This window comes from Nomascus leucogenys, chromosome 15 (assembly GCF_006542625.1).
Source record: "Nomascus leucogenys isolate Asia chromosome 15, Asia_NLE_v1, whole genome shotgun sequence".
Taxonomy (NCBI): Eukaryota; Metazoa; Chordata; class Mammalia; order Primates; family Hylobatidae; genus Nomascus; species Nomascus leucogenys.
In genome coordinates this window covers 26,947,465-27,019,553 of record NC_044395.1, presented here as the reverse complement: position 1 = coordinate 27,019,553, position 72,089 = coordinate 26,947,465, and the positions used below count along the sequence as shown (strand labels likewise).

Sequence of the window (72,089 nt, the reverse complement as noted above, 5' to 3'; positions counted from 1 at the left end):
AGTAATCAAACACATGGCAACTGACAGTGGAATTGAGGAAGCTGAAGCCTCCTGTGGAAAGTCAGAAGCCAAAACAACCCACCAGAGAGAACAAAACAAACTCAGAGCAAACATAGACTAAGCAGGGACTAAAGGAAAACTTCGAAGATAATAATTAATATCAGGAAACAAGAAGAGCACAGTGTAAAAAGAAAATAATCAGAGAGCAACAACAAAAACAACAAAAAACTGATTGGGTGTGGTGTTTTACATCTGTAATCCCAGCACTTTGTGAAGCCAAAGTGGGAAGATTGCTTGAGCCCAGGAGTTAAAAACCAGCCAGGGCAACATCTCTAAAAAAATAATAATAATAGATCAGGCAGGCATGGTGGCACACACCTGTAGTCCCAGCTACTCTGGGAGGCTGAGGTGGGTGGATCATTTAAGCCCAAGAGCTTGAAGCTGCAGAGCTGTGATGGTACCACCGAACTCTTGCCTGGGTGACAGACCCAGACCCTATAAAAAACAAACAAACAAACAAAAACTCTTGGAAATTAAATGATGACAGCAAAAATTAAAAATTCAACTGAAAGATTGGAAGATAAAGTTGATGAGCTCTATCAGAAAGTAAAACAAGAACACAAAGAGACAGAAAATGGGAGATACAACATAATCATCTACCAAAGTTGCTCTTTTCTTTTTGGAAGGTCTGTGGAGGAGAAGGAGCATTCATCACAAGTTTCCCAGAGAGAAGAGATAAGTCAGTGTACTGCTGACAACATGAGCCAGGGTTAAGGTACCCCTTGGAATTACTGATTTCTAAGATTAATAAAGTAATTCTATTTAAAAAAGAAAATAGGAGATAATAAGAAAATCAGAATATATATATCCAAAAAATATTACATCCAACTTTTAGGCATTTAGAGAAAATAATAAGAAATGGGACCAGGTGTGGTGGCTCATGCCTGTAATCCCAGCACTTAGTGAGGCCAAGGCCAGTGGGTCACCTGAGGTCAGGAGTTCGAGACTAGCCTGACTAACATGGTGAAACCCCGTCTCTATTAAAAATACAAAAATTGGCTGGGCGTAGTAGCAGGCGCCTGTAATCCCAGCTACTCAGGAGGCTGAGGCAGAATTGCTTGAACCTAGGAGGCAGAGGTTGCAGTAAGCTAAGATCGCGCCATTGCACTCCAGCCTAGGCGACAGAGCCAGATTCCGTCTCAAAAAAAAAAAAAAAAAAAAGAATAAGAAATGGGTCCAGTCATGGTGGTTCACACATGTAATCCCAGCACTTTGGGAGGCTGAAGCAAGAGGATCACTTGAGCCCAGGAGTTCAAGACCAGCCTGGGCAACATGTAGAAGCCCCATCTCTACAATAAAAAAAAAAAAATTACCCAGGTGTGGTGGTGCACACCTATGATTCCAGCTACTCAGGAGGCTGAGGTGGAAGGACTGCTTGAGCCCAGGAGATTGAGGCTGCAGTAAGCTATAATCACACCACTGCACTCCAGCCTGGGCAACAGAGTGAGACCCTGTCACAAGAAGAAGAAGAAAAAAGAAAGAAATAAAAGGAAATTCTCAAAGAAACAACAATACAAAACTTCCCAGAATTTAAAAGTGAGAGTCTCCATGATAGAAGAGCCCACAATTAAAAAGAAATGCATACATTGTAAAATTTAATGAAAATTTTTAAAAGGATCCTAAAAGCTTCCAGAGAGGAAAAAAAGCAAGTAGATCACAAATGTGTAAGAATGAGAATGGCAATGAAATTTTCAATCACAACACGGGAATCTAGAAGACAATACAAGGATGTCTTCAAAATTCAGATGAAAACTTATTTTTCAATCATAACACTATAGCCAGGGAAAGTGTTAATATAAGAGTAAAATAAAGACTTTTTTTGAGCACAAAAGTTCTCAAAAAATGACTTGCTACGTATCCTTTTGGTGGGAAACTATTGGAGAATGTGGTACACCAAACTGAAAGTTTATTTTTTATTTTTCATTTTTTTTTGAGACAGAGTCTCGCTCTGTCGCCCAGGCTGGAGTGCAGTGGCGCGATCTCGGCTCACTGCAAGCTCTGCCTCCTGGTTTCACACCATTTTCCTGCCTCAGCCTTCCGAGTAGCTGGGACTACAGGCACCCGCAACCACACCCAGCTAATTTTTTGTATTTTTAGTAGAGACGAGGTTTCACCGTGTTAGCCAGGATGGTCTCGATCTCCTGACCTCGTGATCCACCCGCCTCGGCCTCCCAAAGTGCTGGTATTACAGGGGTTAGCCACCGTGTCCGGCCTCAAACTGAAAGTTTATTAAGAAAGAAGGAGATATTTTCTTTTTTTTCTTTCTTTTTTTTTTTGAGATGGAGTCTCTCTCTGTCGCCCAGGCTGGAGTGCATTGGCATGATCTCGGCTCACTGCATCCTCTGCCTCCCGGGTTCAAGTGATTCTCCTGCCTCAGCCTCCCAAGTAGCTGGGACTACAGGCACATGCCATCATACTCAGCTAACTGTGTGTGTGTGTGTGTGTGTGTGTGTGTGTGTGTGTGTGTGTGTGTGTGTTTAGTACAGATGGGGTTTCACCATGTTAGCCAGGATTGTCTCAATCTCCTGACCTCGTCATCTGCCCGCCTCAGGCTCCTAAAATGCTGGGATTACAGGCGGGAGCCACCGCCAGGCCGAGAAGGAGATATTTTCTTTTTTTTTTTTTTCGAGACGGAGTCTCGCACTGTTGCGCAGGCTGGAGTGCAGTGGCGCGATCTTGGCTCACTGCAACCCCCGCTTCCGAGGTTCAAGCGATTCTCCTGCCTCATCCTCTCAAGTAGCTAGGACTACAGGCACACACCACCACACCCAGTTCTTTTTTTTTTTTTTTTTTTTTTTGAGATGGAGTTTCTCTCTGTCACCAGGCTGGAGTGCAGTGGCGCGATCTCAACTCACTGCAACCTCCGCCTCCCGGGTTCAAGCGTTTCTGCTGCCTCAGGCTCCTGAGTAGCTGGGACTACAGTCGCGCGCCACCATACCCAGCTAATTTTTGTATTTTTAGTAGAGACGGGGTTTCACTATGTTGGCCAGGATGGTCTCCATCTCTTAACCTCGTGATCTGCTAGCCTTGGCCTCCCAGAGTGTTTTGTATTTTTAGTAGAGATGGGGTTTCACCTTATTGGTCAGGCTGGTCTCAAACTCATGACCTTAGGCGATCCACCTGCCTCGGCCTCCCAAAGTGCTGGGATTACAGGCGTGAGCCACCATGCCTGGCAGAAGGAGATATTTTCTATTCTGTATTTTTTTTTTTTTTCGGACAGTCTCACTCTGTCGCCCAGGCTGGAGTGCAGTGGCACGATCTCGGCTCACGGCAAGCTCCACCTCCTGGGTTCATGCCATTCTCCTGCCTCAGCCTCCCGACTAGCTGGGACTACAGGCACCTGCCACCACGCCCAGCTAATTTTTTGCATGTTTTAGTAGAGATGGGGTTTCACGGTGTTAGCCAGGATGGTCTCGATCTCCTGACCTCGTGACCCACCTGCCTCGGCCTCCCAAAGTGCTGGGATTACAGGTGTGAGCCACTGGGCCCGGACTATTCTGTATTCTGGCTGGTTAATTGCGTCTCCTTCTGCAATCATCCACAGGAATGCAGTGGTACAGCTCCAGGAAGTGCTTTCAGAATTTTAGGCAGTTCCATGCTGGCTCTTTCACATGCATGACTTTCTTCTGTCCATAGAAAACACTCACTCATCCTTTGTCCAAAGAACAAAAAATACAGGTTAGTTCCAACACATAGGCAACCTCTTCTTGGCTCCTCCATTAGGAGGAATAAGCAGCAAGGTGCTCACTTTTTAGATTTCCTAAGTGGAGCTAAACACGCCCCGCAACTGCAGGGGGTACACATTGAGCTTGGTGAGTGGTCCTGTTGAGGCTCTTTCCCTGGACTTGAGACGGGGAACATCTACCCTTGTGGAAGAGAGAAAGAACATGCAGAACACTACCAGCTCTCTGCAAAACTTCCTCCTCATCACCAGCAACCCATGCCTTTTTGTTTGTTTGTTTGAGATGGAGTTTCGCTCTTTCACTCAGGCTGGAGTGAAGTGGGCAATCTCTGCTCACTGCAACCTCCGCCTCCAGGGCTCAAGTAATTCTCCTGCCTCAACCTCCCCAGTAGCTGGGATTATAGGCAGCCCCCCACCATGACCAGCTAACTTTTTTTGTATTTTTAGTAAAGACGGGGTTTCGACATATTGGCCAGGCTGGTCTTGAACTCCTGACCTCAGGTGATCCACCCACCTCAGCCTCCCAAAGTGCTGGGATTACAGGTGTGAGCCACCATGCCTGGCCTCATCCCTTTTTATATTGCAACCCATGACTTTTTATATTTTTTATATAAGTGAGTATTTACTTATTTTGAGACAGGGTCTCACTCTGTCACTTAGGCTGGAGTTCAGTGGTGCAATTTTAGCTCACTGTAACCTCCACCTCCCAGGCTCAAATGATCCTCCCACCTGAGCCTCCTGAGTCGCTGGGATTACAGGCACTCACCACCACACTTGACTAATTTTTGTATTTTTAGTAGAGACCGGTTTTCACCATGTTGCCAGGCTGGTCTCAAACTCCTGAGCTCAAGCAATCCACCTGCCTCATCCTTTTAAAGTGCTTGGATTACAGACCTGAGCCACTGCACCCAACCTAGGTGATTTTTTATATTCTGTATATAGTTATGGGTTTATGAGTTGAATGGCCAGTTTGAGATTTCTCCTTTGAAATCTCTGTATGTTGGTCTGAACGTCTACTTTGGAATATGTTCTGCATTGTGCAGGGGATTCAGTTGAGATTTCCATCATATTTTGTTACTCATTAACAAAAATTAAAATTAAAATGACCAGCTATCACTAAACTGCATCGTCTCTAAATTCTCCTGCAGCTCTAAAAGTTATATTGTGTGGGTAGGGAGAGGTATAGTTCAAGAGAAGAGCAAAATGCTAACAATGGTGACACTGAGAAGAGAATTTACGTACCTGTGTGGCACGATGTGGTCAGGTAAGAGTATAGTGGCTGGCCATGATGCATTCCCCATTACTATCCCCAAAAGCTTTGGAGGACAAGAGGAGCTAGCTGCAAGGATGACCACACAAGACTTCAAAGAACTAGTGGCCAAATACCATCATTTGAAGAGACCTGAAGAAAGCAAGTGGTTTGGAAAAACAAAAAACCTTTTTTCTTCTCCATTTTGAGATCTTTAGGATGTTAGGGAAATACAGTTCAATATATTAAACTCTCGGAAGGACTAGAATAGTGACTCTTTTATAATATACCGGGTCTGTATGTTTTTTAATAAAAATAGATGGCATTCTTTCTCGGTAACTCCATGGATGCATTATTGAAGAACGAAGGCTACATTCAGGCTGCCTATTACTAATGAAATGTTGCTTGACAGAAAATGTAGTAAGAGCTAAGCCATTTCTTAACGAATAATCAGAGTCCAAGCATTTAGCTCTGCTAAGGTGAATAGATCCCAAACACTCTTTGGTAGACTTCCAATCAGAAATAACTGGTGTCTGAGAAGGCTTAGAATTGGAAGAGAGCCAATTCTTTCTCTTTCCTCTCCCTCAACAATATTGATTTTTTAGCATCTTTGTAAAGTAAAAATTTCTGAGTGTTTTAGGTTTGGGACCAGAGGAAAATTTCAAAACTTTCACAGTTCCGAAATTCAAACAAAATGGCTTTCTTTAATGATCCTGAAATTCACTGTGATGATTTATACTCTAACCTTTAAGTCATTTAATTTTCAGTGGTGGGAAACATGAGGTAAGGAAAAATTAGAGTGATCAATCATCAAGTTAGTCGCCCTCAGCAAAACTGTCCATTTGATAGGTAAAAATTGCATGTCATTTATTTAATTTGCCTCTATTTGATGACTAGTGAGGCTGGGCATTTTTTTAGTGCTTAATGGCCATTTATATATTTTGATTTGTGAATAACCTTCTGATAGGTAGAGAGCGTCTTTTGATAAATTAGGTAGCAATTTTCAGTGAGGTAAACACGCTATATTTTGTCCCCACTATTTTTTAATTTGCACCTTAATGACATGATACTCCTTATAATTGAATAGATTACAGACCCCTAGACACAACGCAAAACAAAACCAAACCAACAAAAAACAACCGTCATCTCAAATGTGAACCACTATTAATGTTTCTGCCATCACTGATCTGCTCTCTATTTTCAGACAAGAAATGCATCTAAAAAGTCAATTGGGCAGGGTGTGGTGGCTCACACCTCTAATCCCAGCACTTTGGGAGGCCGAGGCAGGTGGATCACTTGAGGTCAGGAGTTCAAGACCAGCCTGACCAACATGGTGAAACCCCGTCTTTACTAAAAATACTAAAATTAGCCAGGCGTGATGGCACATGCCTGTAACCCCAGCTACTCGGGAGGCTGAGGCAGGAGAATCGGTTGAACCTGGGAAGCGGAGGCTGCAGCGAGCTGAGATCATGCCACTGCACTCCAGCCTGGGGAACAGAGTGAGAGACTCTGTGTCAAACAAACAAACAAACAGACAAACAAAAAGTTAACTGTTCTAAAAATAAATTCTTACCTTTGAAGGACAGACACCAACCAAAGTTTAACTTGCTTATCTATTATGCAAGTGAATTCACTGGGTTACCTACATGTATTTTCCTTTTTTTTTCTTTCTTTTCTTTTTTTTTTTTTTTTTTTTGAGATGGAATCTCCTTCAATCGCCCAGGCCGGAGTGCAGTGGCACGATCTCAGCTCACTGCAATCTCTGCCTCCCAGGTTCAAGCAATTCTCCTGCCTCAGCCTCCCTAGTAGCTGGGATTACAGGCATGTGCCATCATGCCTGGCTAATTTTTGTATTTTAAGCAGAGATGGGGTTTTACCATGTTGACCAGAATGGTCTCAAATTCCTGACCTCAGGTGATCTGCCTGCCTCAGCCTCCCAAAGTGTTGGGATTACAGGCGTGAGCCACCTCACCCAGCCCTACATGTATTTTCATGTTGAGTGGATGGACACAGGCATTTGGTTTTACCTGATTTAAAATTTTCTCAGGTTAAGTTACGGAAGTCATCCTCCACTATATAAAACTTTGAGGTCTATGTCCTCTGTGTGCTGTAGTGAATCCCAAACTACCTCCTGAGGAGGGGCTAGGCCCTGCCCAAGGGTGCTTCCTTTGCCTGCCTTTATGCCCTTCCAAGCCAACCTTCAAATGAGGTTGTCAATCCTCTCTCCAGCCCAGCTTACTGTTAAAATTTAGGACCCTGCCAGTCGCAGTGGCTCCCTCCTGTAATCCCAACACTTTGGGAGGCCAAGGAGGGTGGATCACTTGAGGTTGGGAGTTTGAGACCAGCCTGGCCAACATGGAGAAACCCCGTGTCTACTAAAAAGACAAAAATTAGCTGGGTGTGGTGGCGGGCGCCTGTAATCCCAGCTACTTGGGAGGCTGAAGCATGAGAATCGTTTGAGCCTAGGAAGTGGAGGTTGTAGTGAGCCAAGATTGTGCCACTGCACTCCAGCCTGGGTTATGAGAGTGAGACTCCTTCTCAAAAATAAATAAATAGCTTTTCCTCTCTGACGCCACCGAGGTCGCACGCGTGAGGCTTCGCCGCCACCGCCTCAGACGCCGCCGCGATGCGCTACGTCGCCTCCTACCTGCTGGCTGCCCTCGGGGGTAACTCCTCCCCCAGCGCCAAGGACATCAAGAAGATCTTGAACAGCGTGGGCATCGAGGCGGACGACGACCGGCTCAACAAGGTTATCAGTGAGCTGAACGGAAAAAACATTGAAGACGTCATTGCCCAGGGTATTGGCAAGCTTGCCAGTGTACCTGCCGGTGGGGCTGTGGCCTTCTCTGCTGCCCCAGGCTCTGCAGCCCGTGCTGCTGGTTCCGCCCCTGCCGCAGCAGAAGAGAAGAAAGATGAGAAGAAGGAGGAGTCTGAAGAGTCAGATGATGACATGGGATTTGGCCTCTTTGATTAAATTCCTGCTCCCCTGCAAATAAAGCCTTTTTACACATCAAAAAATAAAAAATAAAATAAATACATAAATACATAAAAATAAAAATTTAGGACCTTACCTCTAAAAATTAAAATTTAGGACCCTACCTTTTTGAGCGCTGGGGTTATACTCCAGGTGCCTGGCATTGAGAATAACATTGAACTCACAATCCTCGTCCACAGTAGGACAAATAGTATTTATGGAAGTTTGACTGAGTGGTCTATATACCCCTAGTGTATGTCAAGATCGATCCCTAGGAAAGACCAAACCAGAAGAGAGCTAGCTAGGCCCCAGCCTCTTATCATCTATTCTTGCTGAATTATGCTCAGACATGACGCCATCGATCTACCCTGAAGGGCATTTACATGAAACTATAAAACTCACTGGCCTCTCAGTTCCTTGATGTCCTCATCTTCATAGACATTTTTCATCTACACCACCTGAGGTACTCACTTTCTAGAGTGACATCCTGGAATTGTCATCACCAGAAATGGTACTACTTCCAAAATCACAAATCTAAGATCTCAACCTCCTTACTGTCCATCCAGTTCCTTTGCTCAAGTAGTGCAATGCCACAACTCAGTCTCAAAGAGTGCCAAACCATTGACACATTGACACTACCACTTTTTTCCTATCTTCACTTCCTTCCTTTTATTTTTTTTAGATGGAGTTTCGCTCTCATTGCCCAGGCTGGAGTGCAATGGCTCAATCTCAGCTCACTACAACCTCAACCTCCCAGGTTCAAGCAATTCTCCTGCCTCAGCCTCCGGAGTAGCTGGGATTACAGGCACCTGCCACCACACCCGGCTAATTTTGTATTTTTAGTAGAGACTGGGTTTCTCCATTTTGGTCAGGCTGGTCTCGAATTCCCGACCTCAGGTGATCCGCCTACCTCAGCCTCCCAAATTGCTGGGATTATAGGCATGAGCCACCGTGCCTGGCCCACTTCCTTCCTTATCCACCTTAGGTACTAATGCCTATATTTTTTTTCAGCTATTTTTTTTTCTTTTAAGATAGGGTCTCTCTATGTCACCCAGGCTAGAGTGCAGTGGTGTGATCACAGCTCACTGCAGCCACAACCTCCTGGGCTCTAGACTATCCTCCCACCTCAGCCTCCTGAGTAGCTGGGACTATAGGCACACACCATCACTCCCAGCTAATTTTTATGTATTTTGTAGAGATGGAGTTTTGCTATGTTGGCCAGGCTGGTCTTGAATTCCTGGACTCAAGCAATCTGCCCACCTCAGCCTCCCAAAGTGCTAGAATTAAAGGTGTGAGCCATAGTGCCCAGCCTTATTTTTTTCATCTTCTAAAAATTATTTTTTTATTTTTAATTTTTGTGGGTACATAGTAGGTGTATATGTTTATAGGGTACATCAGATATTTTGGTATAGGCATACAGTGCATAATAATCACATCATGGAAAATTGAGTATCCAACCATCCCCTCAAGCATTTATCCTTTGTGTTATAAACAATCCACTTATACTCTTTTAGTTTTTTTTTTTTTTTTTTTTGAGACAGAGTTTCACCGTTGTTGCCCAGGCTGGAGTGCAATGGCACGATCTCTGCTCACCGCAAACTCCGCCTCCCGTGTTCAAGCGATTCTCATGCCTCAGTCTCACAAGTAGCTGAGATTACAGGCATGCACCACCACGCCCAGCTAATTTTGTATTTTTAGTAGAGACAGGGTTTCTCCATGTTGGTCAGGCTGGTCTCGAACTTCCAACCTCAGGTGATCCACCCGCTTCGGTCTCCCAAAGTGCTGGAATTACAGGTGTGAGCCACCGCGCCCAGCTCTTTTGGTTATTTTTAAATGTACAATTAAATTGTTATTGACTATAGTCCTTATGTTGTGTTGTCCAATACTGGTCTTATTCATTCTTTCTTACTATTTTTTTTCTTTTTCTTTTTTTGTTTTGTTTTGTTTTGGAGATGGAATCTTGCTCTGTCGCCCAGGCTAGAGTTCAGTGGCATGATCTCTGCTCACTGCAACCTCTGCCTCCTGAGTTCAAGCGATTCTCCTGCCTCAGCCTCCCAAGTAGCTGGGACTATAGGCATGCGCCGCCACGCCCGGCTAATTTTTGTGTTTTTAGTATAGACAGAGTTTCACCATGTTGGCCAGGTTGGTCTTGAACTCCTGACCTCAAGTGATCTGTCCACCTCAGCCTCCCAAAGTGCTGGGATTACAGGTGTGAGTCACCGCACCAGGCCACTAACTATTTTTTTTGGTTTCCATTAACCATCTCCACCTCCCCACCATCGCTGCCCTCTTACTACCCTTCCAGCCTCTGGTAACCATCCTTCTATTCTCTATCTGCATGACTTCAATTGTTTTGATTTTTAGATCCCGCAAATAAGTGAGAACATGTGATATTTGCCTTTCTGTGTCAAGGCTTCAATTTATAATCACTCATGTAATTTTAAAAATCCAACAGTAATTTTTGCTTTGGCTATAGTTTGATGCAGGGCATGAAATGATGTCACAAGAACCCAGTTTTTTTCCTGGGCTTAAGAGCATTGGGCTAGGTGCAGTGGCTCACGCCTGTAATCCCAGCAGTCTGGGAGGCCGAGACGGGTAGATCACGAGGTCAGGAGATCAAGACCATCCTGGCTAACACGGTGAAACCCTGTCTCTACTAAAAATACAAAAAATTAGCTGGGCGTGGTGGCAGGCGCCTGTAGTCCCAGCTACTCTGGAGGCTGAGGCAGGAGAATGGCGTGAACCCGGGAGGCGGAGCTTGCAGTGAGCCGAGATCACACCACTGCACTCCAGCCTGGGCGACAGAGCGAGACTCCATCTCAAAAAAAAAAAAGCACTGCTTCCTCTAGGTTGGTTCCATTCTCAGGCAGGCTTTCTTCCCACCATGTCAAGGAGGTTGCATTCATTAGCCTCACAACCCTAGATCCAACCACAGGAGAGATTCCCTTCTTTAAGAGTTTTTATAAAAGTCCTGAGATTCACTAAGAATCACTAAGATGATGTGCACGTCATCCCCTCCTTCCCTGTCTTGCCTGAATGTGGATATAATGGCTGATGTTTAAGCAGCAATTTTGAGGTAAAAGCCACTTGTAGAACACGGCAGAGCAGCAATATAGACAGAGTCTAGCAATACAGACAGCTGCTCTATTAGTCCTGGCAGGCTCAACTTTATACTTCTTTTTACATGAAAGAGAAAAAAAAATTCCAACTTGTTTAAGCCACTGTTATTTTTGTTTTTTTCTGTCACTCACAGCCTAATCTAATCCTGATGAATGCCAAGTGCACGTATCAAGATAGACGATGGCATCTTAGGAGCCACATACTGTGTAATAATGTAAGAGCAAATTTTAACAAGTAGAAGATGAAAGAAAGTTTAATGGTGACCAAATCGTCTCTTACACCATCTTAATCAATTTTATTCTTTAAGCAATATGTGTGTACATACAAGGGATGGGAGGGTTGAAATATTTTGAGCTAGGAGTTAATGATTAGATTATTTATATGTTAGAAAGATTCTTCACGTGCTTTGATGGATATTTTGGAAGTGGGCAACACCGGGGAACTGAGTTTGCAACAACTCTAGCAAGAGACGATAAAGATCAAAATCAGGGCAACAGTACTGGAGAAGGCAAAAAGAAGACAGATTTGAAAGATATATATGAGGTAGAATTGGCCAAAATGTGGCCAGTCTGAATGACTTCTGAAGTGACAGAGGCAGATAGATCCTATTATAAGAATAAAACAGCTGATATTAGAAGTAGCATTCCAGAGAGATGATATTTTTTTAAATGCAGATATCTATGCTGTAGAATTTTTTATTCACTATTTTCATATATAGTTCTCACAAAAGTTCTGAGATTCACATGCATGTTATGTCTGAATCAATGGGCATAGTTTATTGGCGTGTACATATATTTAAATCACTATTACATGTCAGTTATCATTTGGATCAGTTCTTCCTCTTGTAGCAAGCAAGATAGCTTCAATCTACTGCCTCAGGCATGCAACTGAACTGTAACTTTATCTTTCTACAACTAAACTTCGTCTTGACCTAGAGCCTCCATTCCACTTGATGACATAAGTGGTTATAGTTACTTAAGACATTTAGCTATTTAAGACATTTTTTCCAGATATTATAGATTTAAACTCTGTCAATTCAAGATATTTTTTCCCTCTTTCCATATTTGTTCAGGTCATTTAAACACCTGGATGTTTGGATTTTTTTTTTTTTTGAGACAGAGTCTTGCTCTGTTGCCCAGACTGGAGTGCAGTGGCGCAATCTTGGCTCACTGCAAGCTCCGCCTCCCGGGTTCACGCCATTCTCCTGCCTCAGCCTCCCGAGTAGCTGGGACTACAGGTGCCCGCCACCACGCCCAGCTAATTTTTTGTATTTTTAGTAGAGACGGGGTTTCACCGTGTTAGCCAGGATGGTCTCGATCTCCTGACCTCGTGATCACTGTGTTAGCCAGGATGGTCTCGATCTCCTGACCTCGTGATCCGCCCATCTCGGCCTCCCAAAGTGCTGGAATTACAGGCTTGAGCCACCGTGCCCGGCCACACCTGGATGTTTATATGAGCTCATTGTGTAGCTGCACCAGACCAATCTGGTTCAGCCACTTTTTTTTTTTTTTTTTTTTGAGACAGTGTTTCGCTCTTGTTGCCCAGGCTGGAGTGCAATGGCACAATCTTGGCTCACTGCAGCCTCTGACTCCCAGCAATTCTCCTGCCTCAGCCTCCCGAGTAGCTGGGATTACAGGCACCCGCCACCATCCTCTGTTAATTGTTTGTATTTTTAGTAGAGACGGGGTTTCATTATGTTGGCCAGTCTAGTCTCAAACTCCTGGTCTCAGGTGATCCACCCACCTTGGCCTCCCAAAATGCTGGGATTACAGGCATGAGCCACTGTGCCCTGCCCTTTTTTTTGAGACAGAGTCTCACTCTGTCACCCAGGCTGGAATGCAGCGGCAGGATCTTGGCTCACAGCAACCTCTGCCTCCTGGGTTCAAGTGATACTCCCACCTCAGACCCCCAAGTAGGTGGGACCTCAGAAGCTCACACCACAGCTGGCTAAGTTTTTGTATTTTTAGTAGAGACAGGGTTTCTCCATGTTGCCCAGGCTGGTCTCCACCTCCTGGGCTCAAGGAATCCGCCCGCCTCGACCTCCCAAAGTTCTGGGATTACAGGTGTAAGCCACCCTGCCAGGCCTGGTTCAAAGTTGTGTTTGTTTTTCAGTTGCCATGAACCCTCACGTCACTGTAACCTGAGCATGCCCAGATGAACAAAGCATTGCAACCACATGGAGAACCTAAGTGCTCAGACCAAGAAGCAGGGACTGAATTAAGAATTGGAAACCACATGGCAGGATCCAATCAGATCAAGCCCTGGTGTCACCCTGTGGCAGGATCTAGTCAGATCATGCCTCCCAGCATCACCTTATTGCCAGATTCAGTCAGATCCCATCTCTTTACCTTATGCCTGTAAAACCTGTCCCAGCCCCCAGCCTGGAGAGGCACTGCTTTGGGAGCTATTCCCAGTGTTTTCCTTACTTGCTGCAAGTAAGAAAATCCCCTTGCTAAATCCTCCTTGGTTGTTGTCATTGGGCTATCACTCGCCAAGCATCCAAACTCACCTATTGTGGGGGTAACAACTGGATTGGAGATAGGGAGTGAAATTGACCATTGGTTCAACTGAGAGATGACAAAGGCCTTCACTAACGCAATAGCCATAGGGTTTGTTTGTTTTTTTTTAAAGGGAAGGTCTTGTTATGATGCCCAGGTTGGTCTCAGGCTGTCCTCCCTCCTTGGCCTCTCAAAGTGCTGGGATTACAGGCGTGACCCACCATGCCCATCCTGGGTCTTATGTTTTAAGTATAGAGGAGTATACAGAGAGAATACTACCACCTAGATGCCCCTCACTGCAAATATGACAAAATAAAATAATGGCTACACAAGTTAGAAAATTATTATTACATTTTTGAAGTGTAAATTGACTTCTCTGATTCACTTTACCCCTTCTGATTCACTTCTGATAGCCTGTCCTACTCAGAAAATAATTGTGAAGACATAAATGGTGATATTTTAAAGTATTAAGAATGGCATGGCCAGGCAAGGTAGTTCACACCTATAATCCCAGCACTTTGGGAGGCCGAGGTGATACAAGAAGGGGGCAGGGAAGTGTTGGGTAGAGAAAGGCGGGGTCCCTGGCAAGGGCTGCACCCTCGGGCCTGTGCCTACAGACCTAAGTGAGAACAGGTACTCTTGTTTTCATGCCCAGATGTTGAATTTTCCAAAACCACTCTGGCCCACCATGACCCTCATCCTGTGCCCATAAAAACCCAAGACCATAGCAGGCACACACACAAGGGGCTGGATGTCGAGAGGAGCAGAGGAGCAGAAGAACACACCAACAGACACCAGCAGACACTGGCAGGCCATCAACAACAGGACAAGGTGGAATTCGGTCAGGCGTGGTCCGAGGAGAGCCCAGCCGCTAGGTGGCGCAACTCCAGGGGAAGACCACCTTCCCACTCCATCCTCCTTCCGGCTCCACATCCATCTCACTGAGAGCTACTTCCCCCACTCAATAAAACCTTGCACCCATCCTCCAAGCCCACATGTGATCCGATTTTTCCAGTACACTAGGGCAAGAACCTGGGATACAGAAAGCCCTTGTGATAAGGCAGAGAGTCTAATTGAGCTGCTTAACACAAGCCACCTCCAGAAAGCAAAACTGAAAGAGCACACTGTAACACACGCCCACTGGGGCTTCAGGAGCTGTAAACACTTAACCCTAGATGCTGCTGTGGGGTCGGAGCCCAAAAACACTCCCCAGTACCTGCATGCTCTACATGCTCCCCCTAGAGGTTTGAGCAGCCGAGCACTGAAGAAGCAAGCCACATCCCTGTCCCATGCCCTGTGAAGGGGATAAGGGAACTCCTCCAGTTTCAGAGGCAGGCGGATCACTTGAGCCCAGGAGTTCGAGACTAGCCTGGGCAACATGGTGACATCCTGTCTGTACCAAAAATACAAAAACATTAGCCAGGCATGGTGGTGTGTACCTGTGGTCCCAGCTACTCAGGAGGCTGAGGTGGGAGAATCACCTGAGCCTGGGGAGGTCGAGGCTGCAGTGAGCCATGATCTCACCACTGCACTCTAGCCTGTGCCACAAAGTGAGACCGCGTCTCAAAAAAAAAAAAAAGAGAAAGAAAAAGAATGGCATGAACATATATTCCAACATGACATCTAATTTTATGAAATTACATATCAGTTCACTCTATTCATAAACTCTGGAAAATTTTCCTTCTCAAGCCGTCTCATTAGATAGATGAGACTAGCTTATCATTTCAAATCGCAACTTTGGTTCCAGTTTAATCAGCCCCGGATTGTGAGAATAGAGGGATTAAGGATAGTGAGGAAATTAATCACTCTATATGGACCCTCAATAGTCTAGCTCATGATTCTCAGGTAGAGCCACTAGGAAAATATCCAATTCTGACATCAAATATATTATCAAAAGTAACCCTTGGTAGAAAAAAAGTTACAAAACATTCAGTTAATAAACAGTGTACAAAATTGTAGCTGATAACACCCATTCTTCACTCTCAGACTTTTTTTTTTTTTTTTTTGAGACGGAGTCTAGCTCCGTCACCAGGCTGCAGTGCAGTGGCACGATCTCGGCTCACTGCAACCTCTGCTTCCCAGGTTCAAGCAATTCTCCTGCCTCAGCCTCCCAAGCAGCTGGGATTACAGGCGCGTGCCACCACGTCCAGCTAATTTTTCTATTTTTAGTAGAGACAGGGTTTCACCATGTTGGTCAGGCTGGTCTCGATCTCATGACCTCGTGATACACCCACCTCAGCCTCCCAAAGTGCTGGGATTATTACAGGCATGAGCTACCGTGCCCGGACGAAATCAGACATTTTTATATTTTTTTATTTTATTTTTTGGGTGCGGGGACAGAGTCTTTCTCTGTCACCCAGGCTGGAGTGCGGTGGCACAATCTCGGCTCACTGCAAACTCTGCCTTCTGGGTTCAAGTCAGTTTTGTGCCTCAGCCTCCCAAGTAGCTGGGACTACAGCTGCACACAACGAGGCCCAGCTAATTTTTGTATTTTTAGCAGAGGTGCGGTTTTGTCATTTTGGCCAGGCTGGTCTTGAACTTCTGGCTTCAAATGATCCACCTGCCTCAGCCTCCTGAAGTGCTGGGATTACAGGCCTAAGCCACCGCACCCCAACCTAAATTTTTTTTTTTAATTCTCATCCAAAATCTTCATGTCCGAAATAAAATATTATTATCTTTTTTATTTAAAGGTCCGTTATCCTGATTTTGTCTTCTAGAAGGAAACTTATGGATACTTTAAATTTATTTTCAGTAAATATTTATTGAGTGTCTACTATATTCCAGATGGATACATTTGTGAATAAAACAAACCAAAATAAAAATTAGACTCATGGAACTCACAGCATCTTGGTGGAGGCAGACAGTGAACAAAATTATTAAGTAAAATACATATTACATTACATGATGATAAGTGCTAAGGAGAAAAATAAAGCATAGAAGGGCATGAAGGTCCAATTTTTTTTTTTTTTTGAGAGTGAGTTTTGCTCTTGTTGCCCAGGCTGGAATGCAGTGACACCATCTCGGCTCACTGCAACCTCCACCTCCCAGGTTCAAGCGATTCTCCTGCCTCAGCCTCTGAATTAGCTGGGACTATAGGCGCACGCCACCACACCCAGCTAATTTTGTATTTCAGTATAGACAGGGTTTCACTATGTTGGCCAGGCTGGTCTCAAACTCCTGACCTTAGATGATCCACCCACCTGGGCCCCCCAAAGTTCTGGGATTACAGGCATGAGCCACCACGTCCAGCCACGAAGGTGGAATTTTACATGGAGTAGGAAGGGAAGGCTTCATGGAGATATTTGAGTGCAGGGTGAATGAGGTAAGGGAGCAAGCCATGTAAAGATGAAGGGGAGGAGCTGCTCCAGAGGTAACAGCAAGTGCAAAGGCTCGGAGGTGGCAGCCTTCCTAGATGCTTGAGGACCATCAAGGAAGCCAGTATGGTTATTGAGGAGACACTAAAGGGAAGGTAGAAGATGAGACTCAAGAGGTAATGAGTGTCAGCAATCACAGAGCACATGGAGAATTTCTAAGCATTTTAAGGGAATCTCAGAACCAGAAGATGCATTCGAGATCATCTAGCTCACTGGGTTTTGACATTTGTTTACTTTGATCCGAAATAAATATATTTTATTTCTTGACATGGCACACACATGTGTATATACATACACACGTATTCACACATACACATAGTAATGAAACAAAAATTTAATGAAACAGGCCAGGCGTGGTGACTTATGCCTGTAATCCCAGCACTTTGAGAGGCTGAGTCAGGAGAATTGCTTGAAGCCAGGAGTTGAGACAAGACTGCACAACAAAGGGAGACCCTGTCTCTACAAAAAAATAATAATAATAAGCCAGGCTCAGCAGCATGCATCTATAGTCCCAGCTACTTGGGAGGTTGAGGAGGGAAGAGCACTTGAACCCAGGAGTTCAAGGCTGCAGTAAGCTGTGATCATGCCACTGCACTCCTGCCTGGGCAACAGAGAAAGGCTCTGTCTCAAACAAACAAAATCTATGAAACATATTTATCATGATGTATGATACACCCTGACATTTGGTTTTGAAGTCTGGTGGTTACTCACCAAATTGATTTTACAATTCCCCTCTCTTATTTTTGTTTTTTTGTTTGATTTTGTGGGCTTTTTTTTTTTTTTTTTTTTGCAGAGCTTTGCTCTTGTTGCCCAGACTGGGGTGCAATGGCACGATCTTGGCTCACCACAATCTCTGCCTCCCGGGTTCAAGCGATTCTCCTGCCTCGGCCTCCCAAGTAGCTGGGATTACAGGCGCACACCACCATGGCTGGCTAATTTTGTATTTTGGGGGCTTTCTTTAGCCTTCAGAAAGCATAGCAGAAATAAACAACCCTCATTTTGAAAAACACTCAACCCTTTCAGTTGTAGCTCAATCTTTTTAGTTTCCAGATGAGGAAACAGAGACCCAGAGAGTAAGTGATTTGTCAAAATTTTCCCAAAGGTAGTGGCAATGCTGGGACAAGAACCCAGGTCTCCCGACTTCTTGTCCAGGGCTTTGTACAACAAAAAGAAGCCAGATCCTCCTCTCCAGCACTTCTCATGCTTCACTTTAGTTTTTTGAGTTTTTGTTTCATTGGTATTGTTTTTGTCTTTTGTTTTTGTTTTGTTTTGTTTTGTTTGAGACAGAGTTTCACTCTGTCTCTCAGGCTGGAGCGTAGTGGTGCGATCTCGGCTCACTGCAACCTCTGCCTCCCAGGTTCAAGCAATTCTCCTGCCTCAGCCTCTGGAGTAGCTGGGATTACAGGCATGTGCCACCACACCCGGCTAATTTTTTTGGATTTTTAGTAGAGATGGGATTTCACCGTGTTAACCAGGATGGTCTCGATCTCCTGACCTCATGATCTGACCACCTCGGCCTCCCAAAGTGCTGGGATTATAGGCGTGAGCCACCTGCCTGGCCTGGGGTTTTCGTTTGTTTGTTTTTATTTTTTTGCCTATTTCGTTTTTGTTTTTGTCTTTGAGACAGGCTCTTATTCTGTCACCCAGGTTGGAGTGCAGTTGTACAATCACGGCTCACTACAATCTCAATCTCTCAGGCTCAAGTGATCATCTGCCTCAGCCTCCTGAGTAGTAGGGACTATGGGCTTGCACTACCATGCCTGGCTAACTTTTTTTTAAGGTTTTTTTTTTTTTTTTTTTTTTGAGACAGAGTCTTGCTCTGCCACTCAGGCTGGAGTGCAGTGGAATAACCTTGGCTCACTGCAACCTCTGCCTCCTGGGTTCAAGCAATTCTCCTGCCTCAGCCTCCCAAGTGGCTGGGATTGCAGGTGCCTGCCACCACACCCAGCTAATTTTTGTATTTTTAGTAGAGATGTGGTTTCACCATGTTGACCAGGCTGGTCTTGAACTCCTGATCTCAAGTGATCCACCCACCTTGGCCTCCCAAAGTGCTGGGATTATAGGCGTGAGCCACTGCACCCAGCTTTTTTTAGGTTCGTGTTTTTTTTGTTTGTTTTTTTTTGTTTTTTTGAGACGGAGTCTCGCTCTGTCACCCAGGCTGGAGTGCAGTGGCGCGATCTCAGCTCACTGCAAGCTCTGCCTCCCGGGTTCACGCCATTCTCCTGCCTCAGCCTCTCTGAGTAGCTGGGACTACAGGTGCCCGCCACCACGCCCGGCTAATTTTTTGTATTTTTAGTAGAGACAGGGTTTCACCGTGGTATGGAGACGAGTTCTCACTTTGTTACCCAGGCTGGTCTCAAACTCCTGTGCTCAAGCAGTCCTCCTGCCTTGGCCCACTAGAGTGTTCGGATTACAAGCATGAGCCACCACACCCAGCCATTTTCACTTTCTTCTTAAAAAAACATATTAAAGCAGAATTTCCTGAGTAATAGCTTAACTAGCTTTCTTAAATGTACCCTACTTGCCTTATTTTTTAAGCTTAAACTTTTATAAACACAAATATAACAATATTTTTAATTAAAATATTAAATTATTTATACCCAGCATGCATAATACAAATATACTTAAAATTAAATTCTTCCATGGATTATTCAAAGGCACATTTTCATAATCATAACATTAATCAAACGAGTCATCATAAAGCTCATGAGGTTATGTGCAGACGGCACATATAAAAGTTCAAGGTCATACACAACTATGGTTAACATAGTTCATTTCAACTGAATGGGCATTTAAATAACATCTACTGGCCAGGCGTGGTGGCTCATGCCTATAATCCCAACACTTTGGGAGGCCAAGGTGGGAGGATCCCTTGAGGCCAGGCATTTGAGACCAGCCTGGGCAACATAGGAGACCCTATCCCTACAAAAAAATTTTTTTTAATTAGCTAGACAGGGTGGTGCGCACCTATGGTCCCAGCTACTGAGGAGGCTGAGACGTAAGGACTGCTTGAACCCAAGAAGTTGAGGCTGGACTGAGCCATGATTGTGCCACTGTGCTCCAGCCTGGGAGACAAAGTGAGATCCTGTCTCAAAAAAATAAAAAATTTAAAAAAAAGAACATCTACTATGTGCTAATTGTGCATGTTGGGAAAATAACTATCAATTAATAAGTCCTTCTGGCTTTCAGGAACTTGCAATCTAGTAGGAGAGATAGTCAAGCCAATAGCCATAATTCAATATGAGAAGATATATATGAGAAGATATATATGAGAAGATATATATCATATATCTGAGATACCTGATATCTGAGATATCAGAGAAGTACAGAGTACTCGTTCCTTAACTACTATAGGAACACAGATGAGGGTTAAGTTAATTTTCCTTAGGGGTAGAGATGGTTCAGAAAGACTAAAAAGAGGAGAAAATATTTGTTCTGGGCCTTAAAAGATGAATAGAAATTTGCTGACCAGATGAATAGTGAAACAGGTGTAAGGAGAGGAGGGAATAGTATGAATAAAAAGAAAAAGTATAGCATGAAAAGCATGTCACATAGAAGAATCATCTGACTAGACTGTGGACGCCCTCTTATGATGGGTCAGATGTGACATGATTAGGTTTTTAGACTTTATTCTAGAGCAAATGAGGAATCATCAAAGGTGTTTAATAAAGTAATTCTGGAAGCAAAGTAGAAACTAAACGTGAGGCTCTTATGGGTTGAATTGAGTCCCCTAAAAAAGATATGTTGAAGTCCTAGCCCCCAGTACCTCAGAATGTGACCTTATTTGGGGCCAGGCACAGTGGCTCACGCCTGTAATCCCAGCACTTTTGGAGGCCGAGGCGGGCAGATCACTTGAGGTCAGAAGTTTGATACCAGCCTGGCCAACATGGCAAAACCCCATTTCTACAAAAATACAAAAATTAGCTGGGGGTGGTGGTGCATGCCTGTAATCCCAGCTACTGGGAAGGCTGAGACAAGAGAATCACTTGGACCCAGGAGGCGGAGGTTGCAGTGAGCTGAGATCATGCCACTGCATTCCAACCTGGGTGACAAAGTGAGACCCTGTTTCAAAAAAACAAAAAAAGAATGTGACCTTATTTGGAAACAGTCTTCACAGATGAAGTAAAGTAGTTAAGATAAGGTTATTAGGGTGGGCCATAATCCAATATAATTTGATGTCCTTATAAAAAGGGGACATTTGGACACAGACACAGACATGCTCAGAGGGAAGACTGCATGGAGAGACTGGGAAAATCCCATTTGGAGGTACAAGATTGAGTGATACATCTACAAGCCAAGTGTTGCCAAGATGGCCAGCAAACCACCAGAAGCCAGGCAAGGGGCATGGAACAGATATCCTCCTTCACAGCCCTCACAAAGAACCAACGCTGCTGACACCTGGATTTTGGACTTCTAGCCTCCCAAACTGTGAGACAATAAATGTCTGCTATTTTAAGCTGCTCCGTTTGTGGCTTTGTTATATACTTTGTTATGGCAGCCCTAGGAGCTAATATAGAGGCTACTAAACAGTGCAGTCTAAAGCAATGAGAGATTGAACAAAAACACTGACAGTGGGGAGTTGAGAAAAAGTCAAAAATATGAAAAACATCACTGAGGTAAAAGCAGCAATGTTTAGTGATTGGCTGAATATGGCAAAGGAGAAAAAGAGTCCAAGATGGATGAAGCTTTTATTCTACCTTAATCCACCAATGTGGTGTCTAAACTATCTTGGTGTCCTCATTAGATTGTTCTTGAGGCCAGGGACCTTATAAAAATCCGCATGCTTTTTCCCCTGGCTGAATTTAAAACTTTCCTTGGACTGGAGTCCTCAGTTTTCATTCTACTGGCTTATAACTTCCTTCTCCTTCCCCTTCCCCTCATCCTCCTCCTCCTCTTATACTCCTCCTCCTCCGTCGCCCAGGCTGGAGTACAGTGGTGCGATCTTGGCCGGGTTCAAGCGATTCTCCTGTCTCAGCCTCCTGAGTAGCTGGGATTACAGGCACATGCTACCACACCTGGCTAATTTCTGTACCTTTAGTAGAGATAGTGATTCACCATGTTGGCCAGGCTGATCTCAAACTCCTGACCTCAAGTGATCTGCCCACCTCGGCCTCCCAAATGCTGGGATTACAGGTGTGAACCATGGCACCCAGCCTTCTTCTCTTCTTCTTCTCTTTTATTAGAGATTGAGGTCTCACTATGTTGTCTAGGCTGGTCTCGAACTCCTGGGCTCAAGTGATCTTCCTGCCTCAGCCTCTGAAAGTTCTAAGATTACAGGCATGAGCCACCGCACCTGGCCATTATAGCTATATTCTGCTCCTTCCACCCAGCTCCTTTAAGAGGCTTCAGTTGACCTGCCAGCTTTCCTTTCCATTTTATTAGTTTTGCCTTGATGCTATCTATGAAATTATCTTTAGCTCTACATTCATCCACCTTTAATCCATTCCATCTCTCTGCTGTACATAACAAAAACCCCCACCCTCCAGCTCAGATTCAGCACAAGCCCTCACTTGTCTAGGGAGCTAGCATAGAAACTAAAAGCCATTAACCAACCTATAAAATACAGCAAAAGAAGACATGGCAAGAAAGCTACTAAGTTCATTTTCTGACATTCTAGAAAATATATTTTTGATCCAAAGAGAAGCCGTTGATCCACCCTTTCTCTAGGACTGCAAATATTCCATATAAATCAAAACAGATTGACCTACAGCATATGCCTGTCCCACTGTATCTCTTTGGTACAAAAACCTGTTCCAAACTGAGACAACTAGGTTGTCTTTACAGAGAAGTGAAAATAAGTGTCTGTGTGTGTCTAGATACCTAACAGGAAACTGCAGCAGCTATAGTCTTCCACATGGACTAAGCAGCAGAGAAAGTGGGCCTGCAGAAAGTCAAGAATTAGCAGATGTCAGAAGGAAGTGGACATGAAACAGACAGAGAGACATTTTCCCTTGCAGCTTTCTCTTTTTTTTTTTTTTTTTTTTTGAGACAGAGTCTTGCTCTGTCACTCAGGCTGGAGTGCAGTGGCACGATCTCCGCTCACTGCAACCTCCACCACCTGGGTTCAAGCAATTCTCCTGTCTCAACTTCCCAAGTAGCTGGGATTACAGGCGCATGCCACTACACCCAGCTTATTTTTGTATTTTTAGTAGAGGCAGGGATTCACCATATTGGTCAGGCTGGTCTCGAACTCCTAACCTCAGGTGATCCACCTGTCTTGGCCTCCCAAAGTGCTGGGATTAGAGACATGAGCCACTGCGCCCAGCAGCAGCTTTCTCTTTCCCGGTTCAAATACCTTTCTGATGCCAACATCATTCCTGCCTGTGGATTGTGTAAAAACACTGTATATCTTTAGAATAAGTGCTCTCATCTTTTAATATCACCCTAATTGAAGTTTTTTTCAAAGAATCCTAACCAACACAGATACGTAGAGTCTGAAATGCATATCCAACATCTAAGAGAAGTAGTTGGAAATGCGGGTCCTGAATACAGAGCAGAGACTGGGGGAAGACATTTGATATGGGTAAGGAGGTAACTGAAGTCACTGGAGTACATGAGGTTGCCAGAAAAAGCCCAAAGTGAAGGTAAAAGCAGGGAGACAGAGAAGAGATGAAGGAAGGATCTCTTAAGATCTTCAGTATTGAAGAAATGAATCATAGAAAGAGGAGTCATTTAAGAAGGTTAAAAAGAACAGAAAATTAGGAGAGAATGCTTTTGTGGAAGCCAAGGAATAAGGGTGTTCAGGTTGTGCTTACATAAAATTCAGTCACGGCCAGGCGCGGTGGCTCATGCCTGTAATCCCAGCACTTTGGGAGGCCAAGGCGGACGGATCACTTGAGGTCAGGAGTTCAAGATCAGTCTAGCCAACATGGTGAAACCTCGTCTCTACTAAAAATACAAAGATTAGCTGGGTGTGGTGGTGCACGCCTGTATTCCCAGCTACTCAGGAGGCTGAGACAGGAGAATCGCTTGAACCCAGGAGGCAGAGGCTGCAGTGAGCGAAGATCGCGACAGAGCGAGACTCCGTCTCAAAAAAAAAAAAAAAAAAAAAAAAGGAGAATGACAACTAAAGCTAGCTTACAGTGTAGTGGGGTGGTGGTGAGGATGGTGGGGATGGGGGCTTGGATTTAATAATTAGGAAGTCCCTGACAGCCTTATCAAAAGCAGTGGTATATTAGGCACAGAGAGTATGTTAGGGGTATATAAGCCTCCTTGAAGACTAACTAGTAGATGAGAAATGATAATAGATGATCATTTCTGATATTTGAAAAGGAGAATGATGAAGGAGTCAACAATCTGAAGGGGAAGCATAATGAAGAGGTGTTTTGCTTAGTTTTAGAATTGTAGATAATTGAGCATGCTTATAGGCTGAGGAGCAGAAGCCACTGGAGAAGGGGAGATTCAAGGTCTAAAAGGTATGAAATAAAAGTCGACTGTTGGGAAAAGTCCCAAAAAGATAAGTGGAAGGGGATTAAACACAGCAACACCAATTCCTCCAAAACAGGAAAGGAAATAGGGATGAATACCGGTATCAGAATTTGGGATGTGCACAAGAAAAAAGTGGAATTGTTGAAAATTTTGTTTTGGTAAACACACACTTTTTTTTTTTTTTTTTTGAGACGGAGTTTCACTCTTGTTGCCCAGGCTGGAGTGCAATGGCACAATCTCGGCTCACTGTAGCCTCCACTTCCCGGGTTAAAGCGATTATCCTGCCTCAGCCTCCCAAGTACCTGGGGTTACAGGCACGTGCCACCATGCTTGGCTAATTTTTGTAGCTTTTTTTTTTTTGAGACGAGGAGTCTTGCTTTGTCGTCCAGGCTGGAGTGCAGTGGTGCCATCTCAGCTCACTGCAACCTCTGCCCCCCAGGTTCAAGCGATTTTCCTGCCTCAGCCTCCCAAGTAGCTGGGATTACAGGCGCCTGCCACCGCACCTGGCTAATTTTTGTATTTTTAGTAGAGAGGAGGTTTCACCATCTTGGCCAGGCTGGTCTCGTGATCCACATACCTCGGCCTCCCAAAGTGCTGGGATTACAGGCATGAACCACTGCACCTGGCCATTTTTGTAGTTTTAATAAAGATGAAGTTTTGCCATGTTGGCCAGGCTGGTCTCAAACTCTTGACCTCAGGCGATCCACCCGCCTCGGCCTCCCAAAGTGCTGGGATTACAGGCGTGAGCCACTGCGCCCAGCCTAAACACACACTTTTAAACTGTTTAACTTTTTAAAGATAAACCTTGACGTCACTATTACTCAATTTGAGGAAAGGCACAAGAAAGTAGTAAGATCTCACCAGAATTTAAGTTCTGCTTTGTTTACTTACATCATTAATCAGACATGAGCTAAGAGACCACCTGTTCGCTTTTTTCTGACTTAAACAATGGAGACCAAGGAAAGCTGAAAATTTCATGAGCTTCTCAACATTTCCCTGGCTTTTTTTTTTCTTGCCACTGTCCCCAGGGTTGGAGGGCCCCAGAAGGTATGGGGATGATACTTGGCGTTTCTCACTCTTCTGTGGTACTCATAGCAGTGAAGAACAGAGAGTGGGAGCACGCAGCAACAGCCAGAGCCCTTGCAAGAAGCACCCAGAACTGGCTGTGCAAATTTATTTCAGTCCTGCCCAAAACTCCTTCACCTTAAAATGCCTTGGAGGTGGCTCTCATCAAGACAAGAAAGCAGGGTGCAGTGGCTCACACCTGTAATCCCAGCACTGGGAGGCTGAGCCTGGAGGATCACTTGAGGTCAGGAGTTCGAGACTAGCCTGGGCAACACAGCAAGACCCCATCTCTACAAAAAGTTAGAAAATTAGCAGGATGTGGTTGCCCCCGCCTGTAGTCCCAGCTACTCAGGAGGGTGAGGTGGATGGATCGCTTGAGCCCAGGAGTTTGAGACTAGCCTAAGCAACATAGCGAGACCACGCCTCTAAAAAAAATTTTTTTTAACCCAGAAGAAAATTAGCCAGGTGTGGTGGCGCACACCCGTTGGTCCCCGCTGCTTGGGAGGCTGAGGTGGGCAGATCGCTTGAGGCTGCAATGAGCCGAGATCTCACCACTGCAATCCAGCCTGGGGGACAAAAAAAAAAAAAAAAAAAAAAAGAGGAAGCAAGGCAATGACCCAAGTTATGGCCTCAGGGACTTCCAAAATCAGAGCTCTAATCTGACCAACCCGCCCTGACGCCTATAAGAAAACGACTCTCACTTTTCATTGGCTGACCCTCCCGGAGTTGAGACCTTGCTTCATTTTCCTTGGTTGTTGCTGCTGTCGCGTCTTCTCGCCACGCCCACTTTCCTGCCGGCGCCCAGTGAGCGTTGAGGGAGAGTGATTTACAGCCGGTCAGGGGCGGGAGTTCGCGGCAGCAAACCTGCTTCGCCCTCCCACGCGCCACCGCCCCCGCCCCGCCCCCGTCCCGAGGCCCCGCCCCTAGCCAGGCCTGGTCCCGCCTCTCTCTCCCGAGAGGGCGGGCACCAGGCGGCGGCCGCAGGCGGCGGCCGCAGCCGCAGGAATATGCTGGAAGGCGGCGAGCGGGCGCCCGCGAGGTGCTGAAAGGACAGTTCCCGCCGCTGAACTTACCCCGCGGGTGGGGCGGCCCGGGAGCCAGTGGGGCACGTGAGCGATGGAGACCATCTGGATCTACCAGTTCCGCCTCATCGTGATCGGGGACTCTACCGTGGGCAAGTCCTGCCTCCTGCACCGCTTCACCCAGGGCCGCTTCCCCGGGCTGCGCTCCCCAGCCTGCGACCCCACCGTCGGCGTGGACTTCTTCTCCCGCCTGCTGGAGATCGAGCCGGGCAAGAGGATCAAGCTACAGCTCTGGGACACGGCGGGACAGGAGCGGTTCAGGTAGGGACCCCGGGGATCTTGGGCACCGCGCCGTCCCCTCAGCCCGCCCAGACGCCCCTTCCCCAGGCGCCCGCCCCGCCGGCCCTGGTCGGGAGAGGCTCTGGCCCTTCCCTCTCGAAAGTGCAAACACTCCATTCTCGCTTCCCCTTTGCCCCTCCTCTTCCAGGGACGACTTCCTCCTCCGCAATTTCTCACTTCTTTCTTTGGCGCCCATTTCCTGCGCCCCCTTTCCATCTTTCCCGCCTGAACCGGGGTCGTCCTCGCCGCCCCCTCTTCCCCAACTCTTTCAGCCCGTTTGGGTATTTTTATCCCCTCCGGCTTCCCAGCTGTCTTCCCAAACTCGGCTTCCCTGGCTGCGCACAGCATGACCCGACCACCCTCCTACAAGCAGGCGCCCCTTTTCTTGCCTTAACCCAGCGGCTCCCACGCTGTGTGGCCGGGAGAACCGCGAGGGAGGGTTCCCAGATTCGTGATGGATCCTTTAGCTTCACAGCAAGGAGCGCTCCAACCCAGGTTCCTGCATGAGCTCACTGGGCATGGTTCACAGAGAGGTGGATGCGGTAATTGTTTGAGCACCTGACAGCACTGAATGTGGTCATCAGAAATACTGGGTCATGACCCGTGGGAATGGGTCTTGTAAGTTAACTAGATGCAATATCAGGGACACTGGCACAGCTGAGGGTGTGTGTGTGTGTGTGTGTGTGTGTGTGTGGTGTGTGTGAAGGGTTGAGTTGTCTTTAGAAGTTTGTCATGTTTGGTGGGAAAAAGACATATTGAGAATTGCCAGGAACTTTTATTTTGCTTATGATCAGTACTTAACGTTCCAGGGTGATAATATTTCTAAAGACAGAAGGAGGGATCCAAGTGAATAGTCTCCTCCTAAATATCCGCTGGGGACATGAAGGGTTTCACAACGGCGACTTGTGTAAATAAAAAGTGAATAAAATTATATGCATTTCCTGAATATTTGAGATGGAAGCAGGTTTAAAGCAAATTTTAAATGTCTAGGATTCAAAGGCACTTCGTTTTAGAGGAAGATGGTGAAACTGATATATTGTACTGTTTTGTTTCTTAAAGACTGCATTATCCATTGGAACTCATTTAAGGAAGCGTTTTGCGTTAGTCAGCAAGTACTCTGCTTGTGAAATGCAGTGTTCCATGAGGGGACTTCCCAAACATGGCTTCCCCTCGCCCCCAGCCAGCATCACTGCGAATGAGATCAGCCTACATCTGTGAGAATGGTCCAACATTCAAAGTTTTGGCTTCCGTTCCCAGCAATGATGCTGATTCATAGAGATAATGAGTGAACTGCTTAGCTTGCTTATACCTTAGTTTTCCTGTGTGTGAAGTGGAAAGATGGTAAGGCCAGCCCTTCAGAGAGGTGTTAAAAGATTATTGATTGGATTTGTACAACACTTAAAATTCCATGAAAAATGTTTTTCCTTTTCAAGAAGCCTCCTTTTATTAAAATAATTTTTCAAACGTTTGATTCCTCATCTGTAAAATGAAAGTCGTTGTGATCTCTAACATTCCTTCCAGTTTTACCGTTCTAAGTTGATTGCAAATTCCTTCACATGTGATCTCAATCAGAGGTAAACTTTGCGATATATCAGGCTCAGAAAAAAAGCATTTGCTGTTAGCTCTTGACCCACCCTCTGAAGTGAATACAATAAAAACCTTTATGTCTTAAACTTCTAACAGCTACTTTGAGTTGCAACTGCGAGACACATGGGTAATAAAATCTTATTGTGTTTAATTAGTTCCTTAAAAGTAGCTCAACTTGGCTGGGCAGGGTGGCTCACGCCTGTAATTCCAGCACTCTGGGATACTGAGGCGGGTGGATCACGAGGTCAAGAGTTCAAGACCAGCCTGGCCGATAAGGTGAAACCCCGTCTCTACCAAAAATACAAAAATTAGCTGGGCATGTTGGTGCGTGTCCGTAGTCCCAGCTACTCAGGAGGCTGAGGCAGGACAATCGCTTGAACCTGGGAGGCGGAGTTTGCAGTGAGCTGAGATCACACCACTGCACTCCAGCCTGGGCAACAGAGCCAGACTCGGTCTCAAAAAAAAAAAAAAAAAAAGTAGCTCAACTTATTGACAAGAAATTAAAGGATAATTAATTTGTTAGATTTTAAAGAACTTTCTGCTAAATAGGTGATATAAATGATTGTTTTTTAACTTTTTTTTTTTTTTTGAGACGGAGTTTCGCTCTTGTTGCCCAGGCTGGAGTGCAATGGAGCCATCTCGGCCCACTGCAAACTCCGCCTCCCAGGTTCCAGCAATTCTCCAGCCTCAGCCTCCCGAGTAGCTGGGATTACGGGCATGCACCACTACACCTGGCTAATTTTCTATTTTTAGTACAGATGGAGGTTTCCCCATGTTGGTCAGGCTGGTCTTGAATTCCCGAACTCAGGTGATCCACCTGCCTCAGCCTCCCAAAGTGCTGAGATTACAGGTGCGTGACCCACCGCGCCTGGCCTAGATGATTGTTTTTTAATGCCTTGAAGAAGAATGTAAATAATAATTCATTTTATATACATTATTAAAACCAAACAGTAACTGTCGCATTATAATGCAAGGACATTTAGGGAATGTTTACTGACAGTGAGTCATAATTTATTTTGTTTGGCTCTTTACCAAAGTTCTATTTGTAAATACATACATATTTCAGTAGCTACCTCCAAATACTTGCTTTTCTCTAATTTACCAGAATGTTTTACCATAAGATTGCATTTAAAACGATTACTATTAAATCATTCTGTATCTTTCGTCAAGAAATTACAGATTCTAATTTTGAATAATAGATATCCTTTGCATATTTTATTTTGTAGAAAGGTACTGTAGGTCATGAAGATGTATTCTTGTCATTAGTTGTAATCATATCTTGAAGAATTTGTGGGAAATGTCATGTTTGAAGGTTTATTGGTGATTGGATATAAACCGACAAAAAGGAACCTACTTAGCTCATGAGGTAGCTTGAAAGCATAATAAATATATTACAGAACAATAGGATAGTGAGTTGATAATTATGATCATGATTAGCCTTCGTTTTCTTTCTTTCTTTCTTTCTTTCTTTCTTTCTTTCTTTCTTTCTTTCTTTCTTTCTTTCTTTCTTTCTTTCTTTTTTGAGACAGGGTCTGTCACTCAGGCTGGAATGCAGTGGCACAATGTTGGCTCACTGCAACCTCCACCTCCCAGGCTCAAGCAGTTCTCTTGCCTCAGCCTCCCACGTGGCTGAGACTACAGGCACACCACCACGCCTAGCTAATTTTTGTATCTTTTTTTGTAAAGACAGGGTTTGGCCATGTTGCCCAGGTTGGTCTGAAACTCCTGGGCTGAAGCAATCCACCTACCTCGGCCTCCCAAAATGCTGGGATTTCAAGCCTGAACCACTGCGCCTGGCCAGCCTTAGTTTTCAGTGTTCAGACTAACATGCTAATAGAGGATAACTACTTGCCTGAAATAAAAAGGGACAAAATCCAAGTGAAAAAGGTTTAGAAAAATAATGTATATGTGAGCATAACTGTAGATTTGTATATTAAGGAAATTTAGAATTACAGTGCCTTCATTAAAGATGAAAGTTTATTTCCCTCTTGTGTATAGAGTGGTCCAAGTTGGTGGAGTGGTTCTGCAGCAGGCCATCATTCAGGTTCCTTCTCCCTTAATTTTCTGCCATGCCTAGGATGTTACCATCATCTATGTGAGCAAAGCTGGGTTATAAGCACACTGTGTGTCAGTTCAGGGGAATGAGAAAGAGAAGCTCTATACTAAGCAAAGTTTCTTTTAAGCAGGTGAGGCCAACATGGTATAGATTCTTTTGGTTCTCAATTCACTGGGGAGATCTTAGTTACAAGGAGACCCTTAGACTGGGCCACTATGTGCCTAGGATGTAGGAAAGACGCGTTTGGCATTGTAGGTGTTGGGGGAAGCTAATAATCACTTTTTTATAATTTTTGGTTTTGTTTTGTTTTTTGAGACTATCTCGCTCTCTCATCCAGGCTGGGTGCAGTGGCCAGATCTCAGCTCACTGCAACTTATGCCTCCCAGGTTCAAGCAATTATTATGCCTCGGCCTCCCAAGTAGCTGGGACTACAGGTGTGTGCCGCCATGCCCAGCTAATTTTTGTATTTTTAGTAGAAACGGGGTTTCACCATGGTGGCCGGGCTGGTCTCGAGCTCCTGGGCTCGTGTAATCTGCCTACCTCAGCCTCCTAAAGTGCTGGGATTAGTTTAGCAGTAAAGGAAACGAGAATATTGTTTAATACAGTGTTAATAAGGATAAATATATTGGAAGAGCTAGGTGTACGGAGAGCGTTAAATGTAAGAATAGAAATTTTGAACTTTTCCCATAAAAAGTGTTTAAAGTTATGTGAATATAATATGAGATAAATACATAGCAATGTTAGCTATAGAATAGGAAACCTCTAGGCTTTGAGCCAGGTTTGGCCTTTTATCTGACGTTGCCTGGCCTTTGGGGTGTTAATGTCCTCCTCGTGCAGTGCTCTCAAGGAGTGCTCTGCAGAACACTGGTTCCTGTGATTCTTTTTATATATTTTTTTCTTTCTTTCTTTTTTTGAGTCAGAGTCTCACTCTGTCACCTGGGGCTGGAGTGCAGTGGAACGATCGGCTCACTGCAACCCCCGCCTTCCAGGTTCAAGTGATTGTCCTCCCTCAGCCTCCCGAATAGCTAGGACCACAGACATGCGCCATGGCACCTGGCCAATTTTTGTATTTTTAGTAGAGATGGGGGTTTCATCAAGGTGGTCTCGAACTCCTGATCTCAAGTGATCTGCCCGCCTCAGCCTCCCAAAGTGCTGGGGTTACAGGCATGAGCTACTGTGCCTCACCTGTGATTCTTTTTTTTTTTTTTTTTTTGAGATGGAGTCTTGCTCTGTGCAGTGGCGCAATCTTGGCTTACTGCAACCTCTGCCTTCCAGGTTCGAGCGATTCTCCTGCCTCAGCCTCCTGAGTAGCTGGGATTACAGGCGCCCCAAGCTCAACTAATTTTTGTACTTTTAGTAGAGACGAGGTTTCACCATATTGGCCAAGCTGGTCTCGAACTCCTGACCTCAAGTGATCCACCTGCCTCAGCCTCCCAAAGTGCTGGAATTACAAGCGTAAGCCACCGCACCTAGCCTGTGATTCTTTTTAAAAGATGCATTCTGTGATCAAGTAAGTTTGGAAATCCCTGTATTCCATATGGCACTGTCTTAAAAATTCATATCAAAGGCTCGAAGAAGTATTGCAGCAAAGAAACCTGTTTAACTTTGATTAACCTAGTATTTCCCAATTTATTTTAGGGGCTATTTTTAAAATATGAAAATCTAGGCTGGATGCGGTGTCACGTCTGTAATCCTAACACCTTGGGAAGCTGAGGCAGGAGGATTACTTGAAGCTAGGAGTTCAAGACCAGCCTAGACAACAAATCAAGACCCTGTCTGTAACCAAAAAAAATTTTTTTTAATTAGCTGGGCATGGTGGCGTGGACCTGCATCCCCAGCTGCTCAGGAGGCTGAAGTAGGAGGGTGGTTTGAGCCCAGGAGGTCGAGGCTTCAGTGAGCTATGATCATGCCACTGCACTCCAGCCTGGGTGACAGAGCTAGACCCTGTCTCTAAAAAGAAGAAAAAGAAAATCTATGATAACTGGTGCTCTAAGGAATATAATCTGGGAATAGCTCCCTTGATAAGTTGCCTTAGCATATTCTTTGAGCAGAACCACTAAATACTTGAGGTTTGTAGCAGTGGAAGACCTGCAGACAAACTTAACCAATTAATTAACTTAGTTAAGGGCTGTAAGCAGTAAGTGCTATAAGAGACAGCCTCAGGCCGGGCGTGGTGGCTCACACCTGTAATCCCAGCACTTTGGGAGGCCAAGGCAAGTGGATCACCTGAGGTCAGGAGTTCGAGACCAGCCTGGCCAACATGGTGAAACCCCATCTCTACTAAAAATACAAAAATTAGCCGGGTGTGGTGGCAGGTGCCTGTAATCCCAGGTACTCGGGAGGCTGAGGCAGGAGAATCGCTTGAACCCGGGAGGCAGAGGTTGCAGGGAGCCGAGATTATGCCATTGCACCCCAGCCTGGGGGACAAGAGCGAGACTTCATCTCAAAAAAAAAAAAAAAAAATAGAGACAGCCTCCCTCCTCTCCCTTCCCCACAAAATCTGGGAGCGGCCCCTAACTATTACCGCTAAATCTACCCGGCCTTTGCCTGCCTCTCCATGTTTTTTTCCCCTAGCTCCTCTTCTGCTATGTATCTTTCTCCTTGACAGGTGTCTTACTGTTACAGGAAAGGGGTGCCGATCCAGACCCCAAGAGAGGGTTCTTGGATCTCGCACAAGAAAGAATTCAGGGCAAGTCCGCAGTGCAAAATAAAAGCAAGTTTATTAAGAAAGTAAAGTGGTGAAAGAACAGCTACTACATAGACAGAGTAGGACGTGCCTGAAAGTAGGAGGAGGAATGCATTCGCCCTAGGTACAATGCTAGTATATATATGAGGAGATGTGCTCTCTGCCACAAGGGTTTGTGATAAAAGATTTTCTTTCTTCTTTTTTTTTTTTTTTGGAGACAGAGTCTGGCTCTGTCGCCTAGGCTGGAGTGCAGTGGTGCGATCTCGGCTCACTGCAAGCTCCATCTCCCGGGTTCACACCATTCTCCTGCCTCAGCCTCCCGAGTAGCTGGGACTACAGGTGCCCGCCACCACGCCCGGCTAATTTTTTGTATTTTCAGTAGGGACAGGGTTTCACTGTGTTAGCCAGGCTTGTCTCAAACTCCTGACCTCAGGTGATCCGCCCGCCTCGGCCTCCCAAAGTGCTGGGATTACAGGTGTGAGCCACCGTGCCTGGCCGATAAAGGATTAATTTTCTTAATTACTATATTTTGCAAGAATCAATATTATTATCTTTAAAGCAAAATTAGGAATGCCTTTGTTCTCCAGATATTGGAATATCTGGACACTTCCAAGTCTGGGTCTGTTTAGTAAACATTATTAATTTGTTCCCTTAGCCATAAACATCTAGAGGCTAGGAATGCCTAACTTTCTGGGAATGCAGCCCAGCAAATCCTGGCCACTTTTTTTTTTTTTTTTTTTTTTTTTTGAGACAGTTTTGCTCTATCACCCAGGCTGGAGGGCAGTGGTGTCATCCTGGCTTACTGCAATCTCTGCCTCCTGGATTCAAGCAGTTCTCCTGCCTCAGCCTCCCAAGTAGCTGGGATTACAGGTCTGTGCCACCATACTCAGCTAGTTTTTGTATTTTTAGTAGACAGGGTTTCAGCATGTTGGCCAGGCTGGTCTGGAATTCCTGATATCAAGCGATCCGCCCACGTCCTCCTCCCAAAGTGCTGGGATTACAGGCGTGAGCCACTGCACCCAGCCACGGCGTCATTTTCCTAGCCCTTGCTCAAAATGGAGTCACTCTGGTTCAAATGCCTCTGACATTAGTCCCCCTCCAGCTTATTTTTATTTTTTCTTTACCCCTTTCCTCTGTCTATCCATACTCATAGTTTACTTTCATCCTCTTTTCCTCCCCCTCATTTTTATTTTAATGTGTCTCTTACTCTTCCATTTCCTTTTAGCTTATCTTCCCTTACCCACTGGCTTATCTTCTCTTCTCCCACTGGCTCCCGCATGTGTCTGTTTTCTCTTCTGCCTCTTCAAAACATCCATATAAAGTTAATGTTTCAAAGTGATTTAATTTATGTACTCTGTTCTTAATTTTAAAAGCAAGCAATATTAACATTTTAAATTTCTTCTTAAGAGACTTTTTAAAATCTCTAAACTAAATTAGTTGTTTTTGGTTTTGTTTCTTTTTAAAAAGGCCCTCATTTGATTCTCAGCGCCCTCACTGTGGTTCATGGCCTTCAACAGAAAACGATTTTTTGTTCCTTCAGTAGAAAACGATTGGTACCAGTCTGGCAAACATGGTGAAACCCCATCTCTACTAAAAATACAAAAAAAATTAGCTGTGCATGGTGGTGCACACCTATAATCCCAGCTACTTGGGAGGCTGAGGCAGGAAAATCCCTTGAACCCAGAAGGTGGAGGTTGCAAGGTTGCAGTGAGCCGAGATTGCGCCACTGCTCTCCAGCCTGGGTGACAGAGCGAGACTCCACCTCAAAAAAAATAAATAAATAAATAAAAATAAAAATGAAGAAAACGATTAGTGGGTCCATAATTGCATAGGTAACAGAGCAGAGATTACCATAATCACTGCAGTCTACTGTAGTTCCAAGTTATTGTTAATAGAAAGGTAAGCTATAGTTGTATTATCAGGTAATATAATGTCTTAGTTAAAAGTGTGTTGTAAGTGGTAGAAATCTAGCCAAATTCATTTATTTATCTATTTTTTAGAGACAGAGTTTTGCTGTGTGGCCCAGGCTGAAGTGCAGTGGCACAGTCATAACTCACTGCAGCCCAAACTCTTGGGCTCCAGTGATCCTCTTACCTTAGCCTCCTGAGTAGCTAGGACTACAAGCACATGCTACGGCACCCAGCTAATTAAAAAGAAAAAAATTTTTTTTGTAGAGACAGGGTCTCGCTATATTGCCCAGACTGGTTTTGAACTTCTTGCTTCAAGTGATGCTCCCTCCTTGGCCTCCCAAAGTGTTGGGATTACAGTCATGAGCCACTGCACCAGGCTCAAATTAGTTTAATAGGGAATAAATTATAAATGATACAGATTTCATGAAAGCAAAAGTTCACTGAACATCCAGGTGTTTGGAAGTACGGAATTATTTTTTTTTTTTTTGAGACAGAGTCTTGCTCTGTTGCCCAGGCTGAAGTGCAGTGGCACGATCTCGGCTCACTGCAAGCTGCGCCTCCTGGGTTCAAGTGATTCTCCTGCCTCAGCCTCCCGAGTAGCTGGGATTACAGGCACCTGCCACCACGCCCGGCTAGGAAGTATGAAAAATTTTAAAACAAGAGTTTGTGGACTTCCCCTCTAGTCTATTTCCATTCTCCAACTCTGTTGGCTCCTATCTGTCAGTCTCTGAGCCTCTTATTCAAACTCTTGAAAGAAAAAATATCTCATTGGCTACTTAACTATCCAGTGAATCAGCTCCCCTGCAGTCAGGTTACTGAGTTACACAGACATATAATACAAATGTATTATAACATAAATATACTAAGTAGGTATTATGGGTCAGATAACGTAAATGTATCTGTAAAGGTCCACTTTTTTGGAAAGAGAAATTCACAGACAAGGGAAATGAGCAGTCACCCCTAAAGTGTCTATTTTATGGTGTTTGAGAGTAAAATGGTATATAAGAATGAGACGGCCAGGCGCGGTGGCTCACGCCTGTAATCCCAGCACTTTGGGAGGCCGAGCTGGGCGGATCACCTGAGGTCAAGAGTTGAAGACCAGCCTGGCCAACATGGTGAAACCCCGTCCCTACTGAAAATACAAAAATTAGCTGGGCATGGTGCACACCTGTAATCCCAGCTACTCGAGAGGTGGAGGCAGGAGAATTGCTTGAACCCAGGAAGGGGAGGTTGCAGTGAGCTGAGATCATGCCATTGCACTCCAGTCTGGGCAATAGAGCAAGACTCCGTCCCAAAAAAAAAAAAGAGATAGCATAATTTCTAACAAGGGCACCAGAGTGCCAAAAGATAATCTGTGTAGCCTGACATTTTTGGGCACAGTGGCTCATGCCTGTAATCCCAACACTTCGAGAGGCCAAAGCGAGTGGATCTCTTGAGCCTACGAGTTCGAGACCAGTCTGGGCAACAAAGTGAGACCTCGTCTATACAAAAAAAAAAAAAAAAATTAGTTGGGCATGGTGGTGTGCCCCTGTAGTCCCAGATACTTGGGAAGACTGAGGTAAGACCATCACTTGAGTCCCAAAGGTCGAGGCTGCAGTGAGCCATGACTGCGCCACTGCACTCCAGCCTGGGCAACAGAGAGAGGCCCTGTCTTAAAAAAAAAAGAAAGAAAGAAAAAGATTATTTTCAGTGTCTACTCAGAGCATTCAGAACATTTTGTGTGGTTGTATAATCAGTATAGTCTAGAAGCTAGCCAGACCTGTGATTATTTTTCTTTCTTTTCTTCTCCAATAAATTAATTGGTTTAGCATATATAGCCACAACCTCAGTGTTGCATTAGTCTGTGTAGGTGATTAATGCACCCTGAAGTAAACTAAATATTGTACACCAAATGTCTGAGGGCCCTGGGCCAGCCACAGGTAAAATTGTAAAATAGGTAAAGCTCACTCTTGGGGCATGTGGGACCTTCCCACCCTTCTTTATGTTTTTGGATAGTAAAACCTTGACTTATCCTCCCCTTTTATTCTCCCTACATCTCAATCAAAAAGCCATTTCTTAATGTTCTTTCCCCCATCCCCCAACATACTGCAGCCTCTGCCTCCCAGGCTCAACCGATTCTCCCACCTCAGCCTCCTGAGTAGCTGGGACCACGGGTACACACCACCACACTTGGATTTTTTTTTTTTTTGGTAGAGATGGGGTCTCGCTATGTTGCCCAGGCTGATCTCAAACACCTGAGCTCAAGCAATCCGCCCACCTCAGCCTCCCAAAGTGCAGGGGTTACAGGCATGAGCCACCAAGCCCAGCCCCATTCCTTAATGTTCTATCTTAGCTTAAGAGAGAGAAGTGGCTGGATGTGGGTGGTTCACGTCTGTAATCCCAGCACTTTGGGAGGCTGAGGTAGGCAGATTGCCTGTGGTCAGGAGTTCAAGACCAGTCTGGCCAACATGGTGAAACCCTGTCCCTACTAAAAAGAGAAAAAAATTAGCCAGGCATGGTGGTGTCCACCTGTAATCCCAGCTACTTGGGAGGCTGAGGCAGGGGAATCACTTGAACCCGGGAGGTGGAGGTTGCAGTGAGCCGAGATGGTGACACTGCACTCCAGCCTGGGCTGCAGAGCGAGACTCTGTCTCAAAAAAAAAAAAAAAGAGAGACAGAGAGAAGTAGCTGAACAACCAAGACACACAAAATTATTAATAGTTGAAAATAACGTGGCCGGGCGTAGTGGCTCACGCCTGTAATCCCAGCACTTTGGGAGGCCGAGGCAGGTGGATCACAAGGTCAGGAGATCGAGACCATCCTGGCTAACACAGTGAAACCCCGTCTCTACTAAAAATACAAAAAAGAAAAAAAAATTAGTCGGGCATGGTGGCAGGCGCCTCTAGTCTCAGCTGGAGGCTGAGGCAGGAGAATGGCGTGAACCCGGGAGGCGGAGCTTGCAGTGAGCCGAGATCGCGCCACCGCACTCCAGCCTGGGCGACAGAGCCAGACTCCGTCTCAAAAAAAAAAAAAAAGAAAAAAAAAAAGAAAATAACATAATGAGAGACCTGCCTGGAGTATTTATATTTTAAAGAGAAGGAACACCAAAAGAGATAGCACCTCACCTTGAAATGTTATTTCATCTTGAAATAACATTTCCCTGTCGCAGAAGTATTGATATGTGGCTGATGGGTGTTGGAATTTTCTCTCGTCATGCCACAGCAGTGGCCACCTATTCTGACTCACTGGCTTCATGTTGAGCTTTCTTTTTTTTTTCTTTTTTTTTTTTGTATTTTTAGTAGAAACGGGGTTTCACCATGTTAGCCAGGATGGTCTCGATCTCCTGACCTCATGATCCGCCCGCCTCGGCCTCCCAAAGTGCTGGGATTACAGGCGTGAGCCACCGCGCCCAGCCCATGTTGAGCTTTCAAAACAAGGGCTAGAAGAAGTTAGAGATATGGTGGTGAGTCCATGGATCACCGCAGTGAAATTGTGTGAAGAAAAGTGCTTTACTCAGTCCGAGAGATGAAATTTCCAGGCATTGTCAGTCAATTTGGCTAGCATGCAATGATTTTTTGATAATTTACCTTCCTTAGCAATGTGACTTAAAAGTTTGAAAAGGAATTTCTTGGAATTGTCCAAAAACATTTATTTTAATATATAAAGAGCCAGTTATTTGTATCCTGACTGATTTGGAGGGAATTTGCTTTCTTCTGGCCTGCTCTGTCAAGCAGTGGCAAAGAAAGGTAAGCCCCTTAAGTGATACTGAGGTACACAGAGACACACACCAGGGAATATCATCGGATATAATTTAAGCAATATTTTTATTGTTATTATTATTAATTTATTTTTTTAGATAAGTCACACTCTTGTCACCTAGGTTCTAGTACAGTGGCAGGATCTCGGCTTTCTGCAACCTCTGTCTCCCGGTTCAAGCAATCCTACCACCTCAGCCTCTCGAGTAGCTGGGACTACAGGCGCACGCCACCATGCCTGGCTAATTTTCATATTTTTAATAGAGATGGGGTTTCACTATGTTGGCCTGGCTGGTCTTAAAGTCCTGACCTCAAATGATCCGTCAGCCTCAGCCTCCCAAAGTATTGGGATTACAGGCGTTAGCCACCCTGCCCCGCCTATTTTAATTATTTCTAAAGCAAAATTCCTACAAGCTTATACATCATGATCTTAATAAATCTGCCTCTAAATGTCAGTAACTGTTAATCAATTCTGATAATATATGATTCAGGGAAGTTTGCTTTAAAAATGACCACCTTGGCCGGGTGTGGTGGCTCATGCCTGTAATCCCAGCACTTTGGGAGGCCGAGGTGGTTGGATCATGAGATCAGGAGATTGAGACCATCCTGGCCAACGTGGTGAAGCCCCATCTCTACTAAAATACAAAAAATTAGCTGGGTGTGGTGGCATGCGCCTGTAGTCCCAGCTACTCGGGAGGCTGAGGAAGGAGAATCACTTGAACCCGGGAGGCAGAGGTTGCAGTGAGCTGAGATCGCGCCACTGCCTTCCAGCCAGGCGACAGAGCAAGACTCCATCTCAGGAAAAAAAAAAAAAAAAAATCCACTTCACACAATCTACCTGGCCTATTATAAGTTAAGTAGATACTAGGAAGTTCCTAGCTATAAGAGAAGACATTATGAAGAAAGATTATACGTTCTCAAATTATAGGCATTGTGTATCATTTTTCTTTACAGTAGCATTTTTCAACAGGATATTAATAGATGTAATTTGAGAAAAGGGTTTCTTGACCAAATAGTTTTGAAAATGCTGGGTCATTGCAGGACTTCTCAGAGGACTTTTAATATACTAATATACATTGTGAACCCCCAAGGCGGATATGGTGTTTCCCTAACCCAAAGTCCTATTACCAGTGTTTTGCAGTACTAGTGTTCTTCAAAACATCCTTTAGGAACTGATACTTGAAAGAAAAAGTGTAGGCAATTCCTTAAATTTTAGGAATGTATTTGAGGACCTATTGCAGTTTATTCTCTCATATGATTCTCTATGTCTTGCTGATGCTTCTGGATGATTTCCTCAACTCTCCCTTTTTAAATACTTGATTACTATATTTTAGGTAAAGATCTAATAGCTCTTGAGAGTCCCTAATTTTTGTCCCCTCATTCAAAATGAAAAGATTTATCTTCTTGCCTGACCTCTAGTCACTTGTCATATTTTTACACAGATAATATAAACTATTAACATTTGTTTTAAGCACAAAGCCTTCTGATGAGAATCACCAGTAAATCTGGATGAAAGATAAAGGAGCAAATGGACGAATGATCATAATTTTAGATTTCTTAGATATAAAAAGGCGATAGAAAGGCTGTGGGATTACAAAAGCAAAATTTAATGAAGCTAATAGGAGGGGAGATTTAAGACAGATTTGGGTGGCTCATGCCTGTAATCCCAGCACTTTGGGAGGCTGAGGCTGAGGCGGGTGGATCACTTGTGGTCAGGAGTTGGAGACCAGCCTGGCCAACATGGTGAAACCCTGTCTCTACTGAAAATACAAAAAGTAGCTGGGTGTGATGGCAGACACCTGTAATCCCAGCTACCGAGGAGGCTGAGGCAAGAGAATCTCTTGAACCTGGGAGGGGGAGGTTGCAGTGAGCCAAGATCGTGCCACTGCTCTGCAGCCTGGGCAACAGAGAGAGATTCCATCTCAAAAAAAAAAAAAAAAAGACTGACATTTGATAGAACAGATGGATAGATGCTAAAAAGATAATCAAAAATGGAATAGAAAGTATAATTATTGTATAGCAGAGAACTTTTGGAAGAGAGGAAAAAGAGTAAGAGGTAAATTGAAAACAAAGTCCAAGTGAAGAAGAAAGGACACATGAGAAAACTACAGAGGTCAACCACGCTGTGGTCAACATTTTGGCCATTTTGATAGGTAAGTAACTACAGCCATCAGACTGGGAAGGAGCACAGAGACAATCTAAAACAACAGTCTCTTGGTTTATTTGTTTTTTGAGATGGGGTCTTGCCCCGTCATTCAGGCTGAAGTGCAGTGGTGTGATCATAGCTCACTGCAGCCTGGAACTCTTGGGCTAATTTTTGTTTGTTTGTTTAGAGATGGTGTCTTGCTTTGTTGCGTAGGCTGCAACTCTTGGCTTCAAGTGATCCTCCTGCCTCAGCCTTCCAAAGTGCTGCGATTACAAGCATGAGCCACCAACGCTCAGCCTCATTTCTTATATAATATAATTAATGTCTATAGAGGCTGTTACTTGCCCAAGGCCTTATAGTTTATTAGTGGTTTGCACAAGAACCCAGTTCTCTGAACGTTTTCAGTGCTCTTTCTGCTATGCCCATCCTCTTGTCATGGTTGAAACAAGTTTTAATGGCATGTTGTATGGGGTGTGTGTGTGTGTGTGTGTGTGTGTGTATGTCTTCAGAGGGCAAGCTAGAATTTTGTATGATTTCTGTCCTGAAAAGTATTTTGGTTTGCATACAACTCAACTTCCCATCCCTGTAGACCCAAGTTAATTATTATGTTCACCCAAACCATTATTTTATTGCTATATTCTGAAAACAAAAGGAGAAATAGCTTTACACAATAGTAGCAATACAGATAACTGTCAGCAAACACCTGTGGCATCAGTAACAAATAACCGTCCCCTCTGTGCAATACTCAGTGACTACACTGCTACACTTAGTAACAGTAATGAACTTTAACACTGAAGTGGAGAAACTTCTATGAAATGGTTAGCCTTGTTAGATAAGGAGAAGTGTTGGCTATTGGGCAAAGCTGGGCACATTACTGAATGTGATGTCCTAAAGCTTCATAAGTACTATGAAATAGCTTTCCAATCCTTAAATGCTGTCCTTTTTTTTTTTTTCTGGAGAAGATGAAATTAATCAGGACAAGGATTTACTTGTGGAAATCCATGCATTTATTTACCTTAAATATATGCTAGGCACTAAGGATAAAATAAGTTATAGTCTCACATTCAAGGTCCATACAATCTCCGTACTGGGTAGAATCCAGGCTACACTGCTGTAATAGACTGCCAAGATATGGCAACTTAAACAATGTAGAGCTTTATTTCTCTCTTATAATAGTAGTCCAGAGGCTGGGTGTGGTGGCTCATGCCTGTAATCCCAGCCCTTTGGGAGGCTGAGGCGGGTGGATTACTTGAGGTCAGGAGTTCAAGACCAGCCTGGCCAACATGGTGAAACCCCATTACTACTAAAAATACAAAAATTAGCTGGACATGGTGGCAGTTGCCTGTAGTCCCAGCTACTCGGGAGGCTGAGGCAGGAGAATTGCTTGAACTCAGGAGGCAGAGGTTGCAGTGAGCTGAGATCGTGCTACTGCACTCCATCCTGGGCAACAGAGTGAGACTCCATCTCAAAAAAAAAAAAAAAAAAAAAAAGTAGTCCAGAATGAGCAGTCCTGGATAATCAGGGGGCTCTGCCTCAACATCAGTTTCTAGGGTTCTCCAGTCATTTTCATTTCTTAGCAAGCAGGAAGGAAAAAGGAAGCGTGAGCAATTGACTTCTTCATGTAGATGAATGTCAGACTGCACACGATCCTTCTTATATCCCATTGATCCAAACTTAGTGTCATGGCCACAACTAGCTACAAGAGAAGCTGGGGAATATAGTCTCTCGATGGGTTGCTATGTGTCAGCTAAAACCCCTGGAGTTCTGTTAATAGATACTGGAGGCTAGTCAGTGGTCTTTCTCACAGACTTATAGCAAAGAAAGAAAATAATCTTGGCTCAAGGCAACCTCCACCTCCCGGATTCTCCTGTCTCAGCCTCCCAAGTAGCTGGGATTACAGGCGTGTGCCACCACGCCCAGCTAATTTTTGTATTTTTAGTAGAGACAGGGTTTCACCGTGTTAGCCAGGCTGGTCTTGAACTCCTGACCTCGTGATCTGCCCGTCTCAGCCTCCCAACGTGCTGGGATTACAGGCGTGAGCCACCGCACCAGGCCAGAAAGAAAATAATCAAACAATTGCAGAAAGAGCTGGTAAGTACTTAAATAAGTTTCAGTGACAGAACAGGAGGAAGAATTGTCATCTGTGCCTAGGGTGATGACCAGTTTCAGGGGATGTATCCCAAAGGAGGTGACGCTTGATTCTGGGATGTGCTGGATATATCAGTACTAAGAGGACAGTAGGAAACATTAACAATAGAAAAAGAAGCCAGCCAGGCCAGGCACAGTGGCTCACACCTGTAATCCCAGCACTTTGGGAGGCTGAGGTGGGTGGATCACGAGTTAAGGAGTTCAAGACCAGTCTGGCCAAGATGGTGAAACACCGTCTCTACTAAAGATACAAAAATTAGCCAGGCGTGGTGGCAGGCGCCTATAATCCCAGCTACTTGGGAGGCTGAGGCAGGAGAATCGCTTGGACCCCAGGGGGCAGATTTCCAGCCTGGGTGACAGAGTAAGACTCCATCTAAAAAAAAAAAAAAAGAAGAAGCCGGCCAGCCATGGTGGCTCATGTAATCCCAGCGCCCTGGGAGGCTGAGGTCGGCAGATCGCCTGAGCTCATGAGTTCAAGACCAGCCTGGCAACACGGCAAAACCCCGTCTCTACAAAAAAAAAAAAAAAGTGGATTTCTTGTGAAGATAGCAGATTGAACATCTGTGTCTATTTTAGCTTTTTTTTTTTCCCTGAAACCTTACTAAGATGACAATAGTATTTTTTCCAACCATAAATCCCTAAACAAGGAAAACAGGTAGGAGCCAAGAGCAACAAAATTTTGGAAGCAGGAAAGCAAATAGGGAATGGTAAATGAATTCGCAGATTCAAGAAAACTGATTTCTGAGTTAATGGTAAAAAAAATATCTAAAACCCAACCCAATGTATACTGTTGAATCCCCCCCTCCAAAGACTTGGGAAATGGTGGCACCAGATACTTCTGGAAGTGGGAGTAGTAAAATAAGGATCATTGTGTGTCAGTCTGTTTAAGAAGGATGGGATTCTGCCATTCCTTCCCCCATTCCATGTATCAAACAATTTTCTCTCCCCCGCCAACCACATTGGCAAAAAAACTGGAAACTTATTCTTTGAAAAGAATCAAAAATAGGGTCTTTGGCTGGAAGCACCAGGCATTTTGAGGTTGGGGTTCCTTATTGAAAGTAAGGGCTTTAAGTGAATGTTGTCATGTTGGATGCTAAAACTGTCTAGCCCCCTTTCTCCACTCACTTCCTCAGAGTGCTGGCAGTCAAGCCTTCACCCTTCAAGCAATACACTGGTAAAATTATTTCTGGGGATTCTGACCAAGCCAAGAGGAAAGAATTAAATATACCAACATTTGAGTTTGCTGAATTAAATGGTCCAGCATGATCATCTTACAGTGAGGCATTTAGTCTTCATGAAAGATTACAAGAAATATTAGGAAATTTGTAATGTGAAACCTAGGGACAAAAACAAACAAACTGGAAACAGCAACTGGAGAAACAGAAACTTAATAAGGGAAAAAGAGAATGTTAAAAAACAAAAACAAAACCTGTCCTTAATTTTCTCTGAGAGAGGAAAACATTGCAACCATAAAGGAACAGGATACTATATATATATATACATATAGATATACACACACACATATATATACACACACGTATATATATATATATATATATATACGTGTGTGTATATATATATTATATATATTTTTTGAGACAGAGTCTCACTCTGTCACCCAGGCTGGAGTGCAGTGGCGCCATCTTGGCTCACTGCAAGCTCCACCTCCCGGGTTCACGCCATTCTCCTGCCTCAGCCTCCCTAGTAGCTGGGACTACAGATGCCCGCCACCACGCCCAGCTAATTTTTTGTATTTTTTTAGTAGAGACGGGGTTTCACCGTGTTAGCCAGGATGGTCTCGATCTCCTGACCTCGTGATTCTCCCACCTCAGCCTCCTAATGTGCTAGGATTACAGGCATGAGCCACCTCGGCCTGGCCAAGATGATTTTTTTTTTTAAACAATAAAGGACTCTAGTCCAAAAAGTTCAATATGCAAATATTAGGCATTCCGGAAAGATAGAAGAGAAAAAACAGAGGAGAGAAATAATTAGTAAAGCAATTCAAGAAAGTTTTCTAAAATTTAGGGACCTGAGTTTTCAGATTAGAATGGCCCAACACAATAGGTGAAAGTAGAAACACTAAGGCAGTCATTATGAAGTTTTGGAGCACTAGAACCACAGAGAAGTTCCTACAAACTTCCAGAGAGGAAAAACAGGACACATTAAAACAAAGATCGATCAGGAATCAGATTGGCTTGAGACTTTCCAGAAACAACAGTGGAAACTGAAAGGCAGTGGAGAAATGACTTTGAATTTCTGAGAAAGGAACAGCATCAACTGGCACAAAAAAAAAAAAAAAAAAAGAATAAAAATCTGAGCGAATTCTGTCTTGCCATATTATCATTCAACTGTGAGAGCAGAATAAATCAATATGCAAGATTTCAAAATATTACCTCATGCAGCTGTTTTTAAGGAAGCTACTTGAAGATGTGCTACACACACATACACACACACACACACACACACACACACAAGTAAACCAGGGGTGAAGAGGACATGGGGTACAAGGAACAGCTCTACCTCTGAAAAAGACAAGGGAACCTTCCAGGAAGATGGTGAAGGGAGATCTTAGGATCACATGTGTGCTGCAGATACCAAGGACAGCCATGCGAGATTGGAGCAGGGCAGAAGGTTGTAGGAGAGACCTCAGGAAGATGAAATTGACAGAAAAGCTAATGGAAATAAACTTCTTACAATAAGGCAACTGGCAGAGAGTTTGAGATTGAATTATTGAGAAGTACAAGGAAAATTTAGCAAAAAGAAAACGAGAAAAAGACGATGTGGTAGGGACATTTAGTGTTCATTCATATCTAATGCTTCTTTTTTTCTGGACACATGGGAGGATTATATTTCTCTTCCCTATTGCACTTAGGCAGAGTCATGTGAGTAGTTCTGGCCAGGGGATTTGAGCAGAAGTTGCATGTGGTGATTTTAAAGCACAGCCTTTACCCCGCACCCCTCCCCCGACCGCCCCCAGCCCAGAGGGATTCTCAGTCTGTCGCCCATCCCCCAGGCTGGAGTGCAGTGGTGTGATCTCAGCTCACTGCAGCCTCAACCTTTCTGGGCTCAGGTTATTCTCCCACCTCAGCCTCCCAAGTAGCTGGGACTACAGGTAGCTGGGACTACATGTTAGCCAGGATGGTCTTGATCTCTTGACCTCGTGATCCGCCTGCCTCAGACTCCCAAAGTGCTGGGATTACAGGCGTGAGCCACCGCGCCCAGCTGAAGTTTGCGTTTTTATAAGTTATCTGTACACTTACCACACATCCTCACTTTTCCCATTCCCCCAACTTGTCAATATTGTTCACCATAACTTTAGTAAGGTCATTTCTTAGCACTTAGGTTACTCTGACCATGTAGATAGTTTTCATTGTTGAGCCCTGGAGTACACTTTGACTTTCTTTTCCCTTCCTGCAGAACTTTTCCTTCCAGTTAATTATCTTGCATTTTAGTCAAGATGGGCCAGGTTATGCTACAGTAACAAACAACCCAACTCTCAATAGGAAGAACATTAAAGAATTTGGGGCCAGGCCAATGGCTCACACCTGTAATCCTAGCACTTTGGGAGGCCGAGGCAGGCCAATTGCTTGAGCCCAGGAGTTTGAGACTAGCCTGGGCAACATGGTGAAATCCCATCTCTACAAAAAAAGACAAAAATTAGCTGGGTGTGGTGGCACGTGCCTGTAAAATCCCAGCTACTCGGGAGGCTGAGGCAGGAGAATTGCTTGAACCTGGTAGGTGGAGGTTGCAGTGAGCTGAGATTGCACCACTGTACTCCAGCCTGGTGAGAGAGTGAGACTCCATCTAAAAAAAAAAAATAGAAAAAAGAACAAAAAGAATGATGTTTAAATGACTTGAAAATAAAAGCTGAATAATTTCAGAAATAAAATGAAATGAGAAAAGGATTCACATCAGTTACAAATCCCAGGATGTGGAAAGATACTTGAAATCATATGAAACAAAGCCATATAGAAAAAGCCATACGGAAACAAGCAGCAGTCGCAGAAAGGGTGGGAGAATTATAACCCAAGAAAACATATCCTTTCATTATGTTAGATCACATAATCCACTGTGTTATATGGAATATAAAATAATCTTGAGAAGCTGGTCATTGTCTCATTATTGTGCTGCAAAAGGATACCAGAAAGCCCTGGAATAAGTGCCGAAGTCTTTTATACACTTTCTGGTACCATATCAAAAAGAAAATAAGCATCCTTTCATTATCACCTTGAAGACAATTAGTGAAGCTAGAAACATTTCTCATTAATTTCCGAATAAATTATTTCCATTTTCACACATAACTTGTTCTGCCTTCCAGAATCCACTGCAAAGTACGATTTAAATTACTACCCATTTAAATGCATTAGTTCTTTAGAAAATGTGGATGATTTCGGCCAGGTGCAGTGGCTCACACCTTTAATCCCAGCACTTTGGGAGGCCGAGGCGGGCGGATTACAAGGTCAGGAAATCGAGACCATCCTGGCTAACATGGTGAAACCCTGTCTCTACTAAAAATACAAAAAAAAAAAAATTAGCCGGGCATGGTGGCCGGTGCCTGTAGTCCCAGCTACTGGGGAGGCTGAGGCAGGAGAATGGTGTGAACCCGGGAGGCGGAGCTTGCAGTGAGCCGAGATCGGGCCACTGCACTCCAGCCTGGGTGACAGAGTGAGACTCTGTCTCAAAAAAAAAAAAAAAAAGAAATAAAATGTGGATGATTTCACCTATATGTGTATAGGGCCTGCAATTTTCAGCCCATTTCTCCCCTTTTGACTTTACAAATCCCTACTGTAAGTATTGAAAAGAGATAAGTTTTTTTATATTTCTCTTTTATTCTCCCATTTCCTCAGCATTTGCATGCTGCCTGGGCACAAGCTAATGAGGTATGAACATATTCAGTTGTTTGTTTACAAATACTGGTAGGACTCATGCATGCCCAGTTCAGTTTTAAACACTAGGGATACAACGTTTAAAAAGAAAAAAAGGCTGGGCGCGGTGGCTCATGCCTGTAATCCCAGCACTTTAGGAGGCCAGGGTGGGCAGATCACTTGAGCTCAGGAGTTCAAGACCAGCCTGGGCAACATGACGAAACTTTGTCTCTAGAAAAAATACAAAACTTAGCTAGGCAAGGTGGCAGGCGCCTGTAATCTCAGCTACTGGATGCTGAGGTGGGAGGATTAGTTGAGCCTGGGAGGCAAAGGTTGCAGTGAGCCAAGATCATACCACTGCACTCCAGCCTGGGCGACAGAGTGAGACCATGTCTCAAAAAAAAAAAAAAAAAAAAAAAAAGACAAAATCCTTGCTCTCATAGAGCTTATCTTCTAATTGGGTTATAACAAAATAAACTGTAAAAATTATATAGGATATCAGAATGTATTAATTGCTACAGAGGAAAATAGAGTGTAAATGCTGAACAGAGAGTCCTAGGGATGGTAAGAAAGCATCACTATCATAAAATGATTATCTGTCATGAAAGAAAAATAAAAGGTAGCCATAGGGGAATTGATTCACATATTCAAAGGGGAAATATGACCCATTACATCTTGTCAATATATATATGGCCTCTACAACCACAGACTTGATTTTTGATGGAAAGACCCTGGAATTACACAAAGAAAAAGAATCTTAAGATTGTTTGTATGAAGAAAGAATATTCTAAGTTACAAGTGCCAAGTTTCAGGATCTTAGGTGAGGGCAGGGACTGTTAGAGTCAATACTAATCAAAGGAGTAGGGAGGCTTGTGTTTTAGCCTCTTGAAAACAGTGCTGAGGGCCACAAGGCAAGTGAAGCAAATAAAATAAAGCATCAACAGAATGACTGTTCCCAGAAGGGCAGTAGGAATGTAATGTCATGCTGAAAAACAGGCACCCACAAGGCTAATGCATTCATAGGCTACTTGATGCCAAGAGACTTTGGCATCAAAGTACTTTTGTCCTGTAAATGCCTATTTTACAATTGGCAAAGCCACAAGAAAGGCATTTCCAGGGTGGGAACATCTGGTTCATTTTACCTAAGGAAGTCAGCAAGTGCTTACTATTTTGTTGCTTTTTTAAGAGGCCTGTGCATATCCAACAAGTTCATGATAATAACACATAAGATCTATATAATCTTGCCATTTTCAGATTTTTTTTTTTTTTTTTGAGACACGGTCTCAATCTGTCACCCAGGCTGAAGTTCAGTGGTACAGTCATAGTTCACTGCAGCCTTGGACTCCTGAGTTCAAGTGACCCTCTCACCTCAGACTCCCAAAGCACTGGGATTATAGGTGTGAGCCGCTGTGCCCGGCATCTAGTATAAATAATCTTGAGCAATCCAGGGCCTATGGAGTTTTGTCCTTCATTTAACAACAGCATCTTATCTTCAGTGCCTTTTAGGAAACTAGAAAACTATTTAATCTGAGATATCATTTACATTTTTTAGAACCTCAGCAATCATGTCGTTTGTGTAAAATTCCAAATTCCCCAATAGATCATTCACATTTGATTGCATTAATCATATATTAAGTAATTCTTTGTAAATGTATGCAAACTCCAGTGCTATCAAATAATCTCTTGTCTATATATTATTTTAGGAAAAATAATTAAAGAGAGGAAAATCAAACAGTTAATAATGCTTACATAAACAAGGCAACCATTTTGTCTGATTATGCTAAAGCAAATATGTATAAGAATGAACCTTGTGGATGAATAAAGTATGGCATATACATACAATGGAACATTATTCCATTGAGTAGAAGGAAATTCTGTCATAGGCTATAACATGGATGGACCTTGAGGACACTGTGCTAAGTAAAATAAGCCAGTCAGGCCAGGTGTGGTGGCTCATGCCTATAATCCCAGCACTTTGGGAAGCCGAGGTGGGCGGATCACCTGAGGTCAAGAGTTTGAGACCAGCCTGGCCAACATGTGAAACTCCGTCTCTACAAAAAAATACAGAAATTAGCTGGGTGTGCTGGCGCATACCTGTAATACCAGCTGCTTGGGAGGCTGAGGCTGGAGGATCACTTGAACCCAGGAGGTGGAAGTTGCAGTAAGCTGAGACCGCGCCATTGTGTTCCAGCCTAAGCAACAAGAGCGAAACTCTGTCTCAAAAATAAAAAAGGCCAGGTGCTGTCACTCACACCTGTAATCCCAGCACTTTGGGAGGCCAAGGAGGGCGGATCATGAGGTCAAGAGATCGAGACCATCCTGGCCAATATGGTGAAACCCCATCTCTACTAAAAATACAAAAAAAAATTAGCTGGGCGTGGTGGTGCGTGCCTGTAGTCCCAGCTACTCAGGAGGCTGGGGCAAGAGAATCACTTGAACCTGGGAGGTGGATGTTGCAGTGAGCCGAGATCATGCCATTGCACTCCAGCCTGGCAACAGAACGAGACTCTGTCTCAAAAAAATAAATAAAAATAAAAAATAAAACAAGCCAGTCAGAGAAGGACAAATACTATATGATTCCACCTATACATGAGGTATCTACAAACTCACAGAAGCAGAAAGTGGAATGATGGTTCTTGGAGGCTGTGGGCTGGGGAAATGGGGAGTTGCTGTTCATAGGGATAGGATTTTATCATGCAAGATGAGAAATTTCTAAAGATCTACTGTACACCTTGGCACTTAAAATTAACAATGCTGTACACTTCACTGTACACTTAAAAATTGTTAAGAGGGTCGATCTCATGCTATGTGTCCTTCACTACAGTTTTTTTTAAAAACTGAACTTTAGTCTTGTAGAACTGTGGTGAAAGATATAAAAGATTTGTGAGCTTGTTTTGTACCATTTTTTTCTTACAAAGTCTATGTTGACTCAATCGGTCAGGTCCTTGGTTGCCTGCAACAAAACCAGCTTGAGAACCTTATTCAAAAAACAGAGTTAGTAGAAGCATGGTTGAGGTGCAGAGACTTGATGGGAAGGTGGAGGCCAGGCTTGGAATGAATCAAAAGATCCCAGGAGTCTGGGCAGTAAGAACTGCAGGAAGCCAGTGTGGTCCCCATGATGCTATTGCCCCCTTTCTGCCTGCTCACCCTCTGCCATAAGAAGCTCCAAATGGCTAGTCGGCAGCTTCAGCTGCTAATTCAGTAGAAGCATCACGGGGTTTTCTAGTGAAAGCATTTCTCCCTTGAATACTAAAGCCTTTATATCAGCAAAGTTCAGAGTCACAGGGATTAGATGCAACAAAAAATTTTAGTGACTCATTAAGTGGAATTGTGGGAGGCACCATCACCGTATTTTCACCCTTTGCTTCCCATACCACAGCTTCTGTTTATGGGGAAAATACACTACTTTTTTTTTTTTTTTTTTTTTTTTTTTTTTTTTTTTTTTTCCAGCTTCATCCCCCCCCCCCCCCCCCCCCCCCCCCCCCCCCCCCCCCCCCCCCCCCCCCCCCCCCCCCCCCCCCCCCGTGGGAAAACTACCCCCACCACCATCTTGCTCACTAATTTAGAACATAGACATCCTGAAGGATTATGCTAAAATCTTACAAGATGTCATCTCCTGGAAATGGGCATACCTACCTCTTAATAACCCATTTCACGGTTTTATAGGGCCAGACACCTCTAGATGATAGTGGTGTGATATGATCAATGAATCCCATGGCATCATTCCATTTCCCTATCTCCACCACTGTTAAGTGAATTACTTGATCTGTGGCAATGTGTAGGATACCATGACTATGTATAAGGCATTCTATGTTCATGGATGGTGGTACTAGCATGGCCTAAATCCAGATTAAATATATTACAATGAGGACATATCTGTGTCCCCTCCATAATGGTCCCCCAGAGTAAGGTACCATATTCAGGATGTCGGTAGCTACTGGAAAACTGGGCAGTAAGCAATAACAGTTCAGGCCAACCTAGGTAAGATTAAGTCTATTGAGCCCAGGTACAGTTCCATCTCCCTACCATGAGTTCAAAGTGGGCTAAAAATACTGATTGATAATTACAGGACAGGACATTTTGTTCCATTGATTATTAAAATTTTTTCATGGAGGGGTCTTTCGGTGGCCATTCACATAAGATACAAGAATGCACATACTCTAGACTCATCAACAGACCTCTTCCTCAAACCTCCTAATTACCAGCCCCCGATCTTGTTTTTTACCCAACACGCCAAACTCTTCGCCTCTGCTCATGAGTTGGTGTGGATCTTTACCTACGTCTCTCCATCTCTTCCTCTGGAAAAAGTAAACAGTGAGATGTAGCACTAGAGGTTCCACAAATGGAACTTTTCCACTGACCTTCAAGTTCTCCATTGAATGTGGCTTACTGATGCTAGCGTATTGTTTAGAGCCATTTGTAAGACAGACTTGAATTTTTTTCCTCTATAATTATAGGGAAATCCAGATAAGGCCATGAGTTGAGAGGGTGCTGTAAGAATAGATGTGCTGGGTCTGTGAACTTTGTTATTCCAGGTCCATTCAGGTCCCACCCCATATTCCTTCCTATATATGCGACCTCTCCTTGGTGATGAAGCTCCAGCCTGGTGAATCAGAACACCCAGCTTATGATGGACATTCAGATTGCACAGTCACTTGGTGTTCCACCATTAGGCATTTAGTCTCTATCAAAGCCAAGCTATAAGCCAAGAATTATTTTTCAAAAGTATAATAGTATTTGACAAAGAAAGCATGCTTTTTTTTTTTTTTTTTTTTTTTTTTTGAGACAGAGTCTCGTTCTGTTGCCCAGGCTGGAGTGCAGTGGCCCGATCTCGGCTCACTGCAAGCTCTGCCTCCTGGGTTCACGCCGTTCTCCTGCCTCAGACTCCCGAGTAGCTGGGACTACAGGCACCCGCCACCATGCCCAGCTAATTTTTTTGTATTTTTAGTAGAGACGGGGTTTTACCGTGTTAGCCAGAATGGTCCCCATCTCCCGACCTTGTGATCCACCCACCTCAGCCTCCCAAAGTGCTGGGATTACAGGTGTGAGCCACTGCACGTGGCCAAAAGCATGCTTTTATTCCAAAATGCCACTTGTGTAATTGTCCAGTGGAGGCTTCCTGGGCCTGATGGAGCATTCCAGGCTGCTAGAGGTACTTCAGGCAGGCACCGTTAGATCTGATGGACCATGGGACAAGTGGGCTTGCACTGTAGCTTGGACCAGCCGAAGGGACTTCTCTTGCTTTCAGCTCTATCAAAGCTAGCAGGCTTTTGGGTTTCCCACTTAATGGATCAGAGAAGCACATTATGCTGATAATGTTTCCTCCAAAATTAAACAAGGTTCACACCTGTAATCCTAGCACTTTGGGAGGCTGAGGCAGGCGGATCACCTGAGGTTGGGAGGTCGAGACCAGCCTGACCAACATGGAGAAATCCCATCTCTACTAAAAATACAAAATTAGCAAGGTGTGCTGGCACATGCCTGTAATCCCTGCTACTCAGGAGGCTGAGGCAGGAGAATTGCTTGAACCTGGGAGGCAGAGGTTGTGGTGAGCTGAGATTACACCATTGCACTCCAGCCTAGGCAACAAGAGTGAAACTCCATCTCAGAAAAAATAATAAAAAATTTAAAAAATAAAAAAGTTTCGCCAAGTATTATCATTTTTTTTCTTGGTAGGGGGTATAAAATATGGTAACTTTTCTTCTTTGGAGAGGTTTCATCAACATACCCGTGATTAAAGGGCTCCCTTCCCCCAAGAAACTTCACAGAGATTGCTGGCTACTGTATTTTCATTGGTTATGTCTTTAGGATTATGTATTTCTGAATATATAATTATCCACCCCCTCCAACACTGATAATGCTCATAACAACTCAATGACCTCAGTGTGAGAACATAAGACCACACTAGTAATAGATATAATGTTGGACACCTTTCTTTTTTTGCACTGCTATTATCTCTTTCCCTCAAACTTCCTCACTCTCTCTGATGTTTCTCCTGTTTTCACAACAGCTGTGTAAGTGGCTTAGGCCAAATCAACCATTCATTCATTCACTAAGGTGCACTGAGTGCCCATTATGTGCTAGGTACTTGAAAACCATTGATATTCAACAGTGAGCAGTATTGACATGGCACCTGCATGCCTCTGATAATTAGCAAGCCAGTAGCATGGATCCAGAAAGAGGAAAGGAGGGAAAAGGATGCTATACAAGAGTACTGACCTTGAACACACAATGATCCTGCCCACAGCCTAAGAAACAGACTCTAGCCAAACAGAGCAGCCATTTATCCTTCTATGGAGTGATTAGTAAGAGGGTTAAAGTGTGCCTCCAGTTCTCTTTTATGGGGAGAGGAAGGTTGAATGGAACTTCCATTTCTTCCTATAGTAGAAGCATAAATGTGAGGAAAAAAGGAAGAGTTTCTCCTGATATTAGCAGTATTCCTTGGCAGTGTTGAGTGCCCACTTGGGATTAGTTATAATTAATTCATAGTGACACCAGCCTGCCTGGTTGAGTGATTTTCCCCGGAAACGTACAGCTGCATGCTGGACTGATCCAGAGACAGATGTTTCCCAGATGAATATGACAGAGGGATAGGGGCTTGGAAATCAAGATATTTCCAAGAGAACAATTATAATGATGTCTCATTGAACTGAAGATATGGAAGAAGGCAAAGATAGGAGAGTATTAATGGATAGAAAGTGATAGAGTTGGTCAGTGGATTATAAATCTTGATGAAATTAAAGAATCATCACAATAAAAAAGAATAGACAGACTGGCAGGCTGTGAGGTTTTGATATTTTTAGTGGACTGTGTAAATTTCCAATTTTGGAGGTAATTAATATTTCTGATGAAAAGGAAATGGGTAAGAAAGGAAGAATAGAGAGAAAGGTTTATTAGAGATGAGGAAGTCAAGGAATTTGAGAAGTGACACCAGGCAGCTCATCCAAATGGATATTGAAATCAGTAAGCAGAATGACAGGAATTGAAACAGAAAGAAAAACAAAGTGCTAGAATCTTTAGTACATGGAGAATGACCAAGCAGTTGGCAGATGACAGCAGATGACAGAGCCAGATGGCATAAGCCTCAAAGGAGCAGGGGATTTTTTTTACAACAGGGGTTGGAAAAGAATAATTATCAGGAAGTTGCACTGGGGAAACAGAAGCCATCTCCTCCTGATCTTAGAGAATGGGCAACGTGAGTGTGCTGCAGGGGAAGCAGTGTTCTCAGGGACCAGCAGTTTTCAATTAAGGCAAGGAGAGGACACTGTTCCTCTGGCAATGGGATAAGATTTGCTGATAGTGTAGTCTTCAAAGTATGAAAGAACCAGCAGCTTTCTTTTATAGTCAAAACCAGATCTTCCACTTGAGAGGGACAAGGGACTGCTAGGAGCTTATAACCCCGATCCCTCTCCTCCAAAATTCACCTTCCCCATCATCACATCACCCTCACACTGCATTTAGGGGTTTTGTATCTGCTTTATCATTCTTGCCAGAGAATAGTCTCACCTCTTCATTCCCTCATAACACACGAGACCAGATTAGAATCCATGCCATTTATTTCTCTCTTCCTTCCTTGCTTCTGTTCTTCTTTTCTTCCCTCCATTCCCTGACCCCACAATTTTTTTCCTTCCCTTAAATCATCCATTAATTCAGGGAGACTTTTTTTTTTTTCTTTTCTTTTTTTTTTTTTTGAGACAGAGTCTCGTTCTGTCGCCCAGGCTGGAGTGCAGTGGTGCGATCTCAGCTCACTGCAACTTCCGCCTCCTAGGTTCAAGTGATTCTCCTGCCTCAGCCTCCCAAGTAGCTGAGACTACAGGCATGCACCACCATGCCTGGCTATTTTATGTATTTTTGGTACAGACGGGGTTTCACTATGTTGGCCAGGTTGGTCTCGAATTCCTGACCTCAGGTGATCTGCCCACCTCGGCCTCCCAAATTGCTGGGATTACAGGTGAGAGCCACTGCACCCCGCCCATTCAGGGAGACTTTCAAAGCCTAGAGGGAAATAGACACAAAGTGTCATACTACAAGAGGTTGTTGCTTAAAAATAATTGTTATTCCTCATCAACTCTTGAGTTCCTTACAGGGAGGCCTCCCTACCTAGTGCTTTTAGAGTCTGTTCCCTACCTTCTCATAATTCCTTCAAGAACTTCTAGAGACCTTAGTGTCTCAACTTATGGGAGGAAGGTCAAGAGAAAGATAGCTGCTCCCTCAACACCTCTGTAAGACCTGCCTTTCAGTTCAAGTTTTCCGTCTGAAGCCCTGCTTCTTCCCCCAGATGATTGATATCAACAGTGCCCAATTGTTTTAGGAAAAGCACTACCTGCAGGACAACTATATCTGAATCTGAAGCCCCACAGACCCACATGCAGAAGCTAGAAATCAGGTTATTACATAGAAGTGACAGATGTTATATGGAATCATTTTATTCCTGACTAATCATTAATAAGGATTGTTTTATAATGTGTATTACATATACTTTGCTATAATTTTATTCTGTAGGATGATTTCCCAACTGTATTCTAAATGTGTTTTCAAAATTAAATACAATCAGTTAATAGGGTTGCTTTTTTTAAAAAGAAAATAAAATATAAGTTTTTTGAAAAGATAGTATTTCCTGGCCGGGCGTGGTGGCTCACGCCTGTAATCCTAGTGCTCTGGGAGGCCGAGGTGGGTGGATCACCTGAGGTCAGGAGCTCGAGACCGGCCTGGCCAACATGTTGAAAACTCATCTCTACTAAAAATAAAAAAATTAGCTGGGCATGGTGGTGGGTGCCTGTAATCCCAGCTACTCGGGAGGCTGAGGCAGGAGAATTGCTTGAACCTAGGAGGCGGAGGTTGCAGTGAGCCGAGATTGTGCCATTGCATTCCAGCCTGGGCAACAGAACAAAAACTCCGTCTCAAAAAAAAAAGAAAAGAAAAGAAAACATAGTATTTCCTACAGTGAAAAACATGCCTCTGTGTAATACATAAGCATTTCAGCATTGAGTTTTCAGCCACAAAAGGCATTTTTAAAATATTCTAGTAATGGTAAATTAAATGGATAGGAGGGATAAAAGTAATGCAGACTTGGTGCTGAGTAAATTCAAGCTTTCAGTCTAAGAACATAGCCTTAATTAGATTTCTCTTAAGACACTGCACATCTGCCTAAATTCACACATATAAAGATGAGTGACAAAACAATAACAAATTAGTTATCCCTCAAAGTTAAAATATAGCAACTGCATTATTCATAGCCTGCCAAAGATGGTGGGAGATTTTTCTTATTGTCAATTTCTTTTCTTTTTTTATTTTTAGAGTCTAAGCATTGGCTTGGTGAAAAACTCAATTTCTCTATAATACTATAGTCCTTGACAAAAGTTTTTCAAAAATAGCCACTTGGGAATCTCTCTACTAGGAATTCTGAGGAGAAACAGGGGAGCAGGAGAAATAGAAAGAAAGAGGAGGTAAAATGGTTTGCACTCCCACAACAAAGCTATTTATGGCATCAGGTCACTGAACTGAGCTGTGATTTCAGCAATGAGGACAAGTAGGAAAGTATGACGGTACCAAATAACCCACTGGCCATTCACAAAGATCTTGGTGCCTTAGGCATGTAGTCAGATGAGTTTGCTAAAAGACCATTGACAAACTGGAAACTGAGACGCATGGGCTCTCTGGTTTATACAACATTTAGCACTTTTCCTTTCCAATAAGGTTAATTAATCCAATATTGGCCGCGGTGGCTCACGCCTGTAATCCTAGCACTTTGGGAGGCCGAGGCAGGTGGATCACGAGGTCAAGAGATCAAGAGCATCTTGGCCAACATGGTGAAACCCTGTCTCCACTAAAAATACAAAAATTAGCTGGGGGTGGTGGCATGCGCCTGTAGTCCCAGCTACTCGGGAGGCCGAGGCAGGAGAATTGCTTGAACCCGGGAGGCAGAGGTTGCAGTGAGCCGAGATCACGCCACTGCACTCCAGCCTGGGCGACAGAGCAAGACTCCATCTCAAAAAAAGAAAAATCCAATATAACAAACATTTTATGACATCTGTCATTTGCCATGCAATAGGATTGACATAACAGCAAATCCAGTCAGCATATCGAGAAAATTAAGATAATCATAATGGCAGAATGCCAGTGGTTCAGAGGAACTATTAGAAAAGTACCTAAGAAAGAGGTGAGTGGCAGGGAAGGCTGCTCAGATGGTAGGATTATTGAGCTGACTATTGAAGCAGAAATAGGAGTTTCTTAGACAGAAAAGGGGTAGAAGACATTCCAAATAGATAAAACAACATATGGAGAGGGAAGAAACATAAAACAGTATAGCCTTGCCACCTTGCCTCATGATTCAGCCAGGAAACAGATGGCACAATTGTAGGTTAACTGAAAAGAGTTTAATGAAGTGATTATTTCCAGAGATACAGTCAGCATCAAGGATACTAATAAAGGATGGTGAAGCATTCAGAGCTAGCAACAGTGGGAAGCCATTGACCACCTGGTTGGAACAGGAGAGGACAGAGAGTGGTATTACCAGAACGTGGTGACAGCTGTAGCCATGGGAGAGGGTCTACCCTACAGAAACCCTGACTAGAAGCAGAGGAATACCACCACTGCTAAGCCACAGCCGGCAGAAGCAAAGAGAGGGATAAATACTCTCAATTCTCTTTCCTTTTGTCTCCAGCTGGCGCCTCCCATTGGCTGAACCCCCCTGCAAGCCAGAGGGCAAGGGAGTTTGGGAAAGCTTTCTGTGAAGGACAGCTTCCTCAGGCTTAGAGAAGGATGGAGACTAGATCTGGAGAGACATACAGAGAATCGTTAGCACACCCCAGATTCATATCCCAGGTCCATACAGTCTCCTGTTTCTTGAATAGGTGTAACACAAGACTGTACCTGTAACTAATACTGTGACAAGTCTGCTGTCTTCGTGAGTTTGGGCTGTTATAACAAATTACCACAGAATGGGCATTTAAACAAAAGAAATTTAGTTCTCACAATTTTGGAAGCTGGAAGTGGATGATCAGGGAGATCATGGTGCCAGCATGGTCAGGTTCCAGTGAGGGCCCTCTTCTGGGTTGCAGACAGCCATCTGGTATCTTCACATGGTAGAAAGAGGACTAGAGTGCTCTCTGGGGTATCTTTTTTTAAGGGCACTGATCCTATTCACGAGGGTTCCACCCTCATGACCTAAATTACATCCCAAAGGCCCCTCCTCCTAATCCTAATACCACCACATTAGGGTTAGCATTTCAACATAAGAATTTGAGAGGGACACAGACATTCGATCCATACTACAGCCCTTGTTTCTTTTTCCTAAATTGATAGAGAGAAGAGTTCATTAAATTTTATGACGAGTGAGATTCTTAAGATCTAGTTTGTTGTGCAACTTGTGCTCTTCACTCAATCTTTCAATATGCTTATTTTTAACCACAATGATGTAATAATCTATCAGATTTTTAAAAGCAAAAACAAATAATCAGACAGTATGACATGACATGGCATGTAAGTGCTTATTTGTCTAACTAAAAATAACTACTACTTTCGTGTTCTGTCAGTGTATGAAACTTGCATATTAGTCCCATAGAATATTTTTGTTCACTTGAGATACCTCATATTTTATTTATAAATTCTAGTTAAATCATATTAAGATATCTTCAAATGTTATTATGGTGCTAGATTGTTGGAAGGAGAAGAAAAAGAACAAGTTGTCCTTATACAACCTTTTTTCTCTTTATTTTTAGATCAATAACCCGATCTTATTACCGCAACTCAGTTGGTGGATTTTTAGTATTTGACATTACTAACCGACGATCTTTTGAACATGTGAAAGATTGGCTAGAAGAAGCAAAAATGTACGTACAGCCATTTCGGATTGTATTTCTGCTAGTGGGACATAAATGTGATTTAGCTTCACAACGTCAAGTTACAAGGGAAGAAGCTGAAAAACTGTCCGCAGACTGTGGAATGAAGTATATAGAAACCTCAGCAAAGGATGCTACAAATGTTGAAGAATCCTTCACAATCTTGACAAGAGACATATATGAACTTATTAAAAAAGGAGAAATTTGTATTCAGGATGGCTGGGAAGGGGTTAAAAGTGGTTTTGTTCCAAATACTGTGCATTCTTCTGAGGAAGCAGTAAAGCCCAGGAAAGAATGCTTCTGCTGACTTCAAACATGCCAAAGAACTAACAGGAACAGATTGGGTGTCATTTCAGAATAAATACCAACATTAACAGCAGAACGATGCAATAAAAGCATTTAAAAAGGTTACGAACCCACACCAGTACTATTTTGTAAGGTATTTGATTCAGAGCACGATGCTTACTTGTTACACTACTAGATTGGGTATTTTGCTGAATTACCAAGCAAAGCAGACAACCTTTTTCTTGAAATTACCTCCATTCTTACTTTGTTAGCATACGCTGACCTTAGTGTCCAGATATGTCAATATTACTCATTTTTCTTGACAGTTCAAATGGATTTTTGTGCATATATAGTCAATTGAAAAGATTTTATCAGGAATTACATTCTCTTGAGTTAATTAATATTGAATAGCAAAATGCATTTAAATATGCATTGTTCACCTGCAGAGTAAACAATCTCAGAAGTATCGACTAGGACGTAAATAGCAGTTCCTTATATAAGGTACCAGGTTTTTTCCCCATTCTCTGGAAATGTTTGTCCTCCCTTAATTTTGCCTCAACACAAGAAAAGAAGTTTTATGTTCATTTTTGTTCCCTAATTTATTGCTTCTAAAAATGCATTGTGTTTTACAAAGATATCTAAGGATCCAAGAAAACTACTTTAAGCAAATATTTGTAAAATTAAAAACGGAGGACCGCTCACCAAATGTTTGAAATGTTGCTTTTTTTTTTTTTTTTTTTTTTTTGAGACAGGGTCTTGTTTTGTCACCCAGGCTGGAGTGCAGTGGGGCAATCTTGGCTCCCTGCAACCTCTGCTTCCTGGGTTCAGGTGATTGTCAGTACCTTACCTCAGCCTCCTGAGTAGCTGGAACTGCAGATGTGCGCCACCATGCCCGGCTAATTTTTGTATTATAAGTAGACACGGGGTTTCATAATGTTGCCCAGGCTGGTCTCCAACTCCTGGCCTCAAGCAATTCGCCCCCCTCGGCCTCCAAAGTGCTGGGATTATAGGCATGAGCTGCCGTGCCTGGCCTGTCAGCAGCAAATGTTTTGCTGTTACAGTGTACTGTTCATATTTAGACAAGAAAAACAAAATTTATTTATGTATTGACCTTTTCAAAGAAAGTAAATGCAATTTACCTTGAACTATTGTCAAAATTATTAATATAGGTAAACATGGAATGTTTTTAATAATAGCATTTTTGTCCAAGTAAATTTCCAAATTTCCTAATTTCCAATATGAAAAGAATGCAGAAAAGATTTTTCTGGGCAAGGAAAATTGGTTAGATGTTTGATATATTTAGCCTTCAAATTGCATTTTACAATCTCATCAGTATAAGTTAAGATAGAATAATCAATTAAGGCAGTAAAATGACTTTTGAGTTTCCTAATTTTTAACTTATTGATTAAACTCTCCTGGAAGGGATATTTTGATCATAGTGTCAAATATTTTATAATGTACAGTTCTATTCTGTTCTGTAAACTACTCTTAATCACAAAAGAGTACCAAGTGAAGTTTTTTGGAATCATAAGGTTTTTACTCTTAACCGTTAGTTGAGTTGCTTCATTTGTTTGAAAACTGAAGTGGCATAGTAGAAAGAATATTTAATAAGAAATCAGAAAACTTGGTTACCAATATTTAACTATGAGTAAGTCACTTGACCTCTCTAAGCACCATTTTTCTTATCTGTAAAATTAGGCTAATAACCCCATTTATTAGTGTGTTTCATGGAAAATTATTTTGAGAATCTAGTGAATGATGCAACAAACGCTTTGTAAATAGAGTAAGCATTTTGAGATTGATATGCTGCTCGTGGGCATACTATTATATTTACAATGGGTGAGAATTTTGTTTTCTCATGATTTTTCCTTTCGTTCCTATGCAGAGGGAGTAGAAAAAGAAGTGTGTCTTCATGGACCCATAGGAATTCTTGATTGATGCATATCCTCTGCTTATTTTTTTTTGGCGGGGGGCAGCGGGGGTGCGAGGGGGGCGAGGTCTTGTTCTGTTGACCAGGGTGGAGTGCAGTGGCATGATCACAGCTCACTGCACCCTGGACCTCCCAGTCTCAAGCGAGCCTCCCACTTTAGCCTCCTGCTAGCTGGGACCACAGGTGCACGCCACCACACCTGCTAATTTTTTATTTTCTGTAGAGAAGGGGCCTCCCTATGTTGCCCAGGTTATAGGTCTCATACTCCAGGGCACAAGTCTCATACTCCAGGGCACAAGTCTCATACTCCAGGGCACAAAAGATCCTTCCGCCTCGGCGTCCCAAAGTGCTGGAATTACAGGCATGAGCCCCCGCGCCCGCTTCTTCTGCTTTTTTTACCCTGAGCTATTGTTCCTGCAAAGTGGAAATAATAGAGAGGGACGTTCCTGCAGACTTAACCCAATCAAAAGTCACGTTTGTGCTTTTTGTGCATCTTTGAAGTAGTTATTTAATTGTATTTTCAAATACTTGTACATTTTCTGGGTTCATGTATTTTTAATTGTGCTTATGGAGAGAATATAAATTATAACTATATACGGTATGACTATTTATATTGTCAGCATTTTCTTGATATCCTTAGGTTAATTTCACATGAGTTCAAACCGTAATTAACCAAATGAGAAAATACTTGTACCCCAAAATGTGAAGTAGTCCATTTTACTGTTACAGTTTTCAATATTATATGACAATTTTCCATCAGTCCAAAATGGCATAAACCCAAATACTGAAAATTTAGCAGTTGAAAGTACAGTCACTTGTGCCTACTTCTAAAGTTAAATAGCTAAAACATAAAATGTGATTTAATTTTCAGTGGACACCCTTTATAATACTAATGTCGGGAGAGACTAATATTTGGGCTGAAGGATATCATGTGTTCCAAGATTTAAACCAGAGCTAAAGAACTAGAAGAAACAAACAGGAAGACAGGGCCCAAAATTCAAGGCATGAACAGAAGGAAGCCTAGAACTCGTCTCCTAACACCTTGTTCACCACGCTGTGCTTGGTGTGTGTGTATTGGGTGGAGGGAGGGAGAGGGAGGGAGAGGATGTCAAGAAAAGGGGAAGTGTGTTCTAACTGAATCCACAAAATACTAAAATAGGGTTAAATAATTTTTATATTATAGAGGAGCTATTTATGGTAAAACAATAGTAAAGTGAACAGCGATTACTGCAAAAATCTGAGTGCTTGTACGAGATTGTCAAACATCTGTCTAACCTTAGCCAGTTATCTTTTTCCATTTATATATATATATATATGTAATAATGGACCTATTTTCTTACACATCGTTATAGAGAATATGGATAACAATGCCAAAATAGTAAAAATATTTGCTCCAGGCAAAATGCTCTTACCAAGTTTCTTAGAAATCAAATATTCTTGATTTTATATTAAAGTTACTTTATTTAAAATTTAATTTAAATTTTAAAATTTAAAACTAGTAAATGATGTAGTTAATTACTAAATAGTTTAAGTAAATGTGTTTTGTTTTGTTTTGTTTTGTTTTGTTTTTTTGAGACGGAGTCTGGCTCTGTCTCCCAGGCTGGAATGCAGGGGTGCAAACTCAGCTCACTGCAAACTCCACCTCCCGGGTTCAAACAATTCTCCTGCCTCAGCTTCCTGAGCAGCTAGGATTATAGGCGTGCACCACCACATCCAGCTGATTATTATTATTTTTTTTTTGAGATGGAGTTTTGCTCTTGTTGCCCAGGCTGGAGTGCAATAGCACGATCTTGGCTCACCGCAACCTTCGCCCACTGGGTTCAAGCAATTCCCCTGCCTCAGCCTACCGAGTAGCTGGGATTACAGGCAGGCGCCACCACGCCAGACTAATTTTTTTTTGTTTTTTAGTAGTGATGGGGTTTCTCCATGTTGGTCAGGCTGGTCTCGAACTCCGGACCTCAGGTGATCCACCTGCCTCAGCCTTCCAAAGTGCTGGGATTACAGGCGTGAGCCACCGCTCCCGGCCTAATTTTTGTTATTTTGAGTAGAGACGGGGTTTCACCGTGTTGGCCAGGCTGGTCTCCGACTCCTGACCTCAAGTGATCCACCTGCCTCGGCGCCTCCCAAAGTGCTGGGATTACAGACGTGAGCCACCGGCGCCTGCCTGTGAATGTGATTTTTTTTTTAAAGAAATGAAAACAGTCCAATTCTTATCGTAAACTTGTCCCTGATGGAAACTGCTCATCTTGAGCTGCATTCACACTCCCAGTTCATATGTAGTGATGTGATAGTAAGTATAAGCCAAAATGTTTAATCGGATTGTTTTTTAATGTGGCTTTTATATGCATAATAGTGGCAAACAAGATTTCCTGAGCCTGGAAACTTGAGAGTTTATTCTAGATTTCCAAAAGCCTCAAGCATTCCATACTTTTTGTGTGTGGCAACCAAAACAGTCTTTTATATTATTATTAAGATAACTTTACCAGAACAAAATCTTTTTATCCAAATTTACGTCATTAAAAAAATGAATCTATGGATTAATAAAATCATTTTAAGAGTATTTTTGTCAGATCTTTTAGTGCCCTTGATTCAGTTAAGAACACAGCTTTCAAAGCAGCTTTAAAGAGTGCACTGTATTTGAATAATTTCCTGGCCGGGTGCGGTGGCCCACGCCTGTAATCCCAGCACTTTGGGAGACTGAGGTGGGTGGATCACGAGGTCAGGAGATCAAGACCATCCTGGCTAACATGGTGAAACCCCGTCTCTACCAAAAATACAGAAAAAAAAAAAATTAGCTGGGCATGGTGGAGGGCGCCTGTAGTCCCAGCTACTTGGGAGGCTGAGGCAGGAGAATGGGGTGAACCTGGGAGGTGGAGCTTGCAGTGAGCCGAGATCATGCCACTGCACTCCAGCCTGGGCGACAGAGCAAGACTCCGTCTCAAAAAATAAAAATTAAAAAATTTAAAAAAAGAATAATTTCCTTAGGTCTCACACAGTGAGAAGAACTCGCAAGACTAAAGACCCATTCATAAACAAACTTATTTGTTTCTCAGTAACTACCTAGAAAGATTTCACTTGGAAATGCAAAGAAAACATGTAATCTTTAAGAAAAAACAGAAAGATCCTCTTTCAGCCTGGGGAGGTGAAAAAAGAAAAAACCAAAAGACTATAAAGGTTTTACTTTTTGTTTGTTTGTTTGTTTGTTTTTTAGAGACAGGGTCTTGTTCTGTCGCCTAGGCTGGAGTGCAGTGGCACAGTGATAGGTTGTAGGAGCCTCAAACTCCTGGCCTCAGGCGATCCTCCCACCCTGGCCTCCCAGAGTGCTGGGATTACAGGCATGAGCCACCACGCCCAGCCTATAAAGACTCTAATCTTAGATTCTATGTATTTTAAAATGGTAGGATACAATCCCAACCAGAAGCTAACTCTTGGAAATTTCACAGCTGATAAATAGCCATCTCTGCTTTAGAATCTTTCTCAACTGAATGTTTTCACCAAATCTTCCTGAGCTACTGATCTTCACTTGATCTTAAAATAACAAACTGATCTCCTGAACCTTAATGAACTGCTGCATGACCTGGTGTTTCTATACTGCTAATGACTGATGCAAGTAGACACATGAGTGATGAGCTGTGACAATCTATATCAATCATTACACAATCTAGTTCACTTACTGCACATAATCATGGTAGAAAATAAATGAAAACAATTTTAAGGTATAAAAAAATTAGTGTACCTCGTTATTATTTCTGGGTAAATTTTTTGTCTTTTTAAAAAATAGTGCCTAAAACATTGTCTTATCTATGTGACATTCAGTAACTACTAATTGATGGTTATTGTGTTGAATTACTCCTATTAAATGTGGGTTCCACATACTTGGTTTCAATTTATACATTCCACGGAAGAATAAACATGTTTTATTATCATCATCTCTTGGCATTTTTTTTTCAGGATGACAGACAACAGAAGTAGGATAAGTATAAACTTTTCGAAGTATGTTATTAATGTTATTTAATTTTAAATAATGAATAAAAGAATGAGAATGAGAACTATGATGGTCATAGAATTATGGTATCCATCTTTTTTTTTTTTTTTTTTTTTTTAGCGGTAGCAAGGTTTATTGTGAAGAGCAAAAGAACAAAGTTTCCACAGTGTGGAAGGGGACCCCGGTAGGTTGCTTCACGGTATCCATCTTTGATGGTGCTTTTAAAATAGAAACAACTATTTAACTGCAATTTCGTGTGTATGTATTCACAAATGAAGGGCAAAAGAGAATCAACTGGAGATCCATAATACTTTACATATTACATCATACCGTGGTAGAACGTAGGGTAGAACACCATAATCAGATATTAATATTTGTACAGCAAATATATGAATATTCACACCATAAGAGATAAGATCTGTAAATAACCTGTCATCAGTTCGGGTCAGATTTTTGTTGCCAAATGAGTTGTAAAAAGAATCTTTGATTTTTCAGAGCTTTTTGGATTTCAGAATTGCAGAAAAGGGTCATCATGTACTATGTACTATGCCTTGTACTATGCTTTAACAGATGTTTCAAAATTTGTAACTTTTCTCTACTTGGCTCATCTTTGTCATGCTTCAGCCTTGCACGTAGTGGGAGCTTATGAAATCTTGAATTGAGCTGTTAAATCACATAGAAAATATTTATACCTTCTGCATAAGCAGTTAACTATGTAAAATGTTTACAACAGTGCTTGGCACATAATTATATTATTATAATTATTATTTTTGAGACAGAGTTTTGCACTTGTTGCCCAGGCTGGAGTGCAGTGGCGAGATCTCGGCTCACTGCAACCTCTGCCTCCTGGGTTCAAGTGATTCTCCTGCCTCAGCCTCCTGAGTAGCTGGGATTACAGGTGCCTGCCACCACATCCAGCTAATTTTTTGTATTTTTAGTAGAGACGGTTTCACCATGTTGGCCAGGCTGATCTTGAACTCCTGACCTAAGGTGATCCACCCGCCTCGGCCTCCCAAAGTGCTGGGATTACAGGCGTGAGCCGCTCCTCCCAGCCCTGTTTTATTTTTAGTTTCATTCTTATTAGAATCACTAAATTGTCAAGAAGCCAACCTTAATCCTTATTGTTGGCTACATACTGTTCATAACGGCTCTCTGGCTAGTTCATTTTAAGTGGTCATGACTCCTTGAAATGGCCTGATTCTTAGAGAATAATACTTCAGTAGTGCCCTAAAGGACATAGAGCTCCTGGGGATTGCTGGTCATCAACGACAGCATCTGACCAGATGGACAAGGGCTTGAAGGAGTGTCCCAACAGCAGCACTGCAAATTCACCAACAGGAAGAGTTAGTGCATGTGCCCAGTGTGGTAAGGACTGTGGGTCAGAGGACTAGGCTTTTAGTTTGCATAAAATGATTATCACTAGCATCATTTTCTAAAAGATTTTTTTTTTTTTTTGGTAACAGCTTTGATATATAACTTACATACCTTACAATTAAATCATTTAAAATGTACAATTCAGTGTGTGTTTGTCCACTTTCGCATTGCTTTAAAGAAATACCAGGCTGGGCACAGTGGCTCATGCCTGTAATCCCAACACTTTGGGAGGTTGAGGCAAAAGGATCACTTGAGGCCAGGAGTTCAAGACCAGCGAGGGCAGCATAGTGAGATCCCATCTCTACAAAAAAAATTTTTTTTAAAGTAGCTGGGCATAGTGGCACACACCTCTGGTCCCAGCTCCTTGGGAGGCTGGAACCCACCAGGCCCAACCTCCAACATTTAGATTACATTTCAACGTGAGATTTGGAGGGGACAAAACACCCAAACCACATCACAGTGGTTTTTAGTAAATTCAGTTGTACAACCATCAACATAATCTATTTTAAAACATTTTGATGACCTCAAAAAGAAATCCCTGTACCCTTAGCTATCATCCCAACAGTCTTCATCTCCCCACTGTACCCTAACCAGCACCAGAGTCCTAAACGACCATTAATCTATATACTTGCCTATACTGGATATTTCACATAGATGTCAGGTAGGAGGTGGGACTCAACTCAGAAGCAGGGCTTGAACACTGGACCAAATTGAGGACTAGCTCAAACAGGGACTGGGTAGAAGCAGCTTTCCATAAGACACACCCACCAGTGTGCCATGTCAGTTTACCATTGCCGTGGCAACACCTGGAAGTTACTGCCCCTTTCCATAGCGACAACCGGGAAGTTACCTCCATTTTCCTAGAAATTTCTGTATAATCTGTCCCTTAATTTGCATGTAATTAAAAATGAGTATAAATATGACTGCAGACCTGCCTCTGAGCTGCTTCTCTGGGCACATTTGCCTATGAGGTAGCCCTACTCTGCAAGGAGCAGTACCTTTGCTGCTGCAGCCTACCACTGCTTCAATACAAGTTACTGTCTAACACCTTCACTCGCCCTTGAATTCTTTCCTGAGTGAAGCCAAGAAACTGCGCGGACTAAGCCCCAATTTGGGGGCTTGCTGGTCCTACATCAGATGGAGTCATATAGTGTGTGGCCTTTTGTGACCAGCTTCTTTCAATTAGCGTAATGTTTTCGAAGTAGGAGCACCTGACTGGGCAGGGTGGCTCATACCTGTAATCCCAACACTTTGGGAGGCCAAGGCAGGTGGATCATCTGACGTCAGGAGTTCGAGACCAGCCTGGCCAACATGGCAAAATCTCATCTCTACTAAAAACACGAAATTAGCTGGGCGTGGTGGCACATGCCTGTAATCCCAGCTACTTGGGAGGCTGAGGCAGGAGAATTGCTTGAACCCGGGAGGCAGAAGTTGTAGTGAGCCGAGATCACACCATTGCACTCCAGCCTGGGCGACAGAGCAAGACTCCATTTCAAAATAAATAAATAAATAAGTCAAAGTAGTAGCATCATTTTAATAAAAATTTTCCCATTATGTAACAAATACTAGTTCATTGTACAACATTTGGAAAATACAGAAACATAGAAAGAGAGAAATAATCATTAGACTAGGTCCAGCTAATTATTTTTTGTAGAGATGGGGTCTCCCTATCTATGTTGCCCAGGCTGGTCTGGAACTCATGGGCTCAAGCAATCCTCCCACCTCAGCCTCCCAAAGTGCTGTGAATACAGACATGAGCCACCATGCCTGGCTCGGAAAATTATTTATTTACTTCCAATAATAGACATTAATATTGTTTCCAGAGCCAGGCGTGGTTGCTCATGCCTATAATCCGAACACTTTGGGACGCCAAGGGAGGGGGATTGCTTGAGCCCAGGAGTTCCAGCAACATAGTGAGACCACGTCTCTAAAAAAAATAGCAGGGCACAGTGGCACACACCTGTGGTCCCACATGCTTGGAAGGCTGAGGTGGGAGGATCACTTGAGTCTGGGAGGTTGAGGCTGCAGTGAGCCAATATTGCGCCACTGCACTCCAGCGTGGGTCACAATGAAAAACTGTCTCAAAAAAAAAATTATAAGAACATTTGTTTCCTTCAGAACCTCATTAATACTTAATAATGCAAAACCTGGTATATTGACAAATGATGGGCAAAAAAAAATCCCATTTAATTTACATTTTTCTGTTCTTCTGAGTACATTAGCTTTCATAAAATTTATCGATCATTTGTATTCCTTTGATGAATTGCCTAATTGTATCCTTTTCCAATTTTCTATTGGATTGTTAGAATTTTTCTTAGTGACTTTTTAGGAATATTCACTATACTATGGACAGAAATACTTTGTTTTGTATGTTGAAAGTATTCTCTTCCAGCCTGTTTAGGCTTGTTTTTTTCTGTCTTTTGTTGTGAAGTTTTAATTTTCAGGCATCTCAAGTCTATTTTTTTCCCTTGTGTCTTGAAGGACTTCTGTCTTCATTAGGACCTTCTTCCCCAGCTCCAAATTATAAAATACTGTCCTATATCTTGTTTTTTACATTTATACTTTTATATAGCAGAATTTTTTTTAATTTTTAAATTTTTATATATTTATTTATTTTTATTTTATTTATTTACTTATTTATTTTGAGACAGAGTCTCGCTCTGTAGCCCAGGCTGGAGTGCAGTGGCGCAATCTCGGCTCACTGCAACCTCCACCACCCGGGTTCATGCCATTCTCCTGCCTCAGCCTCCTGAGCAGCTGGGACTACAGGCGCCCACCACCACGCCCAGCTAATTTTTTGTACTTTTAGTAGAGACGGGGTTTCACTGTGTTAGCCAGGATGGTCTCGATCTCCTGACCTCGTGATCCACCCACCTCGGCTTCCCAAAGTCCTGGGATTACAGGCGTGAGCCACCATGCCCGGCCTATATTTATTTTTGAGACAGGGTCTTGCTCTGTCATCCAGGCTGGAGTACAGTAGCATGATCTTGGCTCACCACAGCCAACCTGGGCTCCAGCAATTCTCCCACCTTAGCCTACTGAGTAGCTGGGACTACAGGCGCATGCCACCATGCCCAGATAATTTTCCTTAATTTTTTGAAGAGACAGGGTCTTGCCATGTTGGCCAGGCTGGTCTCGAACTCCTGGGCTCAAGTGACCCACCAGCCTAGGCCTCCCAAAGTGCTGGGAGTACAGGGGTGAGCTACTGTGCTTGGCCCAGAACTTCTTTATATATGGTATAATATAAGGGGTTTTTTTTTGTTGTTTTTTGTTTGTTTGTTTGTTTGTTTGTTTGTTTTTGAGTCAGAGTCTCACTCTGTTGCCCAGGCTGGAGTCCAGTGGCATAATCTCAACTCACTGCAACCTCTGCTTCCCGGGTTCAAGCAATTCTCCTGCCTCAGCCTCCTGAGTAGCTAGGACTACAGGTGCACACCACCACACCCAGCTAATTTTTGTATTTTTAGTGGAGACAGGGTTTCACCATGTTGGCCAGGGTGGTCTCGAACGCCTGACCTCAGGTGATCCACCTGCCTCAGCCTCCCAAACTGCTGGGATTACAAGCGTGAGCCACCGTGCCCAGATGGGATTTTTTTCTGAGTAAGTAATTCGTAATTCCAATGTCATTTATTCCTCTCTCCAAACATTTGAATTGCCATCTTTATGTATACTTTCTCTATATTTACATATCTATATTTTAGCTCTATCTGTATCTATACAGGATCTGTTTCCAGACTATTCAGATCCACTGATTAGTGGTTTAATGTTGAGCTAATACCACACTTTCATTTACTAAAACTTTAAAATTTGGTTTGTTGATGACTATCCCAGTTGCTATAAGCCTCCCCATGCCCACCAGCAACCAGACCACGGTCCCTAAATACTATTTCCCACTAAAAAGAACCAAGGTTTTTTGGTGAAATGGCTGATTCCTAGTCTGAGGCAGGAAATATATAAAATGAGTCTGGGCGTCTTGTCACACCAGAAAATAAGGAAGCTACAAAAGAATATTAAGAACTCGCCAAAGCACTTAGAAGCAAACCTGAAGAGGTCAAAGCTGGGAAAATACAAAGATCAAAATGAATAATAGTGGAGTAAAGGCCGGGCGCGGTGGCTCACGCTTGTAATCCCAGCACTTTGGGAGGTCGAGGCGGGAGGATCATGAGGTCAGGAGATCGAGACCACAGTGAAACCCCGTCTCTACTAAAAAATACAAAAAATTAGCCAGGCGTGGTGGTGGGCGCCTGTAGTCCCAGCTACTCGGAGAGGCTGAGACAGGAGAATGGCGTGAACCCGGGAGGTGGAGCTTGCAGTGAGCCGAGATTGCGCCACTGCACTCCAGCCTGGGCGACAGAGCGAGACTCCGTCTCAAAAAACAAAAAAATAGTGGAGTAAAAGAACATTAAGTACTTATAAATCTATGAGTTCAAAATGACACTAAAAAAAAATAATTGTGTAGTGAAAGGAGCCACTTACCCTTCTATTCCATGATCCCTAGACCCATGGGGAAACTTTAGCATATAATGGTCTCTGATTCAAAGACTATACAGTACTGCATCCTAAGAGACAGCACCCTACCCTTTCAGATTTGTATCTCCTAAATGGCGGTATAACTGAGTCTTCAGTAAGCCATTTTACCTTTCAATTAGATCAGCTGCTTCTGGGCGATGAGATATGTGGTAAGACCAAATAATTCCATAGGCATGACCCCATTGCTGCAGTTCCTTTACCATGA

General features: G+C 43.3%; 1 protein-coding gene and 1 pseudogene across 2 annotated transcripts; both read left to right on the top strand.

Moving 5' to 3' along the window:
• The first annotated feature begins 7,535 nt into the window (after positions 1-7,535).
• Positions 7,536-8,009, top strand: LOC100595762 (annotated as a pseudogene). Its single transcript, XR_004026042.1, has one exon. The product of XR_004026042.1 is annotated as a 60S acidic ribosomal protein P2 pseudogene (transcript).
• Positions 8,010-26,445: 18,436 nt separating this feature from the next.
• Positions 26,446-61,213, top strand: RAB39A (RAB39A, member RAS oncogene family). Its single transcript, XM_003253092.3, has 2 exons — positions 26,446-26,793; positions 59,664-61,213. The coding sequence occupies exons 1-2, from the start codon at positions 26,567-26,569 to the stop codon at positions 60,088-60,090; spliced, it is 654 nt and encodes a 217-aa protein (XP_003253140.1). The 5' UTR covers positions 26,446-26,566; the 3' UTR covers positions 60,091-61,213.
• The last annotated feature ends 10,876 nt before the right edge of the window (positions 61,214-72,089 follow it).

Coding starts and splice junctions, on each gene's coding strand:
- RAB39A (XM_003253092.3), top strand. CDS start 26,567: ATGGAGACCATCTGGATCTACCAGTTCCGCCTCATCGTGATCGGGGAC. Junction 26,794..59,663: donor GCGGGACAGGAGCGGTTCAG/GTAGGGACCCCG, acceptor CTTTATTTTTAG/ATCAATAACCCGATCTTATT.